This window comes from Chamaea fasciata, unplaced genomic scaffold, assembly GCF_029207755.1.
Source record: "Chamaea fasciata isolate MVZ Bird 193981 ecotype frontalis unplaced genomic scaffold, bChaFas1.0.hap1 SCAF_1, whole genome shotgun sequence".
In the NCBI taxonomy this organism is placed as follows: domain Eukaryota; kingdom Metazoa; phylum Chordata; class Aves; order Passeriformes; family Sylviidae; genus Chamaea; species Chamaea fasciata.
Window position 1 is genome coordinate 38,278,033 of NW_027094086.1, and position 72,089 is coordinate 38,350,121.

Below are 72,089 nucleotides of genomic sequence, written 5' to 3' on the forward strand. Positions count from 1 at the left end.
ACAGGTTGTGCTTTTGTTTGTAAGGAAGCTCTCCACCCATTCCACAATGAGACATTATCAGTGGCTGCTCAAAACATGTACAAATTGTGTGAGATAGCAGCCTGTCAGCACTGGAAACAGAATACTTGTATTAAGGTGGTTCCATACCTGGGATAGTTATGAGGGAGTTAATGGGTCCTGCTCTAAGCCAGATGAAAGGAGTGTCCAGACCTGTTGTTTGTATTTCTAGAACAAACTTATCCCAAACCAGCTTAATTAACTATGGGGCTGCATTGCACTGAGCTGTGCCTCTAGACACTATGTACAAGAATTTTTGTACTTTCCATACAGAAACAAGAATTTCAGCTTAAACCCCTGTTATGCAGAAGAGATTACATTACAGGAGCTTTGCCCCAGTAAGGTACTTAACATTAGAAACTGCTAGGTCACTTTTTTCCTCATTCCTTGTTCTTATTTTTTGATCTTGCCTTTTAAGGGTATTATAACATATTACTTTCACCCTCAGCCCACGGGGTGGATGGCACTCAGTGAGTGATTTTGATTTTCCACTGTTCAGTTGGCAGTTTCATGCCCGATTTCCTGTTTATTATTTAAACTCCAGTCTAAAGATGGAAATATTAATGTTGTCACCATCCTTTCTAAGTAACGCTCTGAGTGCTGTGCAAACAGTTGCTCATTTATTTTCTGTCATAATTCCTGGGGTACAGACAAGGAATTCAGGCACTCAAGTTGAATATGCTCATAATGCATTATTCTGAGCTCTCAGTTCTACAAACTCATGTCTCATGTTTGTGGTAATACAGGAGATATTTTGTTAAATCCCCACCTTCCTGACTGCACTCACGATTGCATGTGCCCAACACTTCTGCAGGTTAGACCTAGAGCCCCTCTGTGGGACAAATAGAAAATGAGCAAAACACAGAAACTGCTTTGTGGAGAGTCTCGAGAGAGGAGTTATTTGTCACTGCGGGAGAACTCTGGGGCAGAGGCAAGAGCAGTATCTAATGCCACAGCCTGACAGTCCAGGGTGTGAGCATTAAGATGTTCCTCTGTCCTCCTCATTCATTAGACCCCTTCTAGTCTTTGCAACAGATGAAGACAAGGTCCTGCAGACAACAAGCTCCTTCATGCATGACACTGAGCCAGTCCTAGGAGACAGGAGACAGGAAAAAGGGCCAAGGAAAGGGGTGGATTTGAGCTCTACACAGGCAAGCGGGAGAAGTGACTCTGCTCTTCCTGTGCCTAATTAACAAGTGGGATTTTGCTGGAAAGGACTGAAATAACCTCAACAGTTCTTTCCTACCCCTGACATACATGTTTCAGGGTTTAAAAATAAATCTATATTCCTTGTTTTCATATTGTAAAGACTAGGTAGGCATAGCAGAAATAAGGTGTATATTTCACAGTAGGTGTAATTTTTTTCTGTTTAACTTTTTTCACAGGGATTCAATATCTTTTCCTCTCTAATGGGATCTCTAAATTAATATTTTGTACCTTTATGTTAGATACAGTCTAGTTCAGGTGGAGGTTGTGGTAATATAGGTGATGTTCCATGGTCTAGATGAAGCATGAAGCCAGACAAAAGGGCAGATCCCTCCACCCTCATAGAATCACAGAAGGGTTTGGATAGGAAAAGACTTTTAAGATCATGTAATTCCAAACTCCTGCCATAGGCAGGAACACCTTCCACTAGACCAGGTTTCTCAAAGACCCATCCAACTTGTCCTGGGCACAAGTGCTAGGCACAGCATGAAGAATCATGAGCTCTGATGCCTCAGTGGGAGCCTGGACCTTTGTCTTAAAATGCCACCAAGGAAAAATTTGAGCAGACATCTGCCTCTGGGATGAAATGGCGGGACAGATGTGAACAGTCCTTTTGCTCTGCTTTGGCTACTGGGACTGTAACGTCTGGAGGAAGAGGCAAAGGGCAGTGGAGGCCAAGAGCAGCTGCTCCAGCAGGGCTCACTAGTGGCACCTGTTGGAGAATTTTTATGGTACCTTTGAGGTGAAATAAACACACCCTTATACTTAAATATAAAAGAAATTAATGAACAATGCATTGGGCGGAGTCCCATCATAAAATGTTGTTCTACATGGAATCTGCACAGATGCATCACAGATTTCTTATGTACACAGCACCAAAACGAAGATTGTTTGCATGGGGCACCTCAGCCTGTGGATCCACCCTTCACCCGGCTCTGTTGTTCAGAGTTTGCCCCTGAGCTTGGCTCCCTGGGCAGTCTCATTCCAGGATGGCTGCAAGACAAAGCTGCAACTGTTCCTTATCACCAAGGGAAACTTCACTCCCTTGGAATGAGTCTGTTCCGTCTCTGGCATTCCTGCTTCCAGTCAGTTTAACCCCTCCTTGCCCTCCATGCCAGATCATTTCTCAGTCACAAATTGCCATTGCTGAACAGTAATAATTAGAATTTCCCTTTTATGACTGTCACCATTGGAAGTCTTTAGACCGAGCCAAAAATTTTGGGGGAGACTGTCATGGGAACTTGAATTGCTGTGAGCAATCAGGAGATGGCTCATCCAAAGGCATGTGTTGGTGTTGGCACAGTGCCCTTACTTTTCTGGGTAGCCGTCTCCATGCTGACTCAACAAATCAAATGTAGCTCAGGAGTGGTTTTTGGCAGTCTGCCACTGCATTTCTGACTACACCAAACCTGTTTATTTTATGAGACTAGTCTTGAGCTACATAACTGCTGGAGCACCAATGTTTGCCTGTTTGTTTAAAAAAGCAATAAATGATCCCCATTTGTAAACTAACCAGCTGCTTAAATGCTTCTGCCTTTTACCTTGTGTTTTGTCTTTATCTTCCTATTCTCTGCAATGTCTACCTGTCACCCCTCTTCCATCAGCTTTTTTTACTTTTCCCATGTTCTTTTTGTGGTTTTATGTTTTAATTATCGTCTTTCTGCCTGTAGATTGTCTTTTCAACTGCAAAGCAAACCTGTAAGAGGTAGATCTCTGATTTTTGCCTATTTAAGTCAAAAATAATATAAAAACATACAAACAAATAATTGGTAAAATGCAATATTACAGCAACTCTGATAGAGGAATATTAATATTACTTGTTAAGCAGAGATTTATTTTTTCCAAATTAGCCATCTATATTCAGTTGCCATTCAGTTTTCTCAGGCCAGAAGGCTGATTCACATGTAAAATCAGTGGGCTGTGCTTTGGACTGTTTATTCCATCCCATATTCATATCATTTTAATCTAATCTGGACTGTTGAACAGCCTTACACTTCAAAGTTGGTTTCATATTATATCTGTTACACCACCATGCCTTATTTGTCCTTTCTTTTGCACAGTGAAGATATTGTTCACTGCCACAGTTTGCTTTCTCAAACAACCCCAAAGAAATGAAGAAAGCTTTGGCTCACAGAAGCATGATCATGAAGAGGAATCTATCACAGAAAAGAATTGAAGTGATGACTGGCAGAATTCTTCTGCAATATAGAAAGGCAGAATTCTTCAGTCTTGGCTTGTATCATCCAGCAAATATTGAATTAGAAAAAGCAGAATACAGCAATAGGAAAAAGAAATCTTTAAGTAAATCTAGTAGTAGAAGGATGTGTATTTTCCCTTGGAAGAGCAAAATGTGGCTCAGTTGCAAAACTCTTTGCCCCACACTTCTACTTCTTTGCATTTTGTGCAGTTCAGTGAAGCTCAGATTTCCATTAAGAAACATATTTATATACAACTATTCTTGGCAAAATTTTCCATACCTAGACAACAGGCTTGCACAAATCCACCAGGGATGCTCTCAGAGGATGGTTCCTGTGTTCATGTGTAGATCCAAAAGAAAAGTAAAAATATTCTGAAACCAGAGAAAGACTGTTCAAGGAAAGCTGTGCTGATGATCCCTACCATTTTCAGGTTGTGGATCCTTTCCAGCTGCATTGTTAATCCAGCTTCTCCACTTCCCCCAGACTTCTGAAGACTTCTACAATCCCAAAGTGGTCTAATAGCTGCTGACATCACCATCAAGGGGGAGTTGCTGGTGATTTCCAACAACTGTGGTCCTCTGTCTCCCCTTACACCTGTAGTGGCCATAGCCAAGATAAAAAGTCCCCACTGTGACTACAGGTGCCAAGCTGGCTCCCAGCCAGAATGTCTTCTTACAGTAAGGTGGTGGACCTTTTGATTTCCTTTCAGACTGGAGCAATGGATGTTGTCCTTGCACAGGTGTTCTCTTTACGAACAAAAGGAGCACAAAGCCAAGCCCACAGCAACCTGAAGTGAGGTTTGTCAAAGGGGCCCAAATCCAAACTGCAGGACCACAGCAACACCAGCACTTGCAAAGAGAAGATGGAAATAGCTGTAAGCAACAGAGAGGTCCTTAAGATGCCACCCTTTTCTTACAAAATAGGGACAGGTGTCACTGAATCACTGTGGCTTCTAAATGCAGATGTCGAGTGAGTTGTGAGTGTGATGAAGGAGGGGACTTGAAGTAAGTGCTACACTTAATGGATGCCTAACTCAGGCAGTGGATCATATAATCATAGAATGGTTTGGATTGGAAATGAACCTTAAAGAACATTTAGTTCCAACCCTCCTGCCGTGGGCAAGAACACCTTCCACTGGATGGCTCAAAGTCCCATCTACCCTAGTTTTGAATTCTTCCAGGGATGGAGAGTCCACAGCCTCTCTGGGCAACCTGTTCCTGTGCCTCACCATCCTCACAGTAAAAATTTTCTTCTTCATATCTAATCTAAATCTACCTCCTTTTATTTTAAAACTTGTTCTGCTTGTGTGATCACGACATATTTTTGCAGGAAGTCCGTTTCCATACTTCTTGTAAGCCCCCTTTACATACTGGAGGGCTGATAGCAGAAGAGCTATCAGTAAGCTACAGGGCAGTGCACCTCTTTGAAAGGGGAGGGAAGGGGGAGGGAAGGGGCAGGGAGGGTGGAAGGAAGGAAGGAAGGAAGGAAGGAAGGAAGGAAGGAAGGAAGGAAGGAAGGAAGGAAGGAAGGAAGGAAGGAAGGAAGGAAGGAAGGAAGGAAGGAAGGAAGGAAGGAAGGAAGGAAGGAAGGAAGGAAGGAAGGAAGGAAGGAAGGAAAAGAGCATCAACGGAAGAGAAGCAAAGGGAAGCAAAGTGAGGCAGAAGGTGCTGTTACATTCCCTGCTCCATCTGCTGGAGCAGCCCAGAATAGCGTGTAGTGTTTACCCAGACAATTGGATTGCAGCAATCTTCTCCTGGTTTGTTACCTAACTACCTTTCTTCGGAGAATTACTTGGTAGCAGTGAGCTGCATAATTTTTGTAATCACATCTGAGATTTGATTTCTCCCTGTTAAGTGTTTCGAGCACCTGCAATTGCACGTTTAGGTGTGAGAGTATAATATAGAAGCTTCTGTTTTGTTATGATATGATATGATACAACTCAACTCCAGAGTTTAAAAAAAGAGAAAATTACTTTAAGAAGATGCTTTTTGCTGCACTGGATGAATGGTAATAACTCCTCATGGTTTATTTTACAGCCATTTCCTTTTTCTGCTTGCATTCCTGTATCAGTTCTCTTTTGTCTCCACTTTCATAATTGCTTTCTTTACAGTTTCTCTTCTGCAATACTTAGAAAAGGTAACTTTCATAATTCATAATATTCTCAATTGTTACTTTAATCATAAGCTTGATAGTTCTGTTTTCTACAGTTTTAAGGAAACTTGTCATGATGGAAAGCAACATAATTTTAAATTATTTTCATTCAAGTAAAGGATGGTATTTCTGACTGAGATTTAGTTTCTAATGCTTGATATTAAAGGAAAGATAGTGGCATCATAAATCTCAGGTCTGATAGGAAGGTTACCAAACTTCCAACTGACATTCCTAAAGAACAAAGAAAATCCGAGAGAGAAAATGAACTGATATGGTACAAGTAAATCAAGTTCATTATCTGATATGTAAGCACATTCAGAGGATACTCTGAGATAAATATGGAAATATTAACTTGGTCATTAGAGGAAATATCTGTCCCTACTATTATTTAAATGCTATGGGGCAATTGTCCTGAAATAGGATGCAAATAAACCTATTTCCCAAGCCTGTTCAATTTTATAGCCCATCAGTGTCAATTATCCTGTAAATACAGAGCATTTTCTATGCAGAGAGCTTCATCATGTAAAAAAAGACAGGGTCAAATATATCACAATGATATCAAATTACAAAAGAGTTGTACTTCTACGATCAAGATGATGATGATGGTGATGATGATGATTTTTTTTTTTAAGGAAACATGAGCGCACTATTTTCCTGGAGTCAGATGACTCATGAATTCTGCAGAAGGCAGGGTACAATGTAGACAAAATCTGCCCTCTTAACAACCATGCATGGTGTTAAAATAGAGCTGTGGAGTGATAATGTAGTAGCATTAATTTATTTAAGATTGTGTAGATCATTAAATAATTAAACTAAGGCATTATTCTTTCCAGCATCTTTAATGTAATTTCACTCATATTCTTTTAGATACACTATTATAATTTAGGTTTACAAGATTTTCACTGATTCCATTGACCCAGGAAAAACAGGGGAAAGGTGAATCCATCTAGGGATCTGTTGGAATTGTATCTGGAATTACAGTCTCTCTGAGGAGGATACATTTCTGGCATGATCACTTGGTAACAGCAGCTGGTTTATGAAGGCAGGCAGGGGAATGTCGTGCCATGGTGTGTCAGGTCTGTTGTTGTGAGGGGACACGGCAGCCAGTGTTCTCTTCCCTGTTCCTGGAACATTGCTGATGCCTTTCAGTTTGCAGACATATGATGATTGTGCCAAGTCAACACTGATGCTGCACAAGGACCTTCAATTTCTTGACTGTCCCCACAGTACAGGATCCTGTGTGCTGACAGCCATCATTCCTCTCTAAAAACAGATGTTTCTTGTGGCTGGTGAGGAGTAAAGCCTTATTTCTTGTTCTGTTTAACATTTTCAGTGATCCCCAAAAAGCCAGGTTTTCAGCTTAGCCCTCAGAAACCTCAGTGATCTCACCCAGCATATCTCCATATCTTCATTAAAGTGATACTTGATGTAGATACAAAGAAAAATACATAGGCTTATGAAAGAAACACCATTTTTGTTGTATAGAAACAAGAAACAAATATTGACTCACAGAGTGCAGTGACTGCTGTAGAACACAACACACAACTGCCACACAAGGAGGTTTACCAGTAGGTGGTGACATATAATTATTTATTGCCTGTTTTCTGCCTGCAAAGGTTCTGAACTACAAGCAGCTTCACTGTGTAACTTCTTGTTTAAGCTTTCCTTTAGTATTGCTCCACCTTTCTGAGATTTCTTTTACCAGTTGCACAGCTGCAGAAGTGTTCCATAGCTGCAATTGCATCTTCTGGCTGTAGTCTGTCAGCCTGCTCCTATTCCATGAACTGCAGGCCTGCCTTCCCACTGCTGAGCAAAGCACTTGGTTTGTGTGGTTTCAGGATTTTTCATCTGTTGATGAAAGAAAATAACCCAGTTGTCAGAACGCATGCATCAGAAAAAAAAAAAAAAAAGTCAGTTCTTTCTTTGTAGTGTGTACCTCTTATTTACTTCCCATGAGTACACAAGTTTTAGAGTTAGCTGTGTGGAAATCTGCTATTTACTGCCAAATGTAATCAGCAGCCTCTCCTAAGTTCACCACACCCTTCTGTGCATCAGTACTCCCAAGTTCTGAAGCCATCAGTAACTCTGGAAAAGAAATATTCCCCTCAGCTTGGCCTATCTATTATTTCCTATTAATTTAAATACCATGTGTGGGTTGTGACTAATGAAAGCCATATAGCTGCAGCATATGAGATGAAGCTCAGGTTTAGCTAGTGAGCAGTTTTGGAGCAGCAGGAGGATACAAGCCTTAAGGCTTCTCAGGCTTCAGGAATCACCACAGAAGTGAGCTGGGCTTGTTTGTTTCACGGGAAGCGTATTGGCTCCATGGAGGCCACAGCCCAGTTTACTTCACCGGCTGGAGCAGAGGTGATAGATAAGAGTGCTCCTGGCAGCCTCTGCCCACAGCCAGGGGGTGTATCTGGGTGAAAAGTGTCTTGGTGCCCTTTGGGGGAAGGTGGTGCAATGTAACCATGCATCAGTCTCAACACAATTCTCGGCCCTGAAGACACGAAGAGACCTTGTGAGGACACGGCTGCCCTTGCAGCCAGTGTGGGCAGCCAGGCTGGGCTGGAAGAAGCTGCTAAATATGCTGTACTGGGTGAAATGTCTGTATGCTCCACGTGCTCTTGAGCTGCTCTATCTGAACTGGTTCTAGCTCAGTGCTCGTTAGGGCTTAACCAAAAGGTCTTATTACAGTTCTTAAAAGGTTCTGCATTTTCTAATTATGGTTTGATGCATTGCTGAGTTCTTGATGAACACCCATGTTCAAACCTGCAGTGACAAAGGCTTATACGTTCAAACATATGCAGTGCTTTATTCCTGATGCTGTCACTGGCCTGGATTGAGTCTTGAGCCCAAGTCATGTGTTTTTCACATTAATATTCTTCTTACCATTTACACAAGGAGTTTTCTTCACAGAGCCAGGTCAGCATGTTTTTTCTGACTGCACCCATAACTCTTGTGGGTCACCCTCTTGGGCTGGGGCAAGGCAGACAAGTTCATACACAACACACAAAGTGCTGCAGAAAATGTACTATCTGTCCATCAGTAGGGACCACATGGTGCTCTTAATCCCTGCTGTACAGACTGGTGGCAACTGCTTGAGCTTTGTCTGTGGGAAATAGTGTATTTGTCTGAAGAACATCACACCCAGAACATCAAGGCACTCTACTGATGCTACTGAAAAATCAGGAAAGCCCAATGCCCACTGATATAAATGGAGGGAGATTCGCACTTATCATCTGCTAAATTTGGTGGAGTATCTGTGGCAGACAAGGCTCCTGATTGCCTTTATCACAAGGACATAAGTCACAGGCTGCTGTCTGTTGTAATACAGGCTGGATTTGGAACTGTAGATTGGCCTATTTAGGACGTTCCTGAGAGAAAAATAAATAATTTCAGGTAAGTTGCCAAGCTGCTCCTGTGCTCTGCCTACACCTGGTTATACTTTTTGGAACTATTATATACATACAAAGCAGAAAGCGAAAGAAAGTGGGCAGCTTTAGAGAAGTTACTGCTGCTGTTTGCTGGCAGCAGGATGCCATTTATAAATGATATTATCATCACATTGCAGCACAACAACCCAAAGCACGGAGGGAAAAGGCAAGTGTGACTGGCAGCTCTACCTAGTGCAACACAAGATAAGGTGAGGGGACACAGGCAACTATTGCTGGTTAAATGTTATTCCTCTGTGTTGAGCACAAAACTGACAGTAACTTCTGACTTTTTTTTTTTTCACTGTTATTTGGATAACACATGCAAAAAGAATTAGACAACAATATAATAAAATTATTATTTTTGTTTAGGATGAAGAAGTCACAGGATGAAATCAAAGATGAAACCCAGAACAGAATTTTTCAATAATGCAAACAAACAGGAAATGGGAAAGAAAGGTTTTTATAAAGCAATTATATAATAGCAAGCCAAATTCAGATGATGGAGATTATAGGAAAGTAAATGAAACACCTATGCTTAAATGAAAATGGGAGAGAGGACTCGAGCTGACATGCAAAAGGAGTAATTTTAGATTAAATGAGGGCAAACCTTGATGTTGTAAATAAGGTTTATTTCTTCAGTGTAGTAAGTTAAAAATTGACTCAAATGTAATGGCATGTGCACAGCTACCCCATGCCTCACTGCCTGCCCTGGTTTGAAGCCAGGACAATATTTCCACCTGCCAGATTTGCATGTCAATACCTTCAGTGTAGTGTTCAATTGCAACAGCAAGATGTCCAGATCTTTACTGTTTTATCACATAGCTGTAGGGACACCAAGAAAACCTGGTGGAAAAGTGAGTCTGAAAAACCCTTCAGTTTCTCTCAGAAACATATTAGGCCTTGGATGACTAATGAAAAATCACTATACCTGAGCTGCCTCTTTGATGGCTTGATGCCAGGTCTAGGAGCAAGCCAAAATTTGAAATCTCATAAGTCAACAACAAAAAGGAGAAAAGGTTTAGTGGGAAAATAAAAGGTGGTTGAAAGACAATGACAAAAATACCCCAAACCAGTGTGGTTGTCTAGATCTACTTTCTTATTCTTCTGTGATTCATCCTATGATTCTGTGAAAGACTATTTTTTCCCTCTCTCCCAGACAGATGTTGTTAGAGGAAGTAAGTCCACCTCCGCAGCCATCCCTTTGCCCAGCGGCTGAACCCTGCTGTTGCCTCTTGCAGTGGCACACCAGAGCCAGGGCAGTCCACAAGGAGAAGGGAGGGGGAACAGGCTGGCAGCTGAAGGGCAGCACGGGCTGCAGACACCAGTTAGCGTGATCTGAATCTCCTGGACACCGGTCAGTAACCATTTCATATATTGCTAAACTTGAACTATAAACTGCAATTGGCAAATCTGCAGAATTAATCAAAAAACACCTGGGTAACCTTCAAATTATCAACTATTACAGCTGTTTGGTTACTTTGGAACTGCTACTGCTACGTGACATTAACTCAAGGCCAGACCTGCAACTGTCTGCATCAATCCAGCAAAGCTCTCTGCAGAAAGGTGACAGGACAGAGGGGGAACAAGCCCTCTCCAGGAAAGGTTACTCAATAGCTTGCTAGGTTGACTCAGTGCCATTAGATACAGTGATGCACCCACTGTATATAAATTGTGACCTCTCTTCTGTTTCATTCTCAGTCACGTCTCCTGCCATCCTGGTAGTTACCCATTTCCACTTGGAAGCTTTTGGGCATTACCAGAGATGTTCCTAACATCCTGGATCTGGGGAACAGCAGTAATACTTTGTTGTGTGTCTTGGTTTCTTCTAGGGAGGAGAAGAAGGTAAGGACTCTTTGTAAAAGCATCTCAGTGTGCCTGGCCTTTATTTGTGTCAAATATTCTGTGTACATCACTAAAAGAGCTGTAGTCAGACATATGCAGGATAGCACAGACAATGGTGTAGCTTGATCTTTTGAGAGATTTATGTTCCAATCGAATTTTTGTGTATGAATTTTGCAATAATAGTGTTGTGATGCCTAGAGGTAGCTGTAGATACAAATCTATGAACAAGCAAGGTAATTAAAATATGAATATGGATGTCCTGATTGCCCAAAGTTCTGGGTTGTAATTTCACCTGCATTGTAATCACACTGAATACCTACTTATATGTAATTATAGTTTAATACCTACATACAAACATTTTTATATTATATCTAGTAACACAATTTAATACAGGTAATATTTATGTACCACGTATATTCCTTAAAAGCATTTATCCTACTGATGCATTCAGATAAGGAGTGAGGAATTTGCTTAATTCTTCTTATTTTTTAATTTCAGGAGTCATTTTCTTGTTTAATTTTAAAAAGTTTAATGAAGAAAAGGTGAAAATAATTAACTTCATTTACTGTGAATGCTGAAATATTATATGAAAGTTATTTCAGCAGTCATGATGTCCTCATACAGGAAAGTTGTTTCTACTCAAAAAAGAAAATCATTTAAACATATGTTTCACTTTAAGTATCTGCTTAATTTAAAGCATGTGCTTGATGACACTTTGAAAGACTAGCTCTTATGCTTACTGAGGATCATAACAAAATTCCGGTATGTTTAGAAAGATCTGGTCCATTAATGGGATATGCCAATAATAGCAGCCTTACCATGCTAAAAAGTTTCTTTGCTTGGTATTCAAACGAAATTGCGGATAAAATTGCCAAAAAAATGTATCAGACAATATTAGTGTGATGGATGATTTATTAATGTGACAATTTCATAACTGCGTGTTAGCTAATGGCAATATTTTGCATTTCAACAGGTGAAAAATATACATCTGATCCAGGATAAAGAAAGATGACATAATCAAACTGTGTTTCATTATGCCTAATAATAGATAAAATTGTTCTTTCTTACACAGCTTAGCCCTTAAAGTAGAGAAAATTATTTGTAAATAAACTACTTATTTGGGATATTTTTCTTCTTTTTTTTTTCACATTACACAAAGCCTAACATTAGTATTTTACATACCTGATAGTCCTGGAGAAGAGATCCTTATACATAATTTTAACTGAGCTTTTGTTTGTGTTTTGTAGGCGGCAAGGTGAGCCACCACTTGAAAATGGGTTCCTTCCATACCTGGGCTGTGCCTTGAAGTTTGGTGCCAACCCCCTTGAATTCCTCAAAGAAAAGCAGAAGAAGCATGGCCACATCTTCACTTGCCATGTAGCAGGGAAATACATTCATTTCCTCACTGACCCTTTTTCATACCATGCATTGATGCGCCAGGGAAAACACTTGGACTGGAAAAAGTTCCATTTTGCTACTTCTGCCAAGGTACTCCTGGTTTTAATATCTAGCATGCAAAGTATCTGCTGACATACCTAGTTAATCCCTGTAAACATAACTATGCCTTTGAAATAGGATTGGTTTTACATTTTGGTACTTTTAATGGTTCAAAATATTGTGGTCTTTTTTCCCTCTTCCTAAATGGAAAAGAAATTTGCAGTGGTTTGAATTTTTCTAAGACTATACATTATTCTAAGACTGTACATTATCTTACTACATTTTTATCCTTCCCTCTAGTAAGCTATGAAGTTATACTTTGGCTTTTGTTTCTGTTACACTTTATTGTCAAGGTAATGACAGGCCTTACTTATCATGCATACAATTTATTTTGTGACAGGCTTTTGGGCATGGTAGCATTGACCCAGCAGAGGGAAACACCACTGAAAATTTTCATCAGACTTTCATTAGAACCCTTCAAGGCAATGCCCTGGATGCCCTCATTGAAGCAATGATGGAAAACCTACAGTATGTCATGCTGCAGTCAAGAGCACCTAAACTTCAGTCTAATACCTGGGTGACAGAAGGACTTTATACATTCTGTTGCCAAGTGATGTTCGAGTCTGGCTTTTTAACTCTTTTTGGTAAAGAATTTAATTCAAATAATGACAAAAACCTGTCATCAAAGCAGGAAACTGAGAGAGCTCATATCCTAAATGCCCTTGAAAACTTCAAGGAATTTGATAAGATTTTCCCAGCCCTCGTGGCAGGGCTGCCTATCCACCTCTTCAAGAGTGCCCACAGTGCACGTGAGAAGCTGGGAGAGGCACTTCTGCACAAGAACCTCCTGAAAAGGGACAACCTCTCTGAGCTTGTCACCCTCCGCATGTTCCTGAATGACACCCTGTCAACCTTCGATGACATGGAAAAAGCGAAGACCCACGTGGCAGTGCTCTGGGCCTCTCAAGCAAACACCATTCCTGCCACTTTTTGGACCTTGTTCCATCTTCTTAAGTAAGTCCCAATGCTTCTTGCTCCCAAACAAGAAAAATGTTTATCTTACAGAAAACAATTCATTAATACAGGCCAGTTACACTGCTTGACATCTCATCAGTGATAAAAAAAACTTACTGTTTGCAATAGAAGTGCTGCGTTCTGCACTTCCACAGAAAAGCCCATTTGAGAACAAGTAGTGGTAGCACAGAGCAATTCTTTAGAAGCTCCTTTTTTTTTTTTTTTGTTAAGAAACAGCACTCCAGGGCAATGCTACACTTTGTCAAGAAAGCTTTGGAGTAAATCTACATGATATGACATTAAAAGTGCTAGTTGCAGTCAAAACATGGAGTGTATTAAAGGCTACAAATATAACTAGACATTTTTAGACCATCTCACTAGAGCAGGAAAAATGAGGTTTAACTTCATTAATGTTTTCACAGAAACTTAATAGAAAATAATTTATATGTTGATAGATTTCACTGGAGTCTACTGTAGATTGTACCTGCTGAGCTTGTTACTCGTGAGACAAGTGTACAGCTCAGATATATATCAGACACAATACTATCAAATGTCCATTTTAGAGTGGGCCTTTGTGGATTATCTGCTTCAGCATAATTAACTCTGAAGTATGTGTCTAAATTCCTAATGCTTTTACTTATCATATCTACTTGCTAATGCTAACTTTTGAGGCTATTTAGTACTTTTTGCTCCAAGAATGCATTTGCTTTAGGTTTCCTGGACTTGGAGTCTTTTAACACCCTGATTGTGCCTTCATCAAGACACAATTGCACTCTCTTTTATTGTGTCCACATATTTCACCATAGCTCATACATGCCATGTCTGAAAGAAAGGCTAGATGGTGAAGGGTACCATGTGGGCTCTTAGTATTAGAAAGATTGTTTTCAGCCTCACAGAATATTGTCGCATCAGCCAGAATAAATGACGCTATAAAAGTTTAGGAACAGGATCTATAATCATGTTGCTAAACTTTCTACCTGCAGCGGGGCAATTTCCTACAACTGGCTGTTTTTTTCTTATTCTTGGCATTGTTTTTTAGTGGCAGTACTGTTTATTACCTGAATTACGTACATCAGTTCTGTTCTAGTTGTTATTGCAGACAAAATCAAATATTTGGGGTTCCTTTTTTATTTTTTTTTCCATTGAAGATATCATACCTTTGCAAAGATATGAAAAAGTGGAACTGCAGCATATTGCTGCAACACTTTCATTTTAGAAGTTTGTACTTGTCAGCCAACAAGATGAATTCCAGTCAGAAAAAAAGAGTTAATAGCAAAATCCCTTCTTAAAGAATTTTTAAATTTAGAATTACATTATATCTTTGCTCTTTTGATCTTAGGAGTCCAGAAGCAATGAGAGCTGCGATCAAAGAAGTGCAAAGTGTTTTGGAAAGCGCCGAAGAGAGTGTCAGCTTAGATGGCAAGCATATTTCCTTGAACCGAAAACAGCTGGATAATATGCCAATACTAGGTATGACTATTTTATGCAGAATTGTTTATGCAGAAATTGCACTACAATTTCCATGGTCTTCTATTTATTACCATATAAATGCTTTCTATGGAATTCCTGTAGAATTAGCAAAGAAACAATGGAACAGGAAACTCTGTGTTCCTTAGCAATAGCCATCACAACCAGGCATCAAAATTGACATAAACAGCACTTTTTAATGGGTAATGGCATGCCTCAATAATCCTACACCACTGCATAACATAGATCTGTGGATAATTCTGAACAATATTTTGTTTGGTTATGTCTTTAAATCAAATTAAAAGGTGTTGTCGAAACTTAAATCCCTATTTTTATCATGTGAGGCAATGTTTTCTAATACCATTACTTGTATTTCCTCTCAATATTTTTCAAAGTTTTCAGAAGTTACAGAGAGTTTTGATAATGTTGCCTTTTAATTAGTTACTTTTAAAAAAAGTCAGTTAGTATTGAAACAAAAAATTCTCATATTACTTTTTTTCTAAGTATGCGTTTCTCTACAGGACCTCTTAAATCTTCTGAAAATTCTGCTTAATTCACTGTTTCTTTTTCTTGTTATGTTTTCAGTTTTCACTGGTTTGGTCTTTATCTCAGAAAGAAAATATGTCTCACTTTTGAACATTCATCAATTCTAAGCATTTTTTGCAGGGAAAGCAGATTAGGTTCTCAGTGGTATCTGCAGAAGGGATAGAAATGCTAAAAAAGAAATGACAAAGATACTTTCTTAGACATTTAGAAAGTCAGCACTGAAATATTTCTTCTAATAAATTCAACGTTTGATAATGGCTCTGAAATAGTTCAATATCCATGACCTGCCCCCAGTATGTGAATATGCTGTTTCCATGGCAATCATTCCTTGTCCTCTCCCAACAGACAGCATCATCAAGGAGGCCATGAGGCTCTCAAGTGCATCCATGACTTTCCGAGTGGCCAAGGAGGATTTCACTTTGCACTTGGAGAACGACTCTTACAATGTTCGCAAAGATGATATCATAGCTCTTTATCCTCAGCTGCTGCATTTCGATCCAGAAATCTATGCTGATCCCTTGGTAAGTATTTTTTTTTTCAAATTGCTTTAAACTTGGTGCTCTGGCAGAAGTTAACAGGCCTTTAGGGAAAACATTCATTGGGGTCCCCCATGGCTGGTTTTCTGTTGTACCCCAGACAGTCCGGTCTTACACCTGAAGATGTATTAATAGGAAAGGAAAAGAATAAAGGCAGTGCAAGCACTGTCTGAAAAACATATTTTAGTGTAACCAAAAGGTATGCTACCAGCCCCAGACAGCCTTCTACTTACTGCCTTCCTCAATGAGGGAAGATGACCATTAGGAGGGTCTTTGAAGAAGGATAAGGATAATAGTTTCCCAAAGGTACAGAATTAGAATTCTTCCTGTTCTTCTGATGGATGAGCAAGAATGCAGGTTACAATCCTTATTTTTAGAGGTCAGGAAAGAAAAGGAGAGTTATCAGCAAAGAACCTGGGATCCTGTCCCACATGACAGAACTTCTCAGAGGCTACTCTTTCTAAAGCAGCACCATGGGAGCTGTAGTACTTTACAATGATGATTGCTGGAGACATCTCTTTCCCAGCCTGCATTTTGTGTCTTAGCGGCTTTATCTGGTTTTTGGAGAAATTCAAATATCAAGGAACTCTTTTGTGTGTTTAATTGCAGACATTCAAATACGATCGCTTTCTGAACGAGAAGGGAGAGGAGAAGACCGACTTCTACCGGAACGGTCGGAAGCTGAAACATTACTACATGCCTTTTGGGACAGGCATAGCAAAGTGCCCGGGCAGGTTGTTTGCTGTCCACGAGATTAAACAATTTTTGGCTCTGATTTTTTCATATTTTGAGATAGAGCTTGTGGACAGTAATGTGAATTGTCCCTCTCTAGATCAATCCCGTGCAGGACTGGGTATTTTGCAGCCATCAAATGATGTTGATTTCAGGTACAGGCTGAAGTGCTTATAAATATGTATTTTGTATAATGCATATACACTATGTACTAGTGGTACATAAATACACTGTATATACTAACAGTACTAAATACACTGTATAACGTATACTTTATATACATTTTATGTATATATGCAAATGAAATGCTTCAAGTCTTGGGGGAAAAATCTATATGAAGATGCTAATTCACCATTTTAATGAAAAACATGCACCTGTGCGGTACCAGCATGCAGTGGGTTTAATGCTTCCTTTTGATGCAAATGTCTCCCTTTTTACCAACCATTTTGAAAGGCAAGTTAAGATTTTCAATTGTGTATGTACAACAGCTGTGGGGGTTTTTTTCTGTCAGCAAATGGTTTCACAAAGGTAGAATTTCATGAGCTAATTAATAATAATTTAAAAATTGTACTACAGTTAAAACATATTCTTTTCTATAGTTGAAAGGCTGGGTGGGGTGGGGAGGGCTCTCCTCACAGGTGAAATAAAGTTTTTGTTGTATAAAGGCAGATTCACAGTGGGGAGGGGAGAGTTTCCTGGGGAATTACATTTATGGTTTTATGAAAAACTAGAAGAAGACTTGGAAAAAAACCCAGAAATGTTCACGTTCAAGTGAAACTGCAAACCTTGTATTATATTCTTTGTAAGATACTTATTTTTAGAAAGTGCTAACTGTGTTAAAATAAATTATATTGGCTGAACCAAATGCATCTCTGGACTGTTTGTTGTTTTAACATCCTAATATTATCAAAGGCTTATGCATTCATTCAAAGCCACCCAAACCAGTATTAAACTAGACAGCTCAAACACCAATATGGAGATAAATAAATATCTACCACAAAGTCAACTGTGGTTCTGGCTGCATTTAGCTTCATTGCCTAAACTCCGTATTTCCATGAGCCTCCTTAAGTCTTCGTAGTCTAATTCCATTAAAGTTACCATGAGTAGTAGTATGTCCACACATTTCATTTTCAGTGGTGGCATGTCCATAAAAGCAATTGTTTCAGGGTTAATATAATTTGGTTCTTTCTAACATCCCTGTCGTTTTCTGCTGCAAATGAGAGATATATGTATATCACAAAAGTCCATTTTTTAATGAAATTTCTTTGTGCTGAAAGAGAGAGCTTTCTTATCATTTGCTGATGAAAAGAACAAAGGGCCTTAAAACATTATTTTTGTCCTGTTTTTTTCCAAGGACTTACGGTCTGACCTTTTGTCCTTTAATCAAAAGTAAGCCTCATGAGAGTAGATGAGATACAGGACTATTTGATATCTTCAAATTTCACATTCTGGCAAGATATCCAGTCTAGATGATAGAACTCTTCCTAAATAAGGACTTTTTGATTGAGTTCTAGAATTGTTTTAAATTAGCTGTTCTTTTTTTCTTCTCACTATCCACTGTGCTAAATATTCAGAGGCTAATAAAAAGATTACGCAGTGTGTGCATAACACTTTATTTTGCATGCAACACACATTTATTACCTGTGTGTTGTCCTTGTAATTTTATTTAATCTTTTTGCATTTTCAAAGGAGAACAGAGAACACCAATTTGTTGCACCAAGTATAGTATTAAACAATTATGCAAGGGGGGTTGAATTATTACTGGGGTTCTCTTGGTAAGGGTAGTATCCAGTACAGCTTGTTTTCACACTTCTGTCAATTATATTTTATATGATTTATATAAATTATAGCATATTCAGTGTGAGCTAATTTGGAGAGTGAATGCAAGACTGACATGTGCCCTGGCACATGTTATTATCATTAGACTATCTGCTCCTTCTTTCTTAAATAAATCCTGCTTGAAACCGCAGTTTTTGAGGGCAGCAAGGCTACGCAATTTTTTAAGCAAAATACACTCCATTGATGCAAAGGAATTCAACATGGAATTACAACAGCAGGAAAAAGATAAGACAACTGCTAAACTAATTCTAGGTTCCTTCAAAAATTAAGCCTCTTTTACATTCCATTGTCTCCTCAAATTGACTGCTCCAGACTCTTCCAGCTGTGGTTTAGTGGTTTTTTGTCAGTTCCACTGGTCTATGAGAAATGGAAGTATTCAGTAGCCCCTTGAGCTGATCTGACTTTCAGCTTCCCAAGTGTGGGAGAATAATGGAAGATCAGTGAAGAAGATTGTGAACATCGTCAAATGGCTTGCAAGCTGGGGTGTCAAAAACCACATACATCACACCAGTCATTGTTTAGCCTCATGCTGGACAATACCTGTGTTCAGATAACACAGTCAGGTGATGTATTTAGAGGCATCCTGTTGAGCATGATTGAGATTCCTGCCCCGCTGTGGGAACAATCAAATGGTAGTAAACGACACCTGCATGAATCCCTGATATACAGGGGAAAAGAGAGGGTTTGGTGATCCCCTAGCACTCACAAAGCTCAATGGTGCCTGCATCCCTGCTTGTGTGCCTCTGCCTGGGTCCTGCTTTTGGGATCTCCCCACTGGCATCTCGATTTAAACCCAGCCAGCAGCCAAGGACCGAACAGCCAGTCACTCACTCCCCCAGCAGTAGCATTAGGGAGAGAATCAGAAGGGTAAAAGCTAGAAAACTTGTTGTTTGGTTTCAACAAAACCAAATTTTCTCTCCCTTTCATCCATGGTGTTGTGGTTGTTCCTGTGTCCCACCCGAGCTGGCTCACACACCAAGGAATACCGGCAATAGAGAACTCAGGGGAAGATAAAAACATCAGAGGATTTACCCCACAGATTAAAGTCCATTTCTGAGCACTGAGGAGAAGATACTGACTTAGGTGCAGAATCACTATAAACTGGTGGAACCCAGCACTGACTCCAGACAGAGCCCTGCAAAGGTGGCTCAAGTGCTCCTGCCCAAACTCCTGTGGCATCACAGTCCTCACCACTCAGCCAGTCCTCTCTTACTGGGAGAGCAGGTCTCCATGGATGACTGGACCACATAGCCTCTGGATTGATATGCAGTGTGTAGAACGAAGGGAACCAGCCCCTTCTGCTCAGTTCTGGACTTCTGTAGCCTGAGGATGATAAAGCATGTCCGCAGAGAACTCTTTCATATTGACCTCATGTTATGCAGATGAAAAGACGCACTATAAGCCCCTAAGTATGCTTCCACTTTGTGACAAAAGACACACAGATGAACAGTTTGAATAGTTTGGATATGGAGTTCCTTTTTTTTTAAATCTGTATTGGGCTATATACAAGTGTTTTGATTTACTGCTGTAGCTGCTAATTTTCTAACCTCAGTTAAACCCCTATTACTGGGGTTACACAGATGCAAGTAAGGGGAGAAAAGAGTACAAAGTCTGTGGCACTATGGCTCAGCTAATGTAATCAAATACTTCATCAATCAATACTCATCTGCCCTGCCAGAGTCACAAACACCACAAGGTTATACCAGGGCAATTCTTTCTGCTGCCTCTCCTAAAAGCAGGATTTTTATTAAGAGAGGAGAACAAAGGAAAATAATCCTAAAACCATAAGAGCAATTAGAAATATATTGGGCAGATCCAGGCTGGTAGGAAGCAGGTAGTCTCTACTGTGGGCTCTGTGAGTGTTTCACATTACACACTTAATATTTAAAGTGCTTGAAGAGGTCTGGGCAGAAGAGGAGCAACGACCTCAGCCCCCAGGTGGGCACCCTAACTGTTAGGATGGCTCAGGGATTTTACTCAGGGAATCTGTAACATGTTTTCTCAAAAAAAAACCCAAAAAAAACCAAAAACAAAAACAAAAAAACAAAAAAACAAAAACAAAAACAAAAAAAAAAAACAAAAAACAAAAAAAAAAAAACAAAAAAAAAAAACCCAAAATAAAAACACAACCAAAAAACCCCCCAAAAACCCATCAGACTCTACAGGATGATTTGCATGGCTCCCTGACAGTGCCCTTACAACCAAAGTGCTCTCTTAGTAGAGAAGGGATTCAATTTCAACTTGGGATTGCAGTCCCCGAGAAAGTGGAGTTTAGTGAGTTCAGTCTCTCCCGCACCCCCAGGGGTCAACTCTAAGCTTGTGGTTGTCCTGTAAAGGGTGAGTAAGACTGAGGGATAACTCCTGAGGAACACATAACTGTAACATAGATTAGGCACACCAGGGAGCTTAAATGTTCAAATTATTTGGACCCAGATGAGCTGGGCATTGGGCTAGTCAGATGCCTCTGAACGGTGATTTGGGGATTAGGAACAAGGCACAGCCGGCTGAGTGAGAGCACGTGGCTCATAATCCAGTAGAAGGAGGCAATTTGGGTCAGCAGATTGAACCTAGGCAGTGAAAATGTTCTACAGCTTTTTCAGGCTAAAAGAAATCTTTACTGATCATGGAGATCTTGGAAGCAACATGGTGACTTTACTAATGAAACAACACCCCATGTCAGAAAATGAGACAGTTTTACAATTCTGAAACCATGCTGGCCACAGCTCTTGTAACAAAGCTGCCTCTGATTTCAGGCAGCCACTCTTCAACATGTCAGCAGTGGTTTTGATCATAGATTTTCAAGCCTTTCTTCAATTGTTTTTGTATTTTACTGTAGGAATATTAGAATAAATTGGTATTTATATTATGAGACCTCTTATGCAAGTTTCTGATGAAATAAAAGAGGAAGCAAAAAGAGGAAAAGTGATGGGATAATTTTTCTGAAAGCATTAAAAACATGTGGGAGATAACTATTGCTTAGCTGATGATAGAGTGCTTCAAGTTGTTCATCATCTTGGTCTAAACAGATAGCTGTGGCAGCATAAATAGGTATTTGCCATTTATGAACTGCACAGAGTGCTGCATCTGGATGTCAAGAGGCTGAAGTTAGGAACCAAGATCTTCTGACGCTCCTGCTCATTGTAATGGATTGGACTAGATGACCTGTAAAGATACCTTCCAACCCAAACCATTCTATGATTCTATGGTTTTATTATCTCCTTCCATTTACACCACCAGGTCCACACAGTTAAAGAACATACAGAGTAGGCTTGATCATAATTTTGTCTAGCTGCATACAGGGGATTTGGTGGTAAAAGCAGTGATTGCCTTCTAATAACCTTAGAATTAAATAATAAACAGATTACATACTCTTAAGTGGAGTGCTATCAGTGTAAATACCCAGCTTGCCAACTCTTGTTGACTTTAATTTGTTTTCTGCCAAGACAGACAACTCTGTGGGACACATTTCAAATCAAATGATCTTTAGTGACCCGTGAGTCATGAAGGGAGAGAGAGGTCACTTCAGAACAATTCACTAAAGAGCCATAGATTTTTCAAATGAAAAGTTCATTTTACTTAATTCACCTATAAATAAGATCCTGTGAGCTCCAATTACCTTTTTAAAGATAATAGCAATTTCTAAAATTTGTCTCATCAGATAACAGGACGTCATAGATATTTTGAAAGATTAAAACACCTTGGCTGGCTGAATCTCTCTTGTTTTGAGAACTCTTCAGTGGGACTGTCCATGTAATTATTTCTCAGTAACATTTTATAACTGTTGCTTGGAAAAGGATTGAAAAAGGCGCCCAGTAATTGCAGACTTGAGACATAAAAACACTCACAGAAAGAACATTAAATACCACAGACTTGAAGAAGTCAAGCTAGAAGTCACTTCACCCTAGGTAGGGAATGAGCTCCCCTTTACCCAGGGCAAGAACAAGCAGAGCTTACTCAGGATACTTGAGATTTGTGCAAGGCTCCCAAGGAACAGACTTGCTGTCAGAGGTGCTCAGCAGGCTCCAAAAAACCAGCTGGTTTTCTGTTGGGTTCTGGAGGGCTTTGAGAAGCCTCCCTTCTTGTGTTAGCTGCAGGTAAGTACCCTGTGCAGAGTTCTGGCTGGCAGGAGCGCGGGGTCAGTCTGCACTGTCACCCTGGGATGTCCCTGTGCCTCTGCCAGCTGCATCGGGGCCAGACTCACCTCTCACAGGCTTTGTCTGGCACTTTGATCAGTGCCAGACCCCATTTCATCTCAGCTCATGTTCCACGTGGACACCCAGACTCTAAAGGTAAACCTGGTCCTGCAAGGGAATTGGAGACAGATAGGAACATTTTGTGCCTGAGAAAAGCTCTGCTCCCCCCTTGCCACGAGCTTGCATGTCTGGTTTGAAGCACAGGGTGAGGAACATTGGTCAAAGGGTTACATCAGCAGGCGAGAGGGGAACTGGGTCTTGGTGACCTGAAGTGACCTCAGCTCTGCTCTTCTTTAATGATAATTGCTTCTTAGGCTGAGGGAAGGACTTCTCTGCTTTATGCAACATTTCAGCTTGACTGCCCAAGTAAGCAAAACCTTGGAAAGGCAAATAGTTAAGGGGGAACTTTCTAAAAATACATCCCCCACATTAAACTAACAATTTAATGCCTATTTTATTTCTTCAATGTAAGAACTTGGAACAAGGAATAATAACCTTATGAGAATTAAAAGCTCATGTTAAAAACAACTGGGGTGCCATTAATGATGCAATTACATGAGTTGTATTCTCTGCGCCTCATACTCTTGGTACATTAGCTTCTTACATGTATTATTTAGACACAGCAAACTTGGCTAAACTGACCAAAACAGCTGTTGCCCATTGAAGTTCTATGTCTGGACTTAGAAGAGATTCTCCTTTTTTCTGTAAAGAGATCACAGAGGACTGTCCCTGAAATCTGTTGATTTACTAATCCTGTGAATTTGCAGAAACCATAGGCAGAGAATAATGGTGCTGGGTGCAGGTATAAGACTTACACCACACTGCAGAGGTATCTGCAGATGAGGTTCCTAGTGGAGGCACTGCTGATCCAGAAGAGAGCTGCCTGGCTACAATTTGGAGGACCCCAGCTCCCTCCTGAAGTTCCTAGTGCAGGCGGAGCAGAGGTGAGAGATGAAGGGCCAGCAACATCTTGCTCCATCAGTGATTTCTAAAGCCAAATGGTGGCAAAAATTAATTGCTTATTCATCAGCCTTCGCTGTTAAGAATACTTTTACAATCATTATTTATTAATGGTATTATTTTCACACAGATAAGGACTTGGTATTAGAATTGTACAAACACAGAACAAAACCACCATGCGTCTCCCAGGGATGTCACAATCTAAGGAAAAGACAAGGTGAAACCATCCATCTAGAAGAGGGCAAGGAATCAATGAGGCAGCTTTGCTAGAATAACAGCTAGTGGTCTGAAGAGACCAAGAGGTCAGTTAAAGTCAAGTTTATCACCTACTCCAAAGCATCTTGATCTGATCAGACCTAAAAAATGAGAACTAGACAGTTAATATCAGATGACAGAGAGGTGAGGATTAAGGTAAAAAACTACTTAGAAGCAAAAAAAGAACACTTTGTATTTGGTACTGTAAAGAATGCAGGATAAGGTAATGGGGAGGAGGGATGACAGCACAGATAAATGCACTTTGTGGCAAAAATACGAATCGATGTAGCAGGAGAGGAGAGGACAGCACTGGAAAATTACTGCAGTGCAAGGAAACACTTGGGTGAATATTTTGTTGAGAGAATGGCTATGGAAGGCTATATCTTAACAGCAGTTATGCAGGAGGCAAGACAACATTCAAAGGAGTACATGGACAGTGACTGAGATTGCTGATGGGTGACCAAGGGTGAGGATGGGGCACTGATTTTGAGTCTTGAGCCTGCCTAAAGACATTGTGAAGCAACACCACTTGAGAAAAGCAGATATAAATTCAGTTGATAGGGAGCCAGAAGAAGCTCTTTAAAACAGAGTTCCACAATATGATTTTTTATTGTGCATTCAGCAAGCTGTGAAGCAAGAAAGGAACAGAACACAAACAGCACAGAAATAAGCTTGCATTAAGTAACAGTAGCTAGGAAGGAAAAAAAAGGTTAATGGAGGGCATGACAGAGTGGCTCTGATGAGATACAATGGAATGGAGCCAGAAGATGAGGAGAAGAGGTCTGCAAGAGCATGGTTCTGTGGAAACCATGAATCTCAATTTCCAGAGTAGACCTCAGACAGATCCTATTCCAAAAAGTCACTCTGTAAATAAAATACAACAGGCTGAATCCACATGCATGTACTATGCAAATATTTGCCACCACTCTGATCAAAGTCATTAGGTGATAATGTCCAGCCTTGAAACTGGCCTTGAGCAGCATTTATTAAGGTGTTCCACAACTACAGCTATTGCTAAAGATCAGTACATCAAAGTGTACTATCAATCATCCTTGAACCTTGTGCAGAGGACTGCCAGTGAAGCCATACAGAGTATAACGGAGCCTGACAAATAAGACACACATGCAGCCATCAGCAGCACCATAGATCCACTATTACAATTTATGTATTGTCAATAATATGCTGGATAACAAGAGGTAGCTAAAGAAATACAGAATTTTACTGCTTCTTATGCTTATCTGGGGAATAATTCTAATATTTTTAGGAAAGTTTTTTTCATAACCTAAGAGCCTTTACTTCTAGTTCCTTATTTCAGTGTAATAGAGATTTTTGTATGTGGTAAGAATACAAGAAAGGGAAATAATAGTTGTCACATATGTAAATGAAAATATGTTGTAGTGTGAAAAATATTAAGTTGTGCCACCAAAGACTACAGGAAAATAAGATTTAAAAAATGTTTAAAGTCTTGTTTTGAGAGTGACAGACAGCTGAAGTGAGAGTCAGTTCACAGTTTAAGAAACGTGAATTAAGTTTCGAAACTCATATAGCCAGTGGAGATCTGGCCAGCACATGCAAGCAGCTGAACACCAGCAGTTGCCATAGTATGTGATGTTACTTTAGGGTAAACCAAATAAATCTCTAAATTGACGGCACTCACAAGGGGTTTGACTCATTTGTCCCCACACAGGAAGCAGAGACATTTGAAATACCCTGTAGTAACCCATATATCTCTACACTCCGTTCATACAGAGTTACAGTCCCAAAAGTCAGGTGTTGAGTCTGTTTGACTTCATGGTGTCCCCAGAAACTGAAAAACTCCAGGAATCTGACTGTGGGATAGCTGCCTGATCAAGCCCTAAACCTCTACTGAACAGAATGTGAGCTGGGCATTTTGCTCATACATAAATGTGCACAAGTAGATATCTACTTTTAAGTGCCCTAATCTTTGAACTGAATCAGGTTCTCAGAGTTTCGAGGACCATCAAAGAAATGTAAGCTCTGAATTCAGTTTTGGTCATCAGCTTTCAAAAATAAATTTTTATTTCAACAGGAACAATAGCTATTGAGCATATAAATAATAAAATTGCCCTGGAGATTTCCACTCTTGATTACACTCTGAAAGGAGGTCCTGGAGAGACTGTGTTTTTTGATTTAGGAATTGTATCATGTAATTTTTGCATCAACTAAGGGATTCAAGACTGCACTGATCTGGAAAATACTTTGGCCAACATCTTTTGAGGGAAAAATGCAAATTGTAGTCACTCAAACCAGCTATACAGGGTTAATATTTCCTGAAATACGAATTTCATTTGGAAATAAGAAAATGAATTCTTTCCTTTCGTTGTATTCAAATAAACATTGCGTTGTATTCAAAATGACACATTCCTGGTTTTCTTCCCATTTAAAAAGCTTTCATTTCAAAATTGCTTCAAGTTAAAAGATTAAAAGATGGAAAGCATATGATTTTATTTAATTTGATCTATGCTGGCTGTCACAATGTTTTAGTTTGCTGAAAACTCTGACATATTTGACTTAGGTCAAATCTACTAAATGGTTATCATCCAATTCTTTCTGGAATTAATTATTTTCATAACTTCCCTAGTAAGTAAAACTTCTTTTCAATCTTAACCATAGAACTGTTAACTTTCTCCTACCAGGCACCCATGTATCGAAATCTATGAAGAACTCATACAGTATTTACTTTTGAAAACATTTACCAACCAATCCTTTGGAGCTCTTACACAGTAGAAGTTCCCCAAGACACTTAGCACTGGTTTTGGTTCCTGTCTTATCAATATCAGAAGGGACTTCATCTAAAACTTTCACCACAGGAAATGAAATCATTATGTACTGCTCTTGAAATTCTCCTCTATAACTTTTACAATAAGGACAGAAAGCAACTTTGTATATTTCTATTAACTTGAATGAACAGAAGAGATATATCCAAGCAGATTCCAAAAAATTATTTTCTATCTATTGCTGTTTGCAAAAACACAGATCCATCAAACTAGAGAAATGTTTCTGTCTGCTGACATTAAATTTTGCTATGCAGTGTCTCATGACTGTCACAGCCATAAGGCACAAAGCAGTTGTGTCTCATAAACCATTTACCATAAATATTCAGGTGCAGTACTGAATCTTGGTTTTCTACCTGATAATAGAACAGAAAAGACCAATTCCCAAATTCCTTATCACAAATCAAAGTCACTGACTGCTATATTATAATACTATATTTTTGGTTTTCTATTTATTTTGATAAGCTTCTTCACATTTACATTTGTTTCTGCATGAGAATTTTATTAGTTTACTTGATTATACAGAGAGCAAAGGAAAACAGTCTCTACTAACAGAAGATAAAAAAATCCTGTCTTGTTCAGCTCACAGATGCATGTCAAATCTACTTCTATTGTTACTTCCCCCCAAAACTCAGAAAGAAATTACATTCATTAATCATATAATTCAAAGAAATAATTCTAAAGAAACCAGAAGAAAAATGGAAAATTCTTCTTGGTAAGAATTTTACCCTAAATGACAATCTCACTAGTATACAATACAAAATAAAGTCATACGAAAAAAATCATCAAGTCATGATTCTAAGAGCAAAGATTATGTTTTGGTCTTTGGGGTCATTGCCTTTCTTAACACCTATTCCCAAAATTTGTGAAATAAAGGGAAAGAAATCCTTCTTCAAAGAGTTGTCACTGGTGTCACTGTGATCCCAACAGGTCCACAAACCTTTATCTTTCTACTTCACATGTGCATCACATCTGTCTTTTTCCTCTGCCAGGCAAGTCATAGACTCATAGAGCAGTTTGGATTGGAAAAGACTTTGGAGGGTCACCTAGTCCAGACCCCCCTCTGCAATAAGCAGGGACATTTTCAACTACATCAAAGCCCAGTCCCACCTGACCTTGAATGTTTCCAGGGATGGGGCATCTACCACTTCTCTGGGCATCCAGTTCTGGTGTCTCACCACCCATACCATAAAAAAATGTCCTCACTTCTAGTCTCTTTTAGTTTAAAAACTTTACCCCTTGTTCTATTGCAACAGACCCTGCTAAAAATTCTGTTTCCATCTTTCTTACAGGCTGTTTTAAGTTCTGAAAGACTGCAAGAAGGTCTCCCTGGAACCTTGTCTTCCCCAGGCTGAGCAACCCCAACTCTCTCAGACTGCATTCATAGGAGTGGTGCTCCAGTCCTCTCTTTACTTTTGTGGCCCTTCTTTGAACTCACTCTTCATTTCTGTGCTGAGGACCCCAGAGCTGGACACAGCACTTCAGGTGAGGTCTCATGAGGGCAGGGTAGTGGGGCAGAATCACCTCTTCTTTTGATGCAGCCCAGGACACATTTGGCTTTCTGGGCTGTGAATGCACATTGCTGCATCATGCTCAGCTTTTCATCCACCAGCGCTCCTAAAGTCCTCCCCCACAGAGTTGCCCCCAATGCCTTCTTTCCCCAGGCTGTATTGGTACCAAGGACTGCCCTGAAATAGTTGCAGGACCCTGCACCTGACCTTGTTTAACCTCTGATGCAGTGCTCAGAGGAAGATCATAACAAGATTCACTTGCTGCTCAAGATTTGTTTTGTTTGCCTTTTAACTTCCTTATCTATAAAACTTATTGGATCACAGGATGAGAACAAATTCCTGCTGACTTCTACAGCAATTCCATCTGTTCTGCTTTAGAGCACAGAGGAACAAGAAAAAATAAAAACAATAGAAAGGGGAAGTACTTCCACAAAATAGGTTGCACTATCTGCAGTTTTTAGCATGTCACGGGTTGACAGATCAGCTGCAATAATGGCTAAAATCACATTACTGGGGTAAAACTGGGATGGTAATACTGCCAAAGTGGCCTGAACTTAAGTTAAATGTGATAATTGTCCACTTAGTCAAAAAGGTCAAAAGATAATCAATGTCTGATATGAAAAATTTAGCTTAGCTATGGGGAAAAAATAAGTGCAGAGTGTAAAAAGCAGAATCCATTAGTGATGTTTGCATGGAAAGTGACAATCTTTCATTACTGAGTTGAGGAAGAGTTGTTTTCTTCTGTTATAATATATTTCTTCCAAAGAATTTCTTAAATATGGACAAAAATATAGCTCTCAGAAAGAAGGTGAATCCTTGGAGTACAAACTAATGTGATCAGCCACCCACACAACTCATTAGTCAAGCAGAAGCATTAGCTGCAGAAGATCAAAAAAATGGATGAGGTGCAACATAATAGATAAGATCCTGATAGTACCGAAAGAAACTTTGGTGTCAGAAGACTCCCTCTGTTTCAGTGGCAGCTGTTTAAGAAGGCAAGAACAGGAAAAAAAAAAGGAATGACATTTATCAGAGATGGGCAGCCACTTCATGGGAAGTATAGACTGTGCGTGCTATTATAGCTGGAATAAGAAAGCAGTGTCTTTCATTGTCACATCTGTAGAAGATTTTCTAGGAGAAATACCTGATATGAATTATAATCTATTCCTCCCTCAGAATGTCAGGATAAAGAGAGGAGAAGAACCTCTCCCTAATCATTTTCCAGGTCCATAATAGGATAGTTAGGGGATTTTTAAACTCTGTGTTGCAGGAATTAAGTATCCTCATAACTGTGAACAAGCTTTCTATAACAATGCTCTGGAATCTCAAGTTCACTGAATATATTACAAAAATCCGTATAATAGACTATCACATCGTTAATCTACAGAAAAGAGATTGATTTGTTAATCTAAGAGTATCATGGAATCATAGAAAGGTTTAGGTTGGAAGAGAGCTTAAAAATCATCTTGATTCCAAACCACCTGCCACTAGCAGGGACACCTTCCATAGACCAGATTGCAGAAGACCCCATCTCCATCCCCCATACTGGCCTTGACCACTTCCAGGAATGGGGCATCCACAGCTTCTCTGGGCAGCCTGTTGCAGTGCCTCACCTCTCTAACAGAGAATTCTCTAATTTCTTCTAATATCTAATCTAAACCTACTTTCCATTTGAAGCCATTCCCCCTCATCCTGTTACTACATACTCTTATAATTAGTCCTTCTCCATCAGTCTTGAAGGCTCCCTTCAGGTACTGGAAGGCAGCAATTAGGTCACTCCAAAGCCTTCTCTTTTCCAGGCTTAACAATCCCAATTGTCTCTGTCTTTCCTCTTAGGAGAGGTGCATTATCCCTCTGATCATCTTCTTAACAAGTCTACCAGCAAAACGTACCTTTCTTAATAATAAAGACCTCTCACTATTTTAACAGCACTTAATAAGTTTAGTGTGTTTGTACAAAGCCAGCAGCACTCTCTGAGCTTGGATAGGCTACTCTTTTAAGAAAACTCATAAAATTAAATGCGTGTTTGTTTGGTGGCCTTGACTATGAGTAAAGGCCATTTGGAAATCACTGACTCCGGGTCACCTCTACCTTCTGTGCTTGCGCAGTCGGTTGGGTAATTACACCCACAGAGACAACGAAGGCAAACAGACCTTGCCAGGTTGACATGTTCTGATGCTGGATGTCAGTCAAAGCAGTAGGAACTAGAACAGAATGGGAACAATAACACAGTTATGGATCTGATTTTTTATTGTTTCAAAGTTTTTTTGTAGTAGAGCCTGAAGATTGCAACTACAACCAGGTAGCCACTATTTTTCAGAACTGCAGACATGCTGAGAGACATGAAACCAGCCACAAAACACCTAGGATGAAAGCATTGAATATAAAGTTCATTATTCTCATGGGTATCTACAAGCAGGCCAATAGGAATTGCTTAGGAAGACAGACTTTAAAGAGACTTTCTGTACATGCATAAAATAATATTTTGATGAGTAAATAAATGAAAACCTCTATGTGGAAGAGGGCAGTACAAGTTAGAGAAGAAACGTGAATAATCAAAATTCTTCCAAAATGCTTTCAAGGTTCTAGTTTTCTCACATTTATTTATTTGCTGACACTCCACATCCTTATCATATGTGACCTAAGCTTCTTTCTTAACTCAGGTCACAAGATACTATTACAAATACACAAAACCCAGACAGAACTGGATTCCAAAGGCCAGGCTCGGAAACAACAGGAATACAGAAAATACTAGCTAAATAAATCTTACATATTATTGAGTCCTTTGGTGGCAGGGTGTGTGTGGTTTATCTAAACTTTTCCAGTCTTAGAATTTGAGAGGGGGAAAAAAGTGAACCTGAACCCTGAGCAAATCCTTTTAAGGTCTAATCGTCTGATCTCTCCACTGAAACATTCAGTTCGTTCAGCAACCAAATCCTGGCTCACAATTTTTGGTGTGGTGACCAAGGTTACCAAGCAGTTCCAACTTGGTCTAAGGTCTGTGTCAGTTTCCATGAAATACAGTTTTCAGGAATAGGCCTTAGAAAATGAAACTAATTATTAGACTATAAGAGCAGGAGCAAATAATTTAGTAAAAAACTTCTGACTTAACCATTTGCCTATATCCACTTATGCTCCCTCCTCTGCTTTCAATGATTCCTTTTAGACTACAGGATTTGAGGGCTGCTATGGGAAGAAGTCTTGCATTATTAATATGCAGGAATATAACTTTATAGTTAAAAGAGGTGAAAGCATACATGTGAAAACAGTATCAAAACAAGAGAACCAATACTAAAAAAGTGATAAAGAAGTGGAAACTACTATTGACATGTATTCAGACACTCATTCATGGATGAGGAGTGGTAGCATTTTTCTGCATTTGGAGGCAAGGTCTTCTCTTCTGAAAATTTCTCAATTTCTTAACCAGTTTGCTAAGTGAAGAAGAATTCAAGTGCAAATAGAAGTAATATGTTATCTATGTTTTTCTTTATCAACTGCAAGCTTTCAAAAACACTAGCACACTTTTACATTTAGGCTGGAGTACTGGTTGGCACAATCTAGTTTAAAACAGACTAAACTGTCATGAAAGACTCTAAGGACATTTATGTTGTGAACATTTGATTAATGATGACTTAGTGTAATTTGATTAGGAACAGTCATAAGATAAACAAAAATTAATTCTTTGTACTGAAATGGAAATTTGCAGTTTACACAAGGCAAGCACTGAAGTTCGGAGGTTTTCATTGGTGCAAAACACAGTAGAAAGCTATTGCCATAAAAAAGTTCATGAAAATGAAAATTTAACTTGGAAATCAGAAAATTTATTTTGTCCTCAAAGTGTAATTATTAGGTGGTTTTAAGGTTAGAGCTAGTAGACACTGTGAATGGTTTTGGTTTGTTTTTTTTTTTTTTTTTTTTTTTTTCTAGAACAGACAATCAAAATTCTTACATCAGCACCTAGTAAGTTAATAAGAATTCCATGGAATAAATACCAATTTCATGGCCCAGCATAAACAATCCCTTCTATTCAAACTTCAGCTAGACAAATTATATCAGAAAAATGACTCAGGGTTATTCCCATTTGTCAATTCTTGCTTGTTACTATTTAAATGATCTAAGAGCTCACCAAATTAACTTAGACTGGAGAAGGTTTATAAATGCAAAATGGTAGCTCTTCCAGATAATTCCCTGAAGGATTTTTTTTTTTTTTTTAATTCCACAGTTAAGAATTTCTCCCTTGGTTTATCTTAACTCAGTGTGGAATAACAAATCTATCTTCTCATATCCCCCAAAAAAGCTAAACCACATAGTTTTTAGATCACATATTTAATTCCAGAGCAGACAACTCCCAGTGACTGGAAAAGAACTCTCCCCATTTCTCAGTTTTAGATGAAAAAGTTTTTAAACATAGTTTCTTTGCTTTAACCTTCAGATGTGCTGCCAGGGAGCTCTTTGATTATGGGCAGAACAAGACCATTACTAAAGGAGAATTGCAACTACGAAGTGTAAGAAGTTGAGTTCTAGTCTGCAATCTGAGTTCTTTGATGTTCAGCGGACTTTTTTTTGGAAGGCCTGTAATGGAAATTTTGAAGATGTACAGTAATGTATGTAACATCTCCAGCCCTCTGAATATGTAACATACATCAGGATTAATTATGACTAGACAAAGGCAAAGCAAGTTGCTTTTCAAAAACTAAGCAATTTTATTTTACTCTCTCAGTATCAACCCCAAATTTGGTTTAATTTAAACAAATCTTACAGAAAGCCAGCATAAAAATGAGATTCAAAAAACCAACAAAAAACCCCCAAAACCCAAACAAAAAAACAACAACAAAAAAGGAAGTTGATTTTCAAGGTTGGTTCATTGCAGTAATTCAACCATTGAAAAATGTGTTTGAATTTCCCTTTGAGAATAACAGAATTTCCAATTTTGTACATGCTTCTAATTGGTTATGCTTTTCTCTACCAAAGAGTCCTCTAATACTTTCCCCTCTGGGAAGTAACTGCCCACTTTAAATCACCTCATCGCTGTTTTTTTCCTGTTAAGTTACCTGTTTTGAGCTATTCTAAGATAACAAATTTAACTTAGGACCAAAGACTCAATGGAAATGTTCTCCTAAAAGAGAGGTCCTTAAGAGGCAGAACCAGCATAACAAACTGAAACTTGATCAAACTCACTAATAACAAGCACAGGGATTAAAATCATCTCCCAGTCACAAAGTCAATTGTGTAAACCTCAGATGGGAGTAGATTGTTCTGCTGCACTGTTTTCATCTAACCCCACATCAGGACCAGTGCTTTCCAGGCTAAATAGAAGCAGCCCCACTTTTCATGTTTTCAGAAACCCATTCCAATTATACCCCTCCTACAGAAACACCAGAAGCTGACTGCTTTTGGCATGCCATTGATCCTGTATTTATCCCAGTATTTATCTTGCTGCTCTCTGTCTCACCTGCCCAGAGAGCAGCACATGCCTATGCTAAGGGCTGCCAGCTTTAAGCAGCATGAGCAAGGGGGAGATGCATTTCTGTCTCTTCTCCCTGCACAAAGCAAGATATTTTAAAGATCATGGGAGCCGTAACTTAGTGCAAGCAACTAAGCAGGGAGCTAGCAAGTAACACCTCAGAGTATTTGTGTGCTCTTCCTTGCTTCATTTAATATTGGACAGATTTTCACCAAAGAGCAAGAACAGCATGAGATAACTGTTAATATATGCTAATTATGCAAGTGTGCCCAGTAGTTCAATTAAAGCAGAATGCTTATGAACATCTCAGTGTGCTGCTGAAAAAAAAAAAGAAAACAAAAAACAAAACCCCAAAACGAACAAGGCTATGTTTATCCAGAATAAATTATTACAGAGTTTTCTTTAAATAAAACATTCAAGTTTTGATTATTTGGCTCTTGTGTGATAAAGGATTTCTAAGAAAGTCAAGCAGAGGTGAAGCCTGAGTCTTTCATAGGCTACCTACAAGAGGAAGCAATAGGATTATTACCTGTATTTAATGGAAACTGAATGTAACTCCCAAGCTTAGCAGCCTTACTGTAAAGAGAAAGATCATCATCCTCTACCAAGTTCTTTCTCCCTTGTAGCCAGTCTTAACTGCATATCCACATAGGTCTGCACTCAAAGAACAGTTTTGTGCCAAAAATGCCACGATGTTAGCTACAAGTGACGATTTATAGTAATAAAAAAACTATGACATAAAATTATGAGATGGAAGATTCCATAGGCTTTCAAGTACTGAGAAGCAGTGAAATATTTCAACATAAGCATTGACACATTTTCCTAGTGCTTGAAAAAATAATGTCAACTTCTGGGACCCCCAGTTACTCTCAGCTGCCATTAAACACTAAAATTTAACAGATATTTGAAAAAAAAGAGACTGCTAGTAGGTAGTTGTAGGTTTTTGCATAAGAGGGAGAAAACCATTTAGTTAACTCCTTTCATTCACACTGCTTAATCAATAATGGTCTTCAGAAGTAATAAACAATGTAATTTTACCTATATTCTGAATGGAAATATGCCCAAACCACAGACTGCCCAAAATTGCTATCGTGAACTTTGGCCTCGCATTTATATAGAGAATTGTTAGTATATTGTATATAAAACACAAGCACAGTACATGACAATTCCCTTATGTTCAGGCTTAAATATTCAGCACAATCACTTTATCACAACATAAATTTGGAATAACACAAGAAGTCTTGTCTGTGATGTTAAACATAAAACTTTACTTACTTAGCACATGAAATGAATTATGATTAAAATCATGCAGATATACAGACTGCAAAACAAAATATTTCAAATACAATTGCATGTTTAAAGTCTACTCAGTCAAATATCTACTTTGAGGTAAAAATGTAAGAATATACTAAGCAATTATAACCTTAACATAAATAAACAAGTACTGATATTTTCAGAACAAAATAAACATGGAAAACAGCAATTTTTAACACATATTGGTACAAGAGATACAACCCACCTACTCTCACTCATCTGATATAAATCCAAAAATACGAAGAAACCTGCATACTACTAAAGCACAGCAGCCAGTTTCCCCCAACATAAGACTCCTACCTGCTTACTGCAGTGTTGGGGCAAGTGTTTTGAAAAATATACAATTTCAAAGATGAAGGGATTTAATTATACAGCTTCCAAACAACCACAGTGAAAGCAGCACAACCAAGTCCCCAGTGAATAATACAAAATGCCTTTGGCCAAAATTCCAAATATAAAGAACTGAAACTCAGATCAAAAATACCAGTTAACCAATTAACACATTTATACTGTCACTTGCATGCACAAAAGTAGGCCAATTCTGTGTTTGTGCATCTCAGTGTATTTTTGTTTGGGGTTGTTTAAGTAACTGTTTGTGTAAAGAATCACATTGCTGCACAGGGTCCAGCTGCATATTCAGATTCAAAATGACCACAGGCCTCCTCTAAATCCCATAATTTCCCCGGATGACAGTGGTCTCTCACATTTCTCTAACTTTCAAGAAGAAAAAAATTCATATTTATTTTCATCACAAGTAGCACAACTAGAATACAAATAAGAACATTCTGTTATAGTCTGCAACAGCTGACGTTTGCATCTCCTGAAATCATACAAGCAACAATACAAGGAAAATGACATAAAAACTAGAATATAAATATTATACTGCACCATGAAACACTATAAATAGAACGTACAAAAATTATATTAGGGCATTAATTATCTGTAAACGTATTAAGAAGAACACCTTAATATTAATACAGTTTGCAAGGTAAACATAACCTACAGTCTAAGTTTTCAAATGGCTGTTCGTCAATGCAGCATAGAACATTTCCATAGTGCAAATCTTACCAACTGTATGAAAGATACTGTCCCCTTCAGAAAAATGCTCCTTTCCCCACCCCCCTCAAAACAATGAGTCACAAAATCCTATCTCATTTCACATTTATTATAAGATGTGGTTTGAAACATACTAACATACAGAACCTTAATTTTAACACTGAAAAATGGCTGAATAATGTTGAGAAATTAAAATAAAAAAAGTTAGATATGTTAGAGCTGGAAGACATGAAATCCAAAAATATGATCCCTAGAAAAGAAGAAATAAAAAGTGGCTGATATCTCCTTTCTTTCATCTGCTGGAAACATATTGTATGACAGTACGGCAGGGTCCCTATATTGTACAACAACCACAAGATTACTTTATTTGCTGGAGAATCACAGTGTTAAGTATATCTGCTTCTTGTAGTGTCAGGCTTTCATCTGTTAGCTCTTTATTTGGAAAGGTGGTCACAAGAACAAAATCCGTTGTTGCAAAAGCTGGACGGGACTGGATAATGAAATCTCGAATATGCTTAATCCTGTGAAAAGGATACGGACATGAAAATTCTGTATGATTCCGTCTGACACACATCGCTGAACATTAAGATGACCAGAGGAAAAAAAACCACCAAGTAGACTAAACCACTAAGTAAGTTCTGGATTTCACATTTCTCTTTGATACAGATGACTAATGACTATAGTCTACTATTTTTTTGGTTCTTGCATTAAAAAAACCCTGAACAATTATAGTGAATGTTGCCTGTTTTCTCAAATAACAGAAACAAAATTTGTAACGTGAAAGTATATTGCATACTGATACCTAACACAGGAAGTCAAGTAATATCAACATCACTGTGCAAAGTTTCATTATTAATTAGTGTATTCCAAAAAGGTGAAATCATTAATGGAAGAAAGAATCTTGAAATATACAGTGACAGTGAAGAGAAATCAGAGAGGAATTATTAATGCACTTCAACAGCAAGAGGTTTCCCCTACTTTCACGTGGCAGTGAACTTCTGAACAATAGTTAATAAAACAGTCACATAAACAGTATAAAAGAATAATTTAATAAGACATAGATAAAAATAGTGTTTTAGAGATAAAATCCTGAAATTTGATTTTTTTCTATTAAGACATTAAGCTGAGAATAAATCTGTGAAGATCTTTTGTAATTAGTAACTTGGCAAATTTACTGTAGCCAAATAAGCAGGGATTTCAGCTTTCTATATAGTCTATAAGGCCTATGACATTAATAATGCCCTTTAGCAGCTGATTTTGATCATATATATGGCAAAGATAACCATAAAGATTCAAGAAAAAGTTAATAATAATTAAACAAGCTCCTGTCAACACAATCGAGGTTGTTACAGTTGTTACTGGCAAGTTTACCACTTCTACCCTTCCGTGCAGACAGAAGAACACAAAACTCAGCTTCAGAGCCTCCCAAAAAGCCCGATGGTTTGTCTCAGCCACTTCTCAGCAGATGCAGTGAAGAAAGGATCTGGGCCTGAACTCAGGATATATTACCAGGTCTAAACTATCAAAAAATACTGCTGTATCTTCCTCCCTACTGGCATCTCAGCTAAAATTTCCTCTCTGTGGTCTGTGCATACTGCCAGGTAAAGAAAGCTACACTTTGTCCTTATTCTGAGCCAGGAGGAAAAAAGGGAAACAGATTAGCTCTCCATGTAACAATATTAACATGGAATTGGGTCCAGGCTAACACCATCCCCAAGTCAGGATTCAAGCTGCAGCCATGTTCTAATACAACTGTGCAGATTTCAAATTAAGGCTGGCTTTAACAGTGCTTAAGCATGGGTGGAACTGCTGCCCAAATCTCACCCCTCTACCCAAAGATCTCTCAGCAGCGGAGAGCAGAACTTTGCAGAACCTTGCACTAAAACAACCTCTAAGGCAAATAAATAGGGTCGGCCAACACCATTTGTGGCACTGGCCCAATGTCAATAAAATTGGTGCCAAGCTCTAATCAGCAAAGCAACTAACAAATCTAAAACCTCCATCAAGTTCACACACTGCCAATTCTTAGGAGATGACCATCCAAAACAGAAGTTGGTTCTCAGGATTATGTCCAATCCACATGCTGGAATTGCAAATGGTCATGAAGTGTCTAAGTACCCTTCTGCACATGGGCTGCAGTCTACACTTACAGCCAATGTCATGTTTTGTTACAGCTTAGGGTATAACAAGGTAGAAAGCTGGAATTCTTGATTATGGGCCACAGCATTTCTCTGCCCATAGTGCAGATTGTATTCCAGTTGAGACCACACACTTTGCAATAAAGTGCTTTCACAGTGTTTCCCAAGTCATCCGCCTGGTCCTCCCAAGGAGGGCCCAGGGCTGGGATGACTACAGAGTGGGGTTATACAGATTTCAGTTGTCCTGGGAACCCTTATGGCTTGTACTATGTCCTTAAAAAAATCAAAGGACATAACTGGCTACAAAAGTTTGTACAGAAGTTGCAGTTATCAAATATATTGTGTTTCCAAGTACAGAATTGTTGACAGCCAGTTTATCATGTACCTATGTAATGAAAGTGACACAGAACTATACACTTCAGCCAGGCTGGTATTTCCCCCGTTTTGATGTCTTCCTGGGACTCATTTAATGACAAAGCACAAACTTACTGAAATAGTTACTGTTACCTGCACTGATGCAGAATAAATTTACCTGTGTGTTTGATTAAATCTTTGTATTAACCGGCTTCCATCTGCTAATCTAATTTGAATTTTAGTTGCTGGCATGGAATCATCAATCAGAACAGGAGCATTAAGAATGGATTTCTCCTCCTCCTCTGGGGAAGAAGGTGTGCTGACTATTTCAGGTGTAAGGCTATAGATTGGAAAGAAAAAACAAAAAACAAACAAACCAGATGTTACTAATGGAACCACGACAAAGTAGTCTGAAATTTTCAGTCACAGGAATGAAACAGTATATGGACACAGAGCACAGAAAAGATCACAAAACAGATCTAGCTTTTTTCACCTTCCAAGTTTTTGCCCTTCGCCACTGAAAGCTTTGAATCGCAGTCTGGGCTTCACGTATTCCTGTTCTTGGTGATCTTCCATATCCAAATTTACCTGGCCACCATGAACAAGTCGCTGCAGCTCCAGAGGAATTTCCCTTAATTACAAAAATAATACATTACAATAATTACACTTTCAATTACATTCTGAACTGCAAAAAGAAATCATCCAAAAAGTACACACACAGTATGAGTCAATACTAATATTCTGTTACTTTGGAAGTCACATTCAATTGTTTTATGAATTGATTTCATCCTAAAAGAAGAAAAAAAAATCAGTGAACTAACAGTCAAAACCTACAACATACTGACAGCTGAATCATAGAATGAGCTAGAAAAAAAATGTGTATATTAAAGCTGTTGTAACAAGTACCATTCAGAGTTAAACTACCAAAGGCACCAATGTATTCCAAATTTTTAAGTGCCCCATGCATCTGGTGACAAATACAGACTATATTTTATGGATTCAGGAAAAGAAGTCTGGAGCTTTTAGTGTGTGGAGAAAGGATTTTTCTTCATTTCACTTCAAAGACATACCTCAAAAAAGTTGTCATTTTAACTTACCCTCTTTTAACAGACTCAAGAAACTGAGCATTTGTTGGATCTGAATAGGATCTCAACTCGCCATCATCTAAACTGAATCCGTTCCTCCACAGTTTCAGCAAAATCTGAACCTATGAAAAAAAAACAAGTAAAAAAAAAAAAGTGAAGAAAGACAAGTAAGGCATAACAATTTTATACAGACTAGTTATAGAAATTTTGATCTGCACTAAACAGATTCTGTACAAGACCACAAAACAAGAAAGCAAATGACAAACTAAGAACAATTTATTGCACTGTAACTGTCATTGTTAGATTATCTTTGAAAAAGCCCAATAGTTATAGACTATCTTCTTCTAGACCACTTTCCTACCTCAGGAAAAAGAAACTCTAAATCTGCTATCCATGACAAAAAGTATGATACAGTGAGGGTGTAGTGATCTTCACAGTGTTCAAATTACCTTCAAAAGCAGCAAACATTTTTATTGAGATATTAAGAAAAAAATCCTTGAAATGACAAATTACTGCTGATACATTGCTTACAGTAAAACCTATACTTTCCTCAAACTATTACATGCTGAGCTCCAGCAAAGCTGAAAGTAGCTCCCTTCAGTTCAAATGCTAAGAATCCGGGAAACCAGACTCCTTTGCTCCCATCTTATTTTGCTACATCCTACCTGAAAGGTCCAGCCAGGCCCTTTCAGCTTCAAAACCTGCACTTCTCTTCCAAGTGCTTTGCCATCCAGCAAAACCAGGCTTCCCCAGTCAGTATAACTGGCCTTCCCTTAGAGAACTATTTATGCTCCCTGTCATGGAAAGCCCACTCCAACAAGAATCTGGCTGGGTACAGCTGGCTGTTACTAGGAGTAGAAGGATTACTAAAGAGTAGAAGGCAGCAGCTCCATGTGTGGCATGACAGCACCCCCTAGCCAGAACCACATCCTCTGGCCTTAGTATTTGTTTCTAGACAAGCTGAAAATTTGCTTTAGCCATTCACAAAAATAGCAAAATGCAGAGAACTTTGTTTCTCCCCACCCTCTCCTTCACATCCTGCTTTTTCAGTGACAGGAAAGAAAGGCCTCAAACCTGCTGCTTCACCTTCCCTAGAATACATCCATGCCCTCCAGTTTGAGATGGGCTGCTTTGCAAGCCACAACAAGAATCAATTCCTAAAAGGATTAAAATGTTAGCATAGCTAAGAGAATCCAAGACAACACCTGGTGGAAAGTAACTGAAAAGGAGGTGTGCTAAGTATTTTAAAGTAATTTACATCTGGCAGTTCCATAATGAAGGCCATATGGGTATCCAATAAGCATCTCTACAGAAACTTCAATTTTGACTGAACATGTAGCTAATATTTAGATTTTTTTTTCCTCATAGACATAGTTACAGCAATACTGGCATTTCAAGCTGTAAACATCGTTAAGCAGGCCTCTGTTGGAGGTTCTGTTTTCTGCTATGAATTTTACTTACATCCTGATTTTCACCATATATGTATTCAGAGTGCTTTTGTGAGGAGTCACCCAATCTGTATCCACCACCAGAAAATGACTGAAAAAAAAGACAAAGAAAAGCTTGTAAAATAATAGTTTATTAAAATTCTTACCTAGAAAAAAAAAAAAAAAAAAGAAAACAAGAAAAAAAAACCATCCACAAGCTTGCTTCTGTGACAAAAAGCAAATACTGTTCTATCATGTATTTTCTAAGTGGAAAATTATATCTAGCAGCCATACTCAGGCTAAGCAAGCTTTGTGACATGTTTCAGCTTCTGTTTTGTACACTTTTTCAAATATAAGAATCACAGAATACTTCAGGTTGGGAGAGACCTTTAAAGGTCACAAACTTGAATGTTTCCAGGAATGAAGCATGTACCACTTCCCTGAGCAACCTTTTCCAGTGTTTTACCACACTCACTGTGAAAAATGTCTTTTACATCTAGTGTGAATCTACCTTCTTTTAGTTTAAAACCTTCACCCCTTGTCCTACCAAAACAGGGCCTGCTAAAAAGTCTATCCCCATATTTCTTATAGGCCCCCTTTGAGTACTGTAAGGCTACAATAAGGTCTTCCCAGACCCTTGTTTCCTCCAGACTGAACAATCCCAACTCTCTCAGCCTTTCCTCATAGGAGAGGTGCTCCATCCCTCTGATTATTTTGGTGGCTTTCCTCTGGACTCACTTTAACAGGTCCATGTCCTTCTTGTGCTGTGATCCCAGAGCTGGATGAAGCACTCCTGGTGGGCTCTCACCAGAGTGGAGTAGAGGGGCAGTATCCCCTTCCTAACCCTGGTGCCCATGCTTCTTTTGATGCAGCCCAGGACATGTTTGGCTTTCTGGGCCATGAGTGCACATTGCTGGGTCATGTCCAACTTTCCATCCACCAGCATTCCCAAGTCCTTCCCCAGAACTGCTCTTGATCCCTTCGCCCTCCAGTCTCTGCTGAGACTGGGGGTTGCCCTGATGCAGAGGCAGGATCTTGCATCAGGTGTTGTTGACCTCATGAGGTTCCCAGGAGCCCACTACTCAAGCTTGTCCAGATGCCTCTGGATGGTATCCAAGACCTCAGACACGTCAAAGGCAACGCTCAGCCGGGTGTCACCTCTAGACTTGCTGAGGGTGCACTCAACCCCACTGTGTTACTGATGAAGACATTAAACAGCACTGGTCCCTCTATGGATACCTTGTCATCAACCTCCACCTGGACACCGAACTGTTGACCATCACTCTCTAGGAGCAATTCTATAGGTAAGATTTGGGATGCAAATTTAGTCTGGTTTCTTATTTAATCAATTGTTATTAAAAACAAAGCATATAATTACATTTCATGATGATTTCTAATGATTTCCTTTGAAATTGTGTGGTTCTTTCTCTTTGTTTTCTATTGTCTGTTTGAAAACAGACAATATAAAACTGTGTAGAGCATATCTGCTATTTGCAAACCACAGAAAGAGGTACTTGCTCTCCTGTGGTTTGGTGAATTTCAGAGACACAAATGTAAAGAGAGATCAACATATTTCTTAACTTTTACCTTGGCTTTACTGAAATCACCAGATGCCCTCGAGGCTTCATCTAATGGGACAGCCCCATGTTCTTTTGCTTCCTTGAAGAGTTCAGCAACAATTTTACTCGGATTATTAGAAGCCCCAGAAATCTGTAATCCTCTATATTCTGAGTCACCTGAATAAAATCTTTAGAATAGTAATGCAGATAAGCAACAATGCTTTAAATAACAAGCACAATTTTTCTTTTTTCATCAAAAGAAAAAAAAATCAATGAACAAAGAGACAAATTTGGCACAAAACCTCTTCCCTCTGATAAATGTTTCACTTGGTTCTGACCTTCTCAGCAATCCAAGCAGCACTACACCAAAGACATTTGACTAACAAAGAACCAAAAAGCCTTCTGGAACAGATCCCAAAGATCAGACGGCAAGGCCGTAAGTTTTAAGTGAACACAGTCCTGCCGGAGCTGGGCATCTTGTGTGGCTGTCACCTACTCCCAGAAAGACTGATTTCCTCAGGGGTGGCCTGTCATGGGACTGTGCCCGGATTGGATAGAATGTTAATTCACAGCTAAGACCACCTTAGCAGAACAAGTATAAAACTGTTCTTGGAAAACCTGAACAGTGCCACAGTTTGATTTTTTAACTCAAAGATCTAGCATACTTCCATTCCCAACAGCATCAGAAATGGAAATTTTAAAATAAATATAATTAACCTTTCAAGGCATTTTAAAACCTACAGAAGCTGTTGTGAAAGCTAATTTGTTGCATTTTTTTCTTCACAGCGCCATTATTACCTCTTGAAGACAAAATGTTAAACTACAAATAATTCTGTTCAAAAGTGTATCTGTTTGATGATGAAGATCAAGATATTCCTTGAGAATTATCTTGAAAAAGGCACTACAATCTCTAAATACCATAGGAATAGATGCTGTAAAGAAATGTGTATATAAATCAACATCAGGCAAACCTGAATGTTTTGCCATTGGTTACAGGAAGTGTTAATAACTAATAACTGCTTTCCACTTTCCTCAACTTTTACACTTAACTACCTGGGGTAAGGCAAATCAATTAATCCATGTGAAACTGTCTCTCAGACCAATACCTTCACAAAGTGTTGATTCTATATTTTACAATTACCAGAAGAGAGTATTGGGTATGAGGGTATTGTACAGTCATACTGTTTTTATAATACCACATAACTGTCAATCCCCGAGTAACGTCTCCTTTGTACATCAATCTGTGTTTATGACCCCAACTACCATTTATATGGAAAAATCCTTAATTATTAGATTTAAAATAATGATAGTGGTAAGGATATGAAACAGGAATTCTTATCAGAATTCGTATTCAAAAAAGAAAGGAAGTATTCAAATATTTGAGCAATAGACACACAGAACATTTCAGGGTATTCAGAAAGACAAAAAAGTTTAAGAGTACAAGTGTAAGTTACAACATTTACGACCACACAGGTTAAGGGATCTACAGGTCCTACATTGCTCCAGCCAGATTCTGCTAAATATAATTTTACAGCAACAGCATACAGCTAACACTCTAATTAAAGTCCCCTAGCTCTTTGCAGGACAGACCTAGCTCACATGCATTTTGAAATATAAGGGAGCAAAGTGTGAATGTGACACAAATCCCAATTATTTTCACAATTGTTAAATTACTTTTTTGTTTTGTTTTAAAAATACCTTTGGTTTTCTTTGTCATCGCTCATGCTTCTCTCTGGTTTTCTCAACCTTTTAAGAGAATCCAGTTTAAGACTGCCAAGAGAATAAAAGAAAACATGTGAAGATGACTGGCACATAAACTTTGTATCTAACTTCTGAAACTACTTCTTTTCCAAAAACTAGGAATATTGAGTTGTGTTTTCTGGTTTTGGGGGTTTTGTTTAGCTGCTTGTTTGTTTTGGTTTGAGGTTTTTTTTCTGAAGTGCACAGCCATGAATGCTTCTCAGTGAACAAGGAAGAAAGGGCACATGTATGGCAGAGTCATTTTGCATTAACAGTTGGACTGGGATGGTCTCCATAGGTCTATTCCACCTGAACTGTTTTTTTCTGGCATAGAAGAGCAGCACTGTTTCCATGCAATTTACGCACTGCTCTCACCTGAGAGCAAACTGAAGTCTACTAATTAATCTCTTCCTTCTCACACAGATTCCAGTATGAATGCCAACAAATAGCAAGTTGCCAGCTGTCACACTGAAGTTTTTGAGATATGGTATTACAGCCTCTCCTTTGGTTGGGAGTCGGAAATTCTAACTTCATGAGATGTATGGGTAAATGGAGCTGTTTTCTTTATTTGTTTGTAAACTTAGTTCTATGTAGCTGGTTAGTCAGTATAGATGGTTTCACTAAATGAAACAAAAAACCTCAAAACCCCCACACTTCCAAGTGTCGCATACTCTGCTAGTCTCTCCTCCTGAAGAGATCTGTATTTGCAGTGAACTTGAAGCATAACTGGTGACTAAGACCTTTTCTGTTGCCTGACCTCCTTTAACACAGAGATCCATACTGGCAGCAGTGATTCAAAAACAAACCACAAACAAGACTTGTTATGGCATCACTGTCAGTAGTTTTATAAATATTTGTCTTCTTTAGATTATTTTTTTAAAAATTAAAAAAAAAACCTGGCAAGATACTTTTATTAAAAAAATCCAAGTCTATGCTGAGTATTCAAAAGCTATGTGAACTGCAAACCCTGCAGTTCAGCAGTGTTTTAGCAAATCTGGACTGAAATTCAGATATGCGTCTTTCCTTCCACCTGCCCAAGCAAAGACAAATTCATTAAGAAGCCCTTATTTCTGTCACCCCATAGGAACCTACTAAGGAACCTACTAATAGTTTTTAGAATCACTGTTTTTCTTATCAGGCACTGCCATAAATACAACACTGAAAGCAGCTCACTTGCCAAGTTTCACACAAGCTGCCAGTTTACTGAATTTTGAAGGAGCAAAGAACTGCAGTAATTTTCTGATACAGCACATTTCCAAATTATGTCTGTGTAAAAAAAGAGCAACACAGCATTTTGCTTGGAGCATCTCACGTGAAGTGGGTTTTAAGTGTTTTGGAATACCAAGTGGTAAAAAGGCTCCTAAATAAATATTAAAAGCATTCTGAAAAGACAGACAATGCATTACTGCAGGGATTCACAATTTTTGATTATGAATTGCCGTAGATTGCTTTTAATACAAGGAGGGGATCAAGCAGGAATGACAAAGTTTGGTGAGGTAATAAAACACCAATCCACGCATTTCTGAGAAACAAAACAGATCTTACCTCTGTGATGCCTTTGGGTTACTGATCTTTGTAGCTGTTGGCTTGTCAGAACACAATGACTGTCTTTTAGCTTCATCTTCATATAACTCTGCCAAGGCCAGCTGTAGGAAACAGAACTCTTTTTTGTAAGTCAGTAACTCTAGAACTACATATAGAATAGAATTAAGACAAGAATTAATGTGAAAAATGCATCTCTCCAGAATATTAGAAACATCAACATGAGGAATCCCAACTAAAATTCAACTTCCTTCATGTTAAAAAAAAAACCAACATCAAACGACACAATGCTTAAATGCCATTAAGATTTGGAACTTGTACTCTGCTATCCTTTGGTTTCCACTGCTTCACTGGCTACGCAAAACCTGTATTAAATTCAGAGTCACAAGAGTAAATGCCCACAGAGAGATTAAGCATCAGCTCATTAATGGTAACAAATTGAAATAAAGCAGCAACCTAACCCTCTGATACAAGCAAATAATACATTTTACAAACATTTTACATAGAAATGTAAAAAAACATAAGTCAAATAAGCTTATACTGGGATGAAGAATAAATTCAGCCTTGCTGGTTGGAATTCAAGGCATCGCTCCACAAATACTCACACAAACCCCAACAATTGTTTAACAAAGATTCCCAAAATGCTGCCATATCACTGGCAAATTCATTCTGAGAAAGTTACACAAGGGACATGCAATGTCATTTCAGCAATCTTTCTTTTGTCCTGAATAAGACTGCACTCTGTCAAATCATCCTCAGTTTTGTCGCCATACCTCTCTGCTCACACTATTCGATTGACAGTAACATTTTATCATACAAACCAGAAAAGGTACTAGGCTACAATTTCATTAGTTTTATGCAGAGGGGATACACATTAAAATAAAATGAAACATCATCTGTCCTTGAAAACATACTGCTATGAACACAGGGTATTAATCCCATATGATTTTTTTGTTGTTTTTATAATATTATGAGGTATTTTCTGCAGAGAAAAAGATAAATATGAGGAATTATATCCATTAAGAAAATTAAATTGAGGAAAGAGAGCCAAAAAAAAACCTGCTGAAGACCTCTATTCCATCTGAGAATAGAAAAAAAAATATCTTTCAGATATGTAAAACTGATGGGTAAGTCATAGACAACATACCTGGTACCATCCCTAATCCAAGAACTGAGGGATGCTGAGGGAGCACAAAAGGGCATGGCCAGGCTTCTGTGCTTTCCTCATAGCCTGTCTCGAATTGCGGCACCACAAATCAAGGACAGACCCAGGCGGCTGCTTCCTTGGGTAACACTTTATCAGTAAGTATCTGGCCAAAATGCCAATCTGCTACATTTGACTGAGACCTTACTGACCAAAAGTATTAACACAGACTTTACTACTGTTACATATTGTAACAATAACAAAGCAATCCTGGAGAATAACACAACAGTAACCCTGGAGAAGGCTCCAGAGAGATCTCACTGAGGCCTTTCTGTACTTAAAGGAGGCTTAGAAAAAAGACAGCTACTTTTTACATGGGCAGATATGATAGGATGAGGCAGAATGGTTTCAAACTACAAGAGGAGAGATTTAGATTAGATATTAGGAAGAAATTCTTTACTCAGAAGATAGTGAGGCATCAAAAGAGATTTCCCAGAGAAGCTGGGGATGTCCCTGGGTGCGTTCAAGGCCAGGTTGGATGGGGCTCTGAGCAACCTGGTCTAGTGGAAGGTGTCCCTGCCCATGGCATAGGGGCTGGAATTAGATGATCTTTAAGATCCCTTCCAACTCAAAGCATCCTATGATTGCAGCAAAATTAATCTTAAGAAGAACCTATGAAAATTTTAAATAGTAACCAAGAAAAAATCGATACCCATCTTTCTCTGTTAATTATGTATAATTAAATAGAACAGGGGCAGTTTCAATTACTAAGTTTCACCTGTTTTCCAATAAATTTCTTGCTGAAAGATTTTGAACCTTCATAAAGTGTCAAATCACATGCAAAAAAAAAAAAAAAAAAAAAAAAAAAAAAAGAGGAATACTGCTAAAAGGGTTTGTAATTAATCATTTGAGTACCAGTGCTGAATTACATTTGTGATCACACACTACTTTCCCCATATACATCTGGGAAAAGATCTTGTCTTTAGTCTTACACCACATCTGCAGAGACTGACATTTTCATACGGGGCAAGACATTCCTATCAAATAATCAGGAAATGTAATAGCATGGCAATAACTTCAAGGACAGTTAAAACCCAGCTAGTGAAGCATGGGGAGAGACCTTCCCATTGCCTGGAGAACTGAGCACACGCCGTTTCCTAAAGGGCCTAGTGCTCTTCCATAGGCGTCCTCCCCTCCCCAGCCTCAAAATGGGCGTGGGAGCTGAAGGAAGAGAAGCCCGCTGGGCTCAGAGGGCACGGCGGGGCAGCCCGGGCGGGACCCGCACAGCGCCCTCTCCCCTCAGGGGCGGCCCGAGGGAAGGCCTGGGGCGCCCCCGAGGGGACGCGGCGCTCCGCCCGGCCCGGCCCGGCCCCGCCCCGGGAGCGGGGCGGCACCTCCGCCCTCTCACCTGCAAATCCCGGGCGCTGGGCGGGCGGCCGCTGCTCCGGGGCTGCCGATCCCTGCGGCCGCCGGCGGCCGGAGCCGCGGCCACATCCCCGTCCGGCTGCGCGGGCGCTGCCCCGCCGTCCGCCATCTTGTGGAGGCGGTGGCGAGGGCCGGGCGGGGCGGGGCCAGCGCCGCCGGGGCGGCCGCCATGGCAACGGGAGGGGCCGTGCCGGGCCCCCGGTACCGGCCTGGGCCCGTTGGGGTCCGGCGGCCCGATCATCGGACTCTTACAGTGCTCGTGCACTTCGGCAAACAAAGTCATCAGCGTTCTTCGTGGCGAACTGCATGGCTTGTCTGTCAGTACCCAAAGCCCTGCTTGCTGGTTGTATGTCTTGCTTCTCACGCTGCTCAGTCTGCAGGTGCAGTTCTTCCCTCCATTTGAGTGAGCCGGAAGTCAAAGAGTTGGTGGTTGCAGTCGCCCGCTGCCAGAATTGCCTGTCACAGAATCAAATAGGCCGACCTCTGAAATCATCGAGTCCAACCTGTGACCAAACACCATGTCAGCTAGACCACGGCACAGAGTGTCACGTCCAGCCCGTCCTTAACCACCTCCAGGGACAGTGACTCCACCACGTCCCTGGGCAGCCCATTCCAATGTCTTATTCTCCTTTCTATGAAGAAATTCTTCCTAATATCCAACTTAAACCTCCCCTGGCTCAGCTTAAAACTATGTTGTCTCATCCTGTTGCTGGGGAGAAGTGGCCAACTCCTACCTGGCTACAACCTCCTTTCAGGGAGTTGTAGAGAGTCATAAGGTCATCCCTGAGAGTTCTTTTCTTCAGCCTGAACAACCCCAGCTCTCTTAGCTACTCCTCATAGGACTTGTGCTCCACACCCTTTCCCAGCTCTGTTGCCCTTCTCTGGATCCTCCTCTTTCTCCCAGTCACTGCTCCGATCTACTGACTTCACTCCTGGTGGCTCTTGTCCAGTCAGACCTTTCATTTTGGGATTGTCTTCTCTTTTCCTTAAACGGCTCCTTTTCCTTAAAGCTTAGCATGATGCCTTGTTTTATGGGGTGTCTCTGCGGTCATTTTGGGTCGGCTGTTCTGTCTGTGTGCCTTCCAAACTCCGTGTGTACCTCCAGCCTGCTCACTGGTGGGGCAGGGCGAGAAGCAGAAAAGGCCTTGATGCTGTGTAAGCCCTGCTCAACAACAGTCAAAGCATCATTGTGTTACCAACACTGGTTTTCAGTCACAAATCCAAAGCACAGCATTTATGGAAAATTAACTCCAGCCTAGACAGGGTGAAGAACTCTTGACTGTGACTGGAAAGCTGAACTGCAGTACTGTGAAGCTGTAGCTGGAATAGCCTGCTAACCATCCTCAGTTTTCTCTAGGGCTGTTCAGCTCAAACGCCTGCTGTTTTCTAATCAATCTCTCTAGAAATCCTGTTGACACTGGATTACAGTCCAGAAACACTGGTAATGGTGGCAAGTGGAGCTGGGATCTCATAGAACTGTTTAAGTTGGACTGTTAAACTGTGCACTTCATGCCTTCATAGTCAGCCAAACTCTCAGTGAGAATGCAGACAGAACAATCTGCCCCAGCCCACAAACAGCACAGGAAAAAACATATGATCTGGTACCCAGATCCATCTCAAGGGTCAATGGTGACACTGGTGACACTGGTCTCTACACTGGTGACAGTATAGTTCTTACGGAGTATGTAGATTTGAATGATTTTTTTTTCCCTACAGAACTATATTGTGTGCTTGACAAAGAGGAATGGCACCACTGAGGAGATATATTCTATGTATACATATTTATATAACATTGCATATATAATACACTTCATGCAGCACCCACATTCTGAACTTTATATGTTGATGATGTATGCCTGAAAAGAACTCTTTGCTTGATTTAGGAAAAAAAGGGAACCTGAATAGAAATAGGATCTTCCCTCAGCTGGCTTCTGTACTTGAAGCATTCGTATGAGCACTATGACAAGCACAAAGCTTTAGTCTTGTTATTTCATTCAGCCTTCCTTGGGTTGATACATGGTGTGCAGCTGCTGTCTAAGTCAAAATGTCCTGTGGTGATGCAGACTGAATTAGGAGAGAGGATGTCTAAACTGTAACCACTTTAAAAGCCAATAACTTTATTATAAAATCAGTTTTTTATAATTAGATGTTCCATATTTTGACAGGCATATCTTCCCTAAACATTGGCATTATTCCTGTCTGTCTTTCTCTGTGATTGCCTCCTCTGCTTAAGGCTGTCAACAACATTTCAAGAGATCACCTGAATATAGATCAGTACATAATTATTTTCTCAGTGAAATTTATATTGTCACAGATATCTGGAAATTTAAATTTGTGCAACCCAAGCATCCATTTTAATTTGCATAACATTATTCTTGTGACCAATGTTTTCTCACACAACTATAGATTTAAAACAGTTAATTACTACCTGGCAGCTCTTGTTCTTTAATTAAATTTGGTACTGTATTTTTCTTTATGTCTAAAATAAGCCTCAACTAGCCTAGATATTTTCCTCCTAGAGACTAAAAGTAGCAACATTTACAATCTTTTTGGCAGTCAGGGTTTTTTCCCCAAATTTCACTACAGTGTCAGTGCTGTCCAGAAACAAGCATAAAACCACAAGTAAAATAAAATAATAAATAAAAAATACATATATAAATGGACAAAACTCTCCACGCTAGAGTGCAGAGAATGCAGATAAGTAAGACAAAAACTTTTAAATGCACTTCTGAAGCCCCAATGAACTATAATATTTTCTTGATTAGAGAACTTTTATCTCTCTTACCCAAGAAGCAAATTAGTAAGTGCTGAAATAGCATTTGTATTTAAATTAATTTGCTTGTTTTTTTGCCAAAAATGCATAGTCCTTTAAAACTGGTTTTGTGACTAGTGGGCAGCAGGGAATTCCCTGATGCTCTTGCTTCTCCATGACCTTCAGTCCCATGAAGCTTGTGCTGGAAAGGGAGAAATGCAATCAGGAGGGCATCTGTGCTTTGTGGATGTGAAGTAAACTGTGTTAGAGGGAAATTTCCCACAGAAAATAATTTAGGAACAAGAAAAGGCTTGGGGTGAACACAATGGGTTGTCATGGCCTATGGTCAAAATTGTACCAGCTGTTTTGCGGCTGATAACATTGTATGATAAATTAAAGGAAATTTCTTAGGGGCTGAGAGATTCACATTTGTATTTAAAAAATAAAATCACCACCAAACACCAAAAAAACCAGAACATAGTCTGTTAAAAATCTTCACGTATTTCTAATTTCTGAAGCACTACAGTTCTTAAACTCAGTATGTTAAAACAGGACTTTTGGTGCTGTTGAGGTCTAACGTTCTGCTATTTCATCATCATTTCAACCTAGAATTACTTTGGCCTAACTCTGCAATTTGTATTGGATTTTGTTACAAACTTTATGTTACAATAACTGCAAAAGAGCAGCAGTGTCTTCATTTCCCTGCTCACTTTGGTTGTCTCCAAATGTTTCATCAGGGACAGCATTTTGGTTTTTGCTGGTTGTATTTATCTAGGATGATGAAAAGATTTAATAATGTATCATTCAATTATGAGATCTATAAATGACAGGTATTTGGCTTCTACTTGATGAGAATTGCACATAGCAAAGTTTTCTGTCAAAGCCTAAGCAGTAGAATAAAATGAGAGATTAAGAGAGGAGAGAAACAAGAAAAAAAAAAAAAAAACAACAACAAACCCAAGCAAACAAAAAAAAACCCCTATCAAAACAAAACTAAACAAAACAAAAACTACTCCAAAACTATGGCTTCAGTTGTAGCATATGAGAGCACAACTGTGCTGCTTGCAGTAACAGTGGACAAATGAGGCTGGCCACTTCAATACATTTGAAAAGAAAGTACAAGTCATTAGGATTCCAGACAACCTTAACCTTGCAGTTCATCCTATGTGAGCAAAGGGTTCAAGAATGCTCAGGAGGCAACAGGGAGCATTGAGGATATTGGGCAAACTTTCTGCATACAGTATATGTGAAATAAAAACTAAAGTAGATATTTTATTTTATTTTTAAGGCTATTTTGAGATCAAGCCTCTCTGCTTTTCCTGCAAATGCTCTGAAAATCAGGATATTTAAATTCATTCTGCCAGTGCTAATGTATGTTTATTTCATTTTGATGCTCCAGTTGCCATGCCCTAGCCTCTGTCAGGGGAACTAATGGGTGCAGAGACAGAACAGACAAAGATGAAGGTTTCAGAGGTTTGACAGTTTGTCTGTAGTGAAGCAACTGCTGCAAACCAGATTTTTGAGACTGCAGTAGGAAAGCATCTTGATGAGGAAAAGCAGTGAGGACGTATTTACATCACTGTGAGAGCAAACCTACAGGCGGGGTCTGCAAAAGACCTTCCACTGCTTCTGCTGTGGAGGGAAGCTGGAAAGACAGACCTATTAAACAGTTCAACAGAACTAAAGAAGCCAAATACCTACAAATCTATATCATGCATTCCTTATTTCCATTTCTCCCTGTAGATCTCCTCCCATTATATCCCTCTCCAGTTCCAAGCTAAAATATCAGCTTCTTCCTTTCTGTCCTCCCTTGAGGCCATTTTAGAACCTCCAGCCTCTTCTGTAAGTGCCATTAGCATTTTTGTGTCCCCAGTATCCTTGCACTGTAATGGCCCATGTCCCCTGCCATGTGCCTTAGATAGCTGTTTTGACCCCTCACTTGGATCATGGACATCATCTGCTGAGTCTGATCCAGAGCTGAATGTACGGCTGGCTGCCTCCCAGAAGAATGAACAGACTTCGTTATCTTTATGTTTCCCACTTCCAGTGCATGAATAAGATATCTCCACTTCACTTGGGCATCTATTTGGTAGATTTGGCTATCTAGCAAAAAGGAAGTAAAATTGGAGTATATATATATATATATATATATAGTCAGCTAAAAATAGAAGATGCACTCAGCTGGATTGGAAACATACTTCTGGATGTAAATGTGTTAGGTGAGATGAATCCTCCCTTAGAAATGTCACAACAGGTGAATCATAGTGTGTGTACAAATCTATTCAGAATAATTCACTGTGCTGATTAATCCAATTTTTTTTCAGTTGCAAAAATATGATGAGCTAGATAGCATGTAAAAAAGTTATGCAAACCAGGAGTCAACTCCCTGGATCCTTTCTATTGGTTTCAGAGTGAGGTTTGCCTAAGTTAAGATTTAAGAGATTTGGATAAACCTCTTTTTCTGTTCTCCTTAGATGAAATTACATCAGCATAAATTTTTCGGTGGGGTCTTCAAAGAGTTTAGGAAACAACAATCTTTCTTTCTAATGCCTCCCCAAATATTTTTAGAGCTTAAATGAAGTGCTAAGGGAAAACTTCCTACCAGCATTACAATGGAAAAGATATGAGGTACCAGCAGGTGGTGCTGATATAACAAGTAAGCAGGATCCGTGGGATCAGCTTTAAAACCAACATTTCAAAACTTTCCTTTCCAGCTGATACCATTATCACGTCATTTTCCAATTTTAAATATTGACATCTTAGTGTTGTGAAGGCTAAGAACTGTAGCTGTCTACCAGTGCCACACAGGTCTAGGTTCTATATACACTGAGAACAAAAAGACAATATACAGCATTCTGTTCCTCCTCTTGTTCAGGCAAACAGGTTAAAAACATGTTACATGGCAGTCATGGAAATTCTCAGAAGTTTTGGCAAAATGCTACTGGTGAACTATAGGTCAAGTTGAGATGGTTTCTTTACCTTCACTATAGTTCTCAGCTGCGTGAATACCTTTGTATTACTTCAAACATAAAGAGACATGCCTGAAATGTTGCATTATATGGCAGGCACTTGAAAAAGAATTTGTAGAGAAATAGTCTCTGCATAGAATGACGTCCCTACCACTTCAACTTCTTATCTGAAGTGGGATAAATTACCCTGTAACTTATTCAAAGAAAAACGTATTTCCCACAAAGTCCTCTTAACGCAGGTGTCCCACAGTTACGCTGTTGGGGAAAGCATCAGTTGTCCTTGGGGTTTTTTTTTTTCCCTCCTGTCTGTCAGAGCAGAACTTTACCGTTAGGAAAGGTGAAATTTTAGGAAACATCAGTTAAAGTTCAGGTGACACATTATAAGGAATTTAATCCCAGGAAGTATTATTTTGTTCTTTAATTTGCTAGTGATAATTGCAGTGCATGTATTTGTTAAAATTCTGTTTCTTGTAAGTAGAATTACACACAGTTCTCATGCTTACTTTCCCATTACTTGCAGTGAGTGTTGTAATATTTGATGAAGTCCCCACTTCTTTTGGAAACCCCTGTGATTCTGTCTTTGCTGTTGTTGTTTTTCTATTTAAATAAAGATCCTAGTTGCAGAGTAATGCTCAGAAAGATGCATCCAGTAAAAAAACCCCCCACATTCAACTTGTGTTCTTGACCCTAAGGGATGCTTATTCCTTTTGGTCTTTGTTTCTCTTACCCTTTGTTATGTCTTAGAACACAGTTTGACCTGACTTTTTTTTTTTTTTTTAATTTGGTTTTTTTTTTGAGACTGGAATTAAGAATATACCTGGGAATGTGGGCCCATCATCCCCATTCATTTAAGCTTCTGACCTTTAAATCAATGCAAGCTCTAGAAAGTCATCTACAGGCATCTTGTCCATGCAGCCTTTCCTTTAATTTCTGAATTTTGCATTTCTCATCTTTGGCAGTTCTTTAATCTTCCCTCATTGCTGAAAGAGTAAATGGAAGCAATGAGGAGGGAAAGAAGAATTAATGGAGGTGAATAACAAGAGACAGCTGTTGGCTGCTACTTCACAGCAACAACAGTATCTTCTAGGCTTTCAGAGACAAATTATAGAAATCTGAATCTACAAATCACCCTCCCATTAATCTGCATTAGTGGGGGCAGCCCATGGAGTCCCAGAACCTGCCGCACCTTACAAACTGAGAGATGATGAACACCACCTGTGACATTTCAGTGCATGTGAACCTTGGAAAAAGACATCACCTGAAAAATGTCTATAAAGAAAGAATCCTGGAAAAAGAGACATCTCCACTGAGTCTTTGAAGTGCTCTGTACAAAGCAAAAGCAGAGGAGTTCAGGAAAGGTCACTTGCTGTGGCATAAATTGGTAGATTGATGCTTGCAGGGTTCTGTAAACTAGAGTAGCTGTGAGTCAACTACAGCTTATTTTTGGAAGTAAAACATTTTTGTTCCATTAATTCCCTTTTTTAATATCAGATTTATCCCTTGCTCAAATTGGGATGAAAAATTAAAATCTTGAAAGATATTCATAAACAAAATTATGTAGGTCACTTTTTAAAAAATTGATTTCTTCATTATTTAGTTTAGATAGCTTGAAATAGCTTGAATTTCCAAATAAGTAGCTTAGTAGATTTGAAGTATCGCAATTAATAATATGCTAATAGATATTTTGTCAGATTCAAGATTTCCTGGTTTTCCCCAAAACAGTTTTAGGGACAAATATTTTTGTTGAAACCAAAGCCCTGCCCTCACTAGCATGTCAGCTGTGACAATCTGGCGCTGCAGTCAAAAAATCCCTCTAGTGAGAAATTTCTGCTCAACTGTATTTATAAGAGGGGAGGGTTAGGTAGTTCTGCAGTCCTGCTGCCTTGGTTTTGCCTACAGATAACTGAGAAAATACTCTTGAGGTTCTCCAAGTTCTTAATTTAGAAAAGCGCCTCACCTGAGTCAGGGCACTCTCTTTTCATGTGCCTTGCTGTGGCACTACATTTGAAAGTCTCTGATGTGAAATCATATTAACAAATTGTGGTAGAGCTACTGAAAGAGTAAGGTAAAAATGGTTCTAGGTTGGACTATGAGGGAGGTTTGTGTGCACCCTGGTGATGCTGGATATACTCCTATTCACCATGAATCTCGGAAAAGCTGCTGGTTGCTACAGCACTGAAAAGCAACATTAGCAGGGCTTGCATTATTAAAAGAATTTCTGAAGAGTTAATTCATACTTCTGTTGTGATTTGCTATTGAGGAACCATAAGCTGTTCATGGGCCTATGAGTCTTCAAAAAACAAGTTGTTGGGAGTTTCCTCTAGCGTGTTTATGTAAACCTTGATTTCTCTCTCTGATTTGTTTTGTGTTTAAGTGAAAAACACTTTAAAACAAAAGGGTCTTTAACACTCCACATTTTCCATTTTACTGTGTAATGCTGCATGATGATACACTAGTAAAGGCAAAAACTTCCCAGGATGGATATTTCAAGGCCACACAGTTATGAGCCAAACTCCCTGAAAAGGGAGTCAAAGGGAAAAAAAAGGGAGCGAAACTCCCTGGAAAGACTCTTCCACATGGAACATTTTACAGAATCCAAATCTCATGGGTGTCTGCACAAGGAGGCTGTAGGGGTTTTCGTTTCTTGTTTTAAATTACTTAGTAATACATGGTATCAGTTTCTTTTTCTATTGGATTTTTATTCAATTTGCTATCAAAACTTTTCAAATTTGGTTACTGTTAGGAACTGTTGATTTGTTAAGGTTTGCTCTTATGTTGCTTAACCCTCATGACTGTACATTCAGTATTGCTAACTTCACCAAGTAGCTGGCATTGGCCTAGGAGCCAAAGATATTAGCAAGGTTTAGCATTTTCAGATGTGCAGATATTAGTCTAGCAGAGCCAGAGCAAATGCTGTGGGTGAGCTTTATCAGCACACCTCTTCCAGGAGAGAAACAATAACAAGATAAAGATCTTTGATCAACAGAGGGATTTCTTTTGTAGTGACATCCCTGGCATGGCACATCTGTGAGGCAATTAGATGCTGCATTTGTATTAGGAAACAAATGAACTGATTTTTATTGTGAAAGGAAAGGGAAAAAAATACGGTGAATTTCTCAACAGAATATTGTTACATTAAGTAATTCAAAGTAAGCATATTTTACCCATTGAGGGACTTTCCTATATTTCTCTTATTGGTAATGACATTTGGCTCAAATTGCTTGTCTAAATATACTCTGAATTTTCAAAACCCCTCTGCTTCTGAATGCAAGTGGAGTATTGGATTGCGCAGTTGAACTTCTGGATCATTTCACTCATCGGAAGCTGCTTTCAGTGCTAAACCAAGAGGCCACTGTGTGGAATTTATATGGGATTCTGGAGATTTGATTGTGTGGAAAGTGCTGGTTTGAGGTGAAATATGGATTACAGGATTCAGGATTGTGATCTGTGATTCGATGAGTCGGTACTTGTCAACCACATGGAGATAGCTGTTCATGTGTGTTCTTGGTGAGTGACAAAAATAAAGAAACATGACTTAGATTACCCACCTATAGTGAATATTGTAACCTTACAAAAAGTTCAAGCAAGAAAATTTGGGTTTTTATTTAGGTTATGATACCTTGGAAAGGGTTAAAAATAAGAGTGTTGAAAGAGACATAATGTAACAGGAGCGGTTCAGTCATCAGAATAATTATACTGATAGCAGAGTCCAAAACTTTTTCACATGTGGAAGAAGTTGGAGAACCTTCAGGCTGTAATGTGATCTGTGCAGGTTAACTGTCCTGACAGAGTCAATTATTGTACCTTCTGTTACAACTGAAGGTGAAGTTTTCCAGAAATCAACAACTGAAAACTATGGAAAGCAAAATTCAAAATCACTGTGAATGTTGGAAATTGAGATTTACAAGGAAGCACTTTTTGTATCTTCATTTACCAAAGTTATCAGATGAATGTGTATTTTAGGTACTTCCACAACACCTCTGAGCAAAGTCAGCATGTCTATGCTCTTTGAAACAGAAATTTATGACAGAGAGGCTGATTTTTTCCAAGTTACCCAAGTGGCTATAAACACAAAAAAAAAAATCTTTAAAGGGATTTGGCATTTAAATACTTTAAAGAATTTGTTCAATAATGATTTGCTTAGGATTACATTGCAAACCTGTGAAGGAGACTAGAATTGAGGTTTTAGGAAATGTCTCTCTGAAAAAGTTTAGTTCCAGAAGCGTGCACTAATATTTGCCAGTTTTTTGCAATGACTTTATTTCCATCAACTTCTGACACAGTACAGGTTTTCTTTTGTTTAGCTTTGCTGAAACTGGGGATGAAACAGCTTCCTTCCTGTTATAACAAACTACCTCTTTGCATCCTGTAAACTCACTTCTAATACAATGTTTTTAACTTTGTTCTTTTTCTGAATATACATTTAATTCATTTGTTCTTTGACTTTGAGAGACCATGGCATGAGGTCAATACTAAGGAGTGGTCAGAATTTTAAATGTAGACTACAGACAGAGTTCCTGTTGACATTTGAAAAATCTGAGCTCTTCTATTAACCGTATGCATTATAGGTCAGTTAAAAATTAAGGCAGGATAAAAGTAAATTACTTCCTTCTTCATGGTTGAAGAAAAGGAAAATGAATCTGAAATTGAAAGGTTTTTTAACAAACCAGTCTCATAGGGCTGAATAAATTAAACTGTCAGACTTTAGTCATTACACATCTTCCTGTGTGAAGCATGGAAATTGGAAGCACAGACTGTGCATATTATGTTAATACTATTTACTCTACTTGGTATCCATGACGTATCTTGGCGAGTCTAAGCTACAACAGAATTATGCCTTACAGAAACGAAAGAGGAATAAGGTTAATGAAACGGCATCTTGGCACTATAGCTAAGTAAAACACATCTCTGACTAGAGTGCTGAGCAGTACTGGGGGTATTCATGAGCTATTCTGCAGATGCTATGGCTCACATTAGCATGTATAACACCAAATCATCCTGTCAAAGAACTCTTTTTCTGTTCAACAGCGTAACAAGGCATTGATTGTGATTGTTGGATTATAGAGTCTGTCTACTGAGATTCGTGCAAGATGTTAAAATGACACAAAGGACCTTACTCTTCACTAGAATCCAGAAGTGCAGCTTTCATAAAATACATTGTCCCCAAAATATAAGGAAAGACTACATTTAGGAGTGGCTTTCTGTTTCATTATGCTATGGTATTCTGGAGTGTCTTACATGGTGTTTCGATTTCACAGTAAACAAACTTCTCAGTTCCACTAAAGAGTTATTTATTTTAAAATAATTTTAAAAGAATTTAAAACCTGCTGATTTTCCCCAGGATAGAGTTTTATTTTGTCATATTGAGTGACATGCTGAAACCTGTGGCATTATTTGAGAGTAGGCAATTTCCTTTGAGGTAAAGATGAGACAAAGCTGATGAGTATTTTTTTCTGCTCTACATTGCATTGACTTTGACAGAACAAACACCAAAGCACTGTTGGATATCAGACTGTTCTTTTATGCTATGTAATGTACATCCTATATAATACAGAGCTGATACTTTGGGAGTTAGTGATTATCTCTGTGCTACAGGTAGCCTCCCATCTTCCATTAGGCTGTTTTACTTTGGAAAATCTTAGCATTAGTTCACTAAGACAACATACATGCAAGCTGTGGTATGGATGTGCAGGTGATGCTCATGCTCTGGCCTTAGCACTGTAGCATCTTGTGCAGCTATGTGGTGATTCTGCAGCTGGAAAAAGAATGACCTTACTGCATTTGCTTTGGGGTCAATTCCAAGAGTCATAGCCCTTAGCAGCGAGGGGTTGGAACTAGGTAGTTCTTAAGGTCCCTTCCAACCCTTAATATCGTTTAATTCTGTATGAGTGTCGTACCAAGAGTGAAATGGTGAAAAAAAATGTCATTTCAGAAAGACTGAACAGTTTTCATTGTATTTTTTTTCTTCACAGGAAGGCACAACAACCATTTCCAACCACTTGGGTCCCCAGATGCATGGGCTGTCAAGGCTATTACATATTAACTAGGAGAGTCCTTGACTGGTGTTGGATGAGTGTGAAAGTTCTAGTTAAGTCCATGGACTGACCTAGAGATGTGCAAAAATAGGTGAAAGGTCAAAAGGCTAAAAAAAAGGGTAAATATATATATATTACAGTAAGTGTGGTAAATGGGAGATGGGGAGAGGGGGGAGATATTCTTATGGCTTAAAACAGGCTAATATGTCCCTAAGAATCTCAAAACTCAAGAATTTGGCCTGAGAGCAGTTGAAGTCATGCTCATTTCTGCAAATAGCATATTTAATGTCAAAGAAGTTTCTGAAAGAGGTTATGAAGCTGAGTACACTGACAATTTTCTTGCCCTTGGTATGCATCTTGAAGGTTGTACTATGATACAATTTGGAGGCAGATATTTCTGCTGAAAGAAAGTAGAATTTTCTAAGCCATTGGTCACAGACGCAAAATTACATAAAATGAAAGCTGAATTATGGCTCTGGTGCAATATTATATATAAGAATCTATTTAAAAGTGACATATAGCACAATTCTGAGAAGATTCTAATTTATTTTTTTTAATTAGACAGGAAGTGACTGATGAAATTATTTGCATTTAACACTGTGGAATGCAGTGAATTAATATATACATCACATTAATATTTCTGTTTAAACCAGCATAACCTATTCTTAATTTGCTTTGCTGATGAAAATACACAGCTGTAATAAATTTGAGGATGAGAGGAAATTACCAAGTTCCAAAGCGCTGTTTCACAGCATGTTTTACCAAGTGAAAATTTGGGCAGAGCCACTAAAAGATCTATAATCCAATTTCTCTTTATTAACAGTAAAGCTAAATATGTTACTTAATTCCTTTTAGATTCAACAACAAGTAAGAAAAAGTTATGACTGGAAAAATGTAGCATATGAAAAGAGGAAAACCCCAAATATAATTAAAAATTATATAGACTCCAGGATAATACCTTTGGTAAAAGACATGGAACAATAAATGAATGTAGGCAACCACCTAATGGGAAAATGGAAGGAACCCTTTAGGGACACCTCAGATACTTTTACAGTTGACTCGGTGGCAAATATATTTAATATACATTTAGTTGATTTTGCTATTTCATTTTAAAATTTCTTTTGAATGGGTGGTAGGGAGCCACAAAATTCACTGGATAAGAAATATATTGCTGCAGAAGAGAAATATCTGAGAAAGAAATAAGATTATGCAAAATATGTGTCACTTAGGAGGTTATACTCTAATTAAAAGAATTAATCCTAGGCAAATTTACATGAGAAAGGAAGAAATCATGGAAGCTCGGTGTGGTTTTTGTACAATGTTAATTTTATTGGGCTTTATGCTTTTGTCCAGACAACATTAGTGGGCTGTAGAACAGAAAACAAGGCTAGAAAACTGCTGTGTGTCTGCTTCCCTTTGTTCTGAGGGAGTGACAAATATGGGTCCCACCAGACTTCAAAAGACCAATCTAAGTGGTTGAAAGATACAAAATCCTGGAACTGTATAAATACACATTAAGTGTTAAAATAAAATGTTTAAATCCAAATAACAGGACCTTTCTATAATCTACAAATATTTCAGTACATAAACAGACCCCCTCAGAGTGGTGGAGAATGTAAAGGGAATGAGTCTCCCTTGGAGGAAGGCTTTTGCAGAAAGCTGGCATTTGAGTTAAAATTGCTCTTTGATTCAGACTGCACCAATCTGACAAACCTCACACACTGTAAGACACAACAACTGCTTATCGAGCAGGGAAAATGTCAAAAAGCAACATGATTTATTTGCCAGCAATACAGGAAATGCACTCTACACTACAATGGGCTTGACCTAAGGCCCTTTAAATCTAACAAGAGAATTTTACAAGTCCCGAGCAACTGCACCTTCAGGAAATCATGGGCAAGAAGAAGCCACATAATCAAACTCTCCTGACTGCACTGCTGTGATGGTCTCCTTAATATTTTCTCTCCTCCATCTGGTGCTGGTACTAGCCAAATGTTGATACACTCATTTGCTTTCCTGCTGGAAAAAAAACCAACCAGTTTTACAGCCCCATCTCCTCCTTTTATAACAGCTCCTTCAGCAATGTTGACTTAGCTAAAAGGGCTGAGCAAACCTCAGCATCCACACACCACCTCAGTCAAAATGGACCACTTGAAGCCATTACAGCCAGCTGTGCTCCAAAGGTGAGACTTTTGGCAAACAGTCCTTGGGAAGGGAACAAATTCTTATGTTTCTTTTGCATGGGGGAGGTTTGTTTTTTTTTTTAAAGGAAGGACTCAGGACATTGTATAGGATTGTGGGGCTCTTCCTTGAGGAAATACCCATGTATGGAAATGAAATACAGGAACATTTTTTATCTCCTCACTTAAATAACAAGGTGCTGGACTGCATCCCCAAGGCAGTGGGAGCTAGTGGAGGTCAAGCAAGTCAGCAGGTGACAGAGGGAAAAATTTTTAAAATGCCAGGTCTGGATGTCTGGCCATGCTATTGTCTGTGTTTCATTTGAGAAATAACTATATTTGGTTAAAGTGCTGTGACTGGCATTTTCAAAGCATTAAGGGATTTTGGATCCCATGTCTTGCAAACCCTCAGCAGCAGGTGTGATTTCCTGGCTGCCCTTGAAAACCCAACCACTGGAGATTCGTGCTACTTTTGCAGAAGTAGGAACCATCCTACCCACATTGTAAATAGTATAGCTTTGAAAACAGTACCATGAAATTTTTCAGGTGGTCCAGCCATGTCATCTCTTGTAGCTGAGTTGAGGTAGGGTTTGAGGCCCTACACAATGTTTTGTGTTGATGTAACAGTTAAATGTTGGATCATGCAAATATGTGTGGAGGAGAAATGCCTACAGTCTCACTTTTCCCTAGGTGCATATACTACATAAATATTTCAGCTCTAAGTGCTTCATCAGGCAGTATTGTCAATGTTTCCTTTGTGAAATGTGGTAAATCAGAGGGATTTGTCTCATGAAGCACCAAATGAACCCTGCTGCTGTAAGTGACCTTTTGGATATTATTACTTAGATTTATTTTTCAAATATTATGATTATTTATTCTACAAGTCAAATTTATCTTGCCAGACTAAGGTTAGAGTCCAGGTAGGACTGAACCTTGACATTTTAGCAACATTTTATTTTGTTTGGTGAATTTTATTATGTTACAAAACTAGAAAGAAGAGAATGGATAACTTTTTTGCCTCTTCGTGGAGATTTTTTTATATTGAGATTCATCAAAGGCAGCAGAGCCTTAAAAGCCCATACAACAGCCTATTCTACTCAGTTCCAAGAATATGTCATGTGGTTACATACTGAACGGGGCTGTGTGCAACAGAACAGACTTAGCTAAGCTGACTGAAGAAAATGTTATCATTAGCTCTGAAGACAAACAACATTAGGAGACAGAAAACACTTGTGGAAGCCAGTATGATTAAATCACTACTTGCTAGTCACAATCATGTTGCCTGTCATGTCCAAAAATATCAATGCAGTTATTGAAGGTAGGACTTACAAAGAGTCCAAGTGTCAAATCTTTGAGGGGGGAGAAGGTATCAGGCTTATCCCTTCCTTTTTTTCCAGGGTAAAAAAGAAAAAGTCTTGATTAAAGGAAATGATATCATGGGATTTTCTAAGCAACATTCAAGATACTGAATAGAAAGATCAGCAGTAGAAATGAATCAAAACGTCAAGTAGACATTGTTAGGAAGTCTAGCTTTTGCAAAAGGTTCCTCATGATTTCCATACTAATTAACCGACGGAAGATGTTCCTTTTTCTCTGTCTACTTACCGTATTTCAACAACAATCACTGTGGGTCAGGAGGTACCAGGCAGCGACTTGTAATGACTCACCTTAGGACCAGAATTTATCTCACTGTGCAGTCAGCCCTGCGACCCTACTCATTTGGGCTGCATCTGGCCACCTACTGGGACAATCCATGCAATGCTGCTGGGCAGCAGCGCTGCAACGACCCACTCAGGCATCAGGGTTCCCATGACTCTGAGTACCTCGGCAAGACTCTCCTTTTTGTGATGTAGATGTACTGCCAGTTGCATGTGAATGGATGTATGAAAGAGGCCAAGTGGCACTGACTTGCTTGTATCCACAGTACTTAGCATTCTACTACTCTAGAGTAGGTTTTTCAAAGAGAGACCCTGTTGAAACAGGCCCAAACAGAGCAGGCTTGCAATTAAGTAATACAGGCACTCAGGGCTTTGGTTTCTGAATTCACTTCTTTGCCCTCTTTTGTTTAACATTATAGTCCTGATCATGCAGTGCAAAGACATTCAGTTACATTGTTCCAGCTCATATAATCTGCTACCTTATCCCACTGCCTCCCACTGCCTTTTCTCCTACCTTATCCCACTGCAGTGTCCTACTTGGCATGTTACACAGATATGTGTGTTATTGTTGCTTGAAAGCAACAATAAGAAAAAAGGACTCATTCCTCACTGCACTGCATGTATTGTATGAAAATTTGGTATATAATTTGGTTCTCAGACAGTGAAAAGTATGTAAACAGATGTGCCAAAAACTTCAGCCTATGAACAATATCAGCCATCAGAAAAAAAAAATATGCAGGTTGTGGAATGAAATTTGGAGAAACAGAATCAGTTACCAGGCAGTGCTTTTAAATGTAACCATTACAGGTGATGAGACTTTAAAGTCTTTCTGCCACCACACAATGAAATGATCTGTATTGGAGCAAATGTAATAAACACTAGAAATATAATAAGTATTGTAGCCTGCTGCGAAAGGAAATGGTTTCCCTAGCAATAAAAAATGATGCCAGAAAAGCACACTTTCTCTCCTCTTGCTTTCTTGCTGAGAATTTTTAAATTCTCATGTTTATTGGCTGACAAGAAGAATCAAATATCTACTATCTAGCTTCAACTGATGTAAGCAGATGCATTGTGAAAAGATTTCATGCTTATTAGTGACTGGTAAATTTTATTATTTCAGGCTCTATTAAAAATATTAATGATTTTAACATTAGTGTGCATTTCCTGATGGATACTATGGAAAAATATTGCATTATATAACTGGCAGAACATTTGAAATGGTGAACACTGGCATATCATCTACAGTGATTTCAGTTCTTATACCATTAGCTCACATGAATATATTTAATGTTTAAATCAAATTCTCAGATTTTGTACTTGGAGGAAGTGGATAAGATAGGATTTATACTCTCTCCCTGTCCTAATAGCTATTAGGAAATAAATATCTTTCAGGTAGTGATTAATTTCTGTATTCTTCTGTTGAAACTTCTTATGAAAAATTGAGCAGGAATTCTGAAAATCGGATTCCTGTAGGACCTGCTTCTTCTTTACACTGGCACCCAAACACGGTTCTGACAACATGAAAGTACTTGAAACCATACACATTTTATTCTCAAGACAGAAGAAAAATTTACTTGTTATTTCTAAACACAAAAAAGTATGTGCTTTGTAGATATAATGCATAAATCTATAATTCAGATTTAAAAAAAAAATCTCCAGTAAAGCAACTACATACAAATTTAAATTCTTCTCTCCTTGAAAGGAGTAAACAAAACAAATCCTTTCCCTGCGAGTCTCTTGCCTATAACTTTTGTGACTTAGTTTTGAACCTTAGAGCACTGTGTTGTGGGATGTGCAGAGCTCGTTTTTGAAATAATGATTCTAAAATATCCTGAACAAAGATGAGGTATGCACAGCATACATTGCTACTGCTTTGAAAACATATTCAAAAATTCTGATAGAATCTGTTCCTAGAGTGGTGAATAGAGCAAGGGACTAAAGAATAGATAGGTGAGTGGATGCTGCACAAAGCAGTAGGACACTGAATTAAAATGCCATGGGCGTTCTGCATTGTTGATGATCAGGAAGAGTATTTTGCTTCCACACTGCAGGAATTCAATGGCAGTCTGGTGGACTAGAAGCTCAGCGTTTGATCTAAGTACAACTTAAGAGTATATGCAGGGCTGCCCAATGTTTAACCTCCACTAAATGCACATTTCAGTGTCAACTGAAGGGACTCCATACCTCAATAATCATGAGAAATCTTGACTATAGTTTTTCTGAAATACTTACTATGGTTGAAAGTAAATCCAGTATTTAAGAGCTTTACATTAGATTCTCATTCCTGCCATAATGTGTCTGCGTGTGGCTGAAAGACAGTACTTTAATTCCTTGTTGGCAATGGATTGGATGGCAAACATAAAGTACATTGGCCCCTGAGCTCTTGAGACACTTGGGAAACAGTCCTGGTTTTGTGGTATGAAGTATAGATAATATAGTTTAATTTGAAAAGAAAACTTTCCCATGAAAAGCTGAGCCACAAATATCCTAAGGGAAATTATCAGATGAATATTATCTTCTTGAATTTCCTCTTTTCCTGTGTGCTCTGTCTTGCAGACCAGCTTGGAGCAGACTCCAAAATTTGATAAATTCACATGAAGTCATCAGTCTCAGAGCCTCAGAAGAGCTTGACACAGAGCACCAGGCTGTTGATATTACAGTATTGCTTTTGAAAGGGTGAAGCCGACAACAGCTCAGCCGTGTTTCAGGGGATGTGAATGTCTCTCATGTTATATAGAGGTCATCAAAGCAAAGTATTTCTAATACAATCTCCTTGCCATGAGTCTCTGGTTTCCTTCTCCTGAATATGGACTTAAGTGTAGACTTCTCCAGCACAATCTTTGAAAATCATAGCCCTTGAATCTTCCAGAGTTAGTTCACCTTCTTTTTGCAGACTCTTATTCCATGCGTTCAAGGAAGCTGTCACTCTTGTTGAATCATGCCCACGTGTGTTCTCCATTGTAGAGGGAAAAAATGGTTTCGTTTTAATCATTTCACTAGATAGAAGGCCAAAGCATTCTATGTCTCTTTACTCTCAGTAAGACTGTTTTTGCTTTAGCCATCTAAAATTACATTGTAATTCTTCATTTGATCTCTGAAAGGGAGTGTCTTGATGCAAGAGATAGCACAAGCTGTATATATGCTCTCAGGGATGCTTTCCCTCCATTCATTTACAGTGCCTTTTCATTTCCTAGTATTCCCATGCTGTCAGCTTTATTGTTGATAGTTATTGATACTATGAAATGTATTATTCTATGAATCCATTTAATATTAATCAAAGAGGGTTTTTTTTTCTGAAGAACACCAGGAGTTGTATATCTAGTGATTTTTCATGTTTGAAGTCATATAACACCAGCTTGCAGTGCTCTTTCTTTTTCCTCTGCCTCTTTATTTTAATTTCACCACTTCTCTGCACTGGAGTCGGCCAAGGATGGCAATGTCATTACTAAACCTACAAAATGTGTGAGAATTGAATCACAAGAATCTTTTCAGACTGGAAAGGAAGCCCCAGATTTATATCACCTTTTCTTCTTCCAAATATCCCATCATTAATTATGGGATGTAATGTGTGTTTGCAGTGTGTCGCTGACTTTAGAGTTATTATCCCACCTCCAGCTCCAAAGCTGAGTGTCCTGTCCCAGATGGGAAGGAAGGAGGCCACCTGTCTCACTGTGGAGGATAATGTGCTGGTAGCAGTTCATGGCTCCACTGATCAAGGGAGGTCACAGCTGACTGGAGGGTGACTACACACAAAATATGGGATCCAGGCATGCCTTCAGAATCCTAGCAGCTTTCACAGATTCCCTTCCACAAAGGCCCTTGATGAGGTTTTTAGAAGAAAGTTAAGGCCAGAGGGTGATGTGTCAAGACACTGCTGAGGTTGCTTTGGTGGCTGAAAAAACATATAATTGGTAAAATGTCACAATCCATCTGTGATGATGCATAAAATTTCCTTTCTGCCTTCTCAGACAGTTCACAGCACCATGGGAGAGCACTCAAAGGAAGTGTTTGGCATTACTTGCAATGGTGATAGTGCTTAGATTGGGCAGTGGCATTTTCAAGTTTTCCAATGAAACTTAAAATATCACAGCTGGCAGAATTTCCAGCATCAGTTGCTAAAACTACTGTGATAAACTGAGTTTCCACTTCTCCTTACTGCATTGAATAAATTGAACTCCCTTCAGCTTGCTACACACTGAATATTCAAGACCAGATTCCAAATGCTGTGTTTCTGCCAGAGCAGCACTGACATTAAAAAATCTCCTTGCTAATATATGAAGTAGCTTCACCTTTCTGTCCTCAGTCGCAAATTCTCTGTCTCCAAATACTGCAGTTGTGCAGTACCACATGAACTACCAGTAGTCTTTCACCCTTGTAGCAGCTTTATTTCACTGCTAGAGGTTGTGTATCACTAAATTACACTTTGGCATTCTTTTGTGTGTGAGGACCTATGGACATGCATTATTCAAACAAGAAAAAGCTTTTTCCAAGATTTAGCTAGTTTTAGCTGACTGCTTGCTCTTCTGGAAAGGAGAGAGGACTTGCATGGTAACCATGACTCAAAGCAAGCATTCTCAGTGATGTTGTCTGATGCGTTGCATTCAGCAGGCAAAACTAATACAAAACTCTGGTTAACATGAAGTCACAAAACATTCCTGCCACACAGCTTCTAGAGTTTCTCTGTTGCCAAGGTCTGCAACATGTTTTCCACTCAGTAAATATTTAGCTGTTTGTTTGGAGATTTGGGGGAAAGGGGTTAGCTTTTTAAAAAAATACTTTCACTGCCTAGACTGTGTTTAAATTCACGGAAAGTGGGTAGTGCTGCAGTGAAGGCAATGAGAACACATTCTGATATCATGTGAGGAAGTTCAGTTTCAGGCCACATGAGTCCTTTCCTGAGTGTGATCTATAATATTTCCTGTGGAGTTATTCATGCCTGGCAGAAGGACTCCATTAGGACATGGTGCTATTACAAGCTCCTTTTTACCTTCACTGTGATCTCAGAGGGACACTCTTTTATATTCTCTCAGACTTCCTTAGGAACTAATTTATCTTTGCAGAGCTTGTCTTGCTCTTTGGAAGGCAGAGGCTCTTATAATTAAAAATCTGGCTAAGAACTGTTCTGGGGAAAAATATATGCCTCCAGAATACATTTTTTTTTTAAGTGTATAAAATATGTGGTTTTCTCCCTCTCTTTTAAAAGCACTTAACATGGTGAATAATTAATATGATCTGGGAGCACATGGCAACTTTTATCTGAAGTCTCCTATTCCAGGCGGAGGTAACTGTTCTGATGACAGAAGAAGGAATGAAGCATTGAGAAGCTTAATTTGGGACAGATAAAGCTGTACAGGTCAGAGAAGTTGCCACATGGGGTAAAAGCAGTTTTGGGGAAGGAAGCAGCCACTGAAAACTATGAATAATTTCCTTTCTGAATGTCTTTCACTAGGGAGAAAAAATTACAAGCAAAATTCTGAGTGGTATTAGATCAGGACCTAGAAGTTCAGAGCTATATGTCACTGCAGGCAGAAAGCAGTTATCTATCTGTACAACACAGTTAGCTCTCAGTACGTGAGCTGGGTACTTCAGGTACTTCCAGGCATCCTAGAAGGGCCTGAGTTTTTTCCTTTCCACATGTGGGAACATCATTTTGACAATGGAACTTAGAAATGGAACCATAAAATGTATTTGTTGAAATGCAGAAATGAGCTTTCCCCAAATTATATAAATTGCAAATGAGCATGAAGGGAAGCTGATTTTCTACGTGACTGAATATTCAGTTTCAGGAGACTAAAGATGAGGCTTTTGCAGGGTAATGGGATCCTGACAGAATCTTGTAATTCATGAACACTGTGGTGAACCTTATGGTTCACATGGCCTTGTTGTCTATGAATCAGCATGTTACAATCTGCCAGGCTTTTTTGTTTGGTTGGTTTTTAAAGTCATGGCAACACTCATATGCCAAGTTAACTTTTATATCTAACGCAGCTTCCTGATCAAGAACCCAAAAAACTTGTTTCCTCTACCAGGGGTTTACACAGAGATGAAACATGCCAACAAAGCAGATAAGCAGATGCTTTCACTGAAGTCCCAAGGCTATGGGAGGATTATCTCTCTCTACCTAAGTCAAACACACTGCAGTGAAATAGGAGTTTTTCATATAAATACTGGAGTGTAAGCTTCTCTCATGTGCAAAGAGCCTAAGAGCAAAGCTAACTTTGCTCCATATATCCTTAAGGATATATTCTTACAGTACTAAACTAAAATTCTCTGGATCCCTTCCATGGTAGTGGTGACAGCTGGAACCAAATATCCCATGTAATACTCTACTATCTAGTAAAATAGGTGAGCTGCCTGTTGGTCCTTGCCTTATATTATCCCCCACACAATGCCTGGGAGCTGTGAGAAAAAGTGCAAATCAGTCAATGTCAAATACATTTCAGAGTCCCCTCTTGTGTTTAAGAGTAAAATGATTTCAGTTCCTGTGCCTGTGGACATTCCTCAGTGTCATTGCACTTTCAAAAAGAGAAGTCTATTATGAATTCATTTTTTATGACCTATTAATGTATATTTTTAAGAGAAGCTGGTGTTACACAAACATCTACAGTGAAATTTGGAACAGCTTTTTTTCTTCCTTGCTGGCTATTTAAATGGTTTAATACTGTCTGCAATGCCCAGCTCTTAGGCTGAACTTTTTTGAAAGTGCAAACAGATGTAGAAACAGAGGTAGATGCTTTTGTTATCAAGGAGGCTACCACTTCTATAATGCCAGTCAGATTTTGAAAGGAATTTTATATTGCTCACGATTAAATGAGTGGATGGATATACACACTGGGATCGCTTATTTTTCCTAACAAAGCTAATCCATGGATCACTTTCAGATGATTGTGTTTATTTTTTCCACACTGTTTTGGCTTCCATGAAGATCTGCTATAGAAAAGAACCAGGACTGAGTACAATTAAGAACTGATCTGTCATTTCCTAGTAATAGGTGTAGGGAAAACAGGTGAACCTTGAGAAGAGCTAAAGATGAATTGTAGTGAAATACATGCTTTATCCATTAGATTCACAGCCTTCCTGTAGGAATGTACATATGTTAAAGTAGTCTCAGGAGGGCTGTTATTCCTTGCTAGCAGCAACATCATGCTGTGAATTACAAATAAAAATATATGTGGCTCACATAGGGCTGTTATACATAAAATATCAATCTGTCTCTGGACACACCTAGAGAAAATACCATTCCATTAATTTCACCAAGGCCAGTATACCAGCCAGGGGATCATTTGGAAATAGTAACAAGAATACAACTGAAATTATTAAATTTGGCTTGATTCACCTTATCCAGTACCTCCTACCTTATCTTACGGTAGAACTTGATAAAGATCAGGACTTAATTAAGATTTTAATTAAAATAAACAAATCCATGTAGCTAGAAGAACTGCATTATTTGTAATTCTGAAGACCTACCAATTCTGCTAGGTTATAACTGCAGTAATCAGAAAGAATTAATGTTAGATGATCATCTCTTTAAAAACTTGGGTTTGGGCCTCTCTATGGAAATCACACCAATTTGGATGAAGTCAGATAAGTCCAAATGCTCCAAGTCCAACATACATACCAGACTGGCTCCAGGCTGGTAGTCAAATATCACTTTAGTATGGTGCCAAAAAGTCCCATTTTATTTTGAAATCAGACAAAAGAGTGGTCCACAAAGAGACATGAGGCATGTAGCAAATGCAGCTGCAGCCATTCATGCAAGTACTGCAAAGGGAGAAAGTCTTCTGTCAGATGACTTAAAATCATTAGGTTACAGTCTGGTAGTCAAAAAACCTCTGAGCTAGTCTTTCTAAGCAGTAAGTGAGAAGTTCCTCTTCCCTCTATGTTTCCCTGGGTCAAAAAAAGGACAATTGTCACAGTAATAGAATTTTTTACACCCATGCATGTAGGTGTATGAAATACAATGATAACTTTGGCCATAGACAGTTAACAGGTGGAGTCCAAATATTGTGGTAGAATAAATCTCATTGGTAAATTGTGAGCATGACTGCAGTTGTGGGCAGAACTGAAGCCA

The 72,089-nt window shown here is 38.9% G+C and overlaps 2 protein-coding genes and 1 long non-coding RNA gene across 3 annotated transcripts; 1 reads left to right on the top strand and 2 right to left on the bottom strand.

The window, feature by feature from the left end:
• Positions 1 to 6,983: 6,983 nt before the first annotated feature.
• Positions 6,984 to 7,704, bottom strand: LOC136301928 (uncharacterized). Its single transcript, XR_010723964.1, has 2 exons — positions 7,549 to 7,704; positions 6,984 to 7,460 (listed from the first exon to the last, which is right to left on the bottom strand). It is a non-coding gene; the product is annotated as an uncharacterized lncRNA (long non-coding RNA).
• A 3,057-nt stretch (positions 7,705 to 10,761) lies between these two features.
• CYP7A1 (cytochrome P450 family 7 subfamily A member 1) lies at positions 10,762 to 17,482 on the top strand. Its single transcript, XM_066205190.1, has 6 exons — positions 10,762 to 10,891; positions 12,139 to 12,379; positions 12,729 to 13,342; positions 14,682 to 14,812; positions 15,701 to 15,876; positions 16,501 to 17,482. Exons 1-6 carry the CDS (start codon positions 10,812 to 10,814, stop codon positions 16,798 to 16,800), a joined length of 1,542 nt encoding a protein of 513 aa, XP_066061287.1. The 5' UTR covers positions 10,762 to 10,811; the 3' UTR covers positions 16,801 to 17,482.
• Positions 17,483 to 36,103: 18,621 nt separating this feature from the next.
• On the bottom strand, positions 36,104 to 48,537 carry UBXN2B (UBX domain protein 2B). The gene is made up of 9 exons (XM_066180913.1): positions 48,408 to 48,537; positions 45,859 to 45,959; positions 44,272 to 44,343; positions 42,602 to 42,761; positions 41,049 to 41,126; positions 39,600 to 39,709; positions 38,996 to 39,133; positions 38,681 to 38,842; positions 36,104 to 36,531 (listed from the first exon to the last, which is right to left on the bottom strand). Exons 1-9 carry the CDS (start codon positions 48,531 to 48,533, stop codon positions 36,369 to 36,371), a joined length of 1,110 nt encoding a protein of 369 aa, XP_066037010.1. The 5' UTR covers positions 48,534 to 48,537; the 3' UTR covers positions 36,104 to 36,368.
• Positions 48,538 to 72,089: the final 23,552 nt, after the last annotated feature.

What these genes read in the sequence shown, in the direction of transcription:
- UBXN2B (XM_066180913.1), bottom strand. Translation starts at nt 48,533, where the DNA reads ATGGCGGACGGCGGGGCAGCGCCCGCGCAGCCGGACGGGGATGTGGCC. An exon ending in CCAGCGCCCGGGATTTGCAG is followed by an intron (nt 45,960 to 48,407) that starts GTGAGAGGGCGG and finishes TGTTTCCTACAG; the next exon opens with CTGGCCTTGGCAGAGTTATA. An exon ending in AACCCAAAGGCATCACAGAG is followed by an intron (nt 44,344 to 45,858) that starts GTAAGATCTGTT and finishes TTCTCTTGGCAG; the next exon opens with TCTTAAACTGGATTCTCTTA.
- CYP7A1 (XM_066205190.1), top strand. Translation starts at nt 10,812, where the DNA reads ATGTTCCTAACATCCTGGATCTGGGGAACAGCAGTAATACTTTGTTGT. An exon ending in CTTCTAGGGAGGAGAAGAAG is followed by an intron (nt 10,892 to 12,138) that starts GTAAGGACTCTT and finishes TGTGTTTTGTAG; the next exon opens with GCGGCAAGGTGAGCCACCAC. An exon ending in AAATCTATGCTGATCCCTTG is followed by an intron (nt 15,877 to 16,500) that starts GTAAGTATTTTT and finishes GTTTAATTGCAG; the next exon opens with ACATTCAAATACGATCGCTT.